The sequence below is a fragment of the Geospiza fortis genome, unplaced genomic scaffold, assembly GCF_000277835.1.
Source record: "Geospiza fortis unplaced genomic scaffold, GeoFor_1.0 scaffold356, whole genome shotgun sequence".
Taxonomy (NCBI): domain Eukaryota; kingdom Metazoa; phylum Chordata; class Aves; order Passeriformes; family Thraupidae; genus Geospiza; species Geospiza fortis.
The window spans coordinates 190,249-262,337 of record NW_005054544.1 but is presented as its reverse complement, the minus strand read 5'-3'; the positions used below and the strand labels follow the sequence as shown (position 1 = coordinate 262,337).

The following is a 72,089-nucleotide window of genomic DNA, read 5'->3' as shown; positions in this document are numbered from 1 at the left end:
TCAGAAGGCTAATTAATTTCTTTATTATACTATATTATTCTATATTATATTACACTATATTACATTACATCTAAACTGAATCTGCCAAGCACTCAACCCTGCACACAACTGCACTCCAACTGCATAGAATCTCATGATTGTCATCTGACAGTCCCAACACACATGCACGCTTGATCCTGATAGGCCAAGGAAACAAAACACCATCACTTTGGATAAACAATCTCCATGTTGCATTCTACTTTAGCACAAACACAGGCACAGCAAATGATAAGAATTGTTTTTCCTTTCTCTGAGGTTCAGAGAATGTGAAACCCAGAAATATTCTTGGGAAGAATTTTGCCTTGCTTTTCTCTGCGAAGAGAAATGTGGTGGCACTCTTTAGGTACTGGTAGGTGCTCTAAGGTCTCCCTGGAGCTTTCCCTTCTCCAGGAAAACAACCCCAGCTGTCCCAGCCAGTCTTCACAGGGAATGCTGTGTTATAGTGCTCAGGCAGCCATGGCACTGGAGAGGCTGTGTTCATCTCACCTGGACTGGTTTCAGAAGGTAAGAGCAGACCAGCTCCCACAGTTACCACCCCAAGAAACTTAGAGAAAACTCAGACTAGATTTAAAACTGAGCACAGCTGCTGGGCTGGTGGTCCTGGCTGCTGCTGCGCCCTGTGCCGAGCCCTAGGGACTCTTACAGGACCAAGTGGCTTTGAGAAATTAGAGAAGGGCATGAGGTAGACAAATTTCCATGGAAAAGTAATTTCATACAAGAAAGAGAAACAGAGGGATTTTCAGAAGGACTAAAGGAACAGGAGTTTTCCCTGTTAGTGCAGAAGCTGCTGGATGGGCCCTAAGTCACCTCCAAAGGGTACACCAACCACCTGGAAGGTCTGATGGAGCTCAGGAGCAAACCCAGCACTGGTGCCTGAGCAGCTCATTATGCTCCAAGTTTCCTAATTTTCAGTATGGAATAATTTCACCACTGAAATTGGAGGACTGAATGTATAAAGATATTTTTGAAAGCCATAATTTTCTAGCTGGCAGAAATACATCATGTCTCTGGCATGACCACTTGCCTGCTGTAAAATGTCTTGGTTTATATTTAAGCCAGCCGTGGTGTTCAGTGACATCTAGGGACTGCCTTCGAGAATTGCATTGCCTGGGAACGACATCATGTGTCTCCTTCAGACTGCAGCTGGGAGTCTGAGCCCTAAACCATCACTTCCAGCTGCTGTGGTCATTGCTAAACTCTGCAGACAGACATTTCATCTTCACAGTGACTGAGACATGCAATAATCATGACCTGTGGAAACAGATAAATATGTCTGCTCTAGCCATGCTGAGGCACAACTTTCTATTTTCAGTGAAACATTCTGAGCTACTTAAATATTGCAGGTTTTCATCTGAATATAAAGTTTGTGCTCACCCCTCCACAAGGCCCCATGACCAGGGGAGATTTGTTTACTCAATACATAGTAAATATAGGGGGGTGCAGGCAGTGTGTTCTGGGTCACATTTTAAAGGATCTAAATTATGAACTGTTACAGTGTTATTGGTTAAGAAACAAGATTCTTAATGATTTTTTTTTTCCTATTTAACAACTGTAAGTAAATAAACATCAGTTACTTCATAAGCAGCATTCCTCTTCTTTCAATGTCACTTTTGAGGGTCAGGAAAGCTGCATTTAATCTAATTTACTTTTCAAGTTCCTACTGTTGGTATTTCTAGGCATTAGCCATGTGGGAAGCAACTGCTGACATGGAGGAACAGGGTGCCATCTGTGCTTGGCATGGGAGTGCAGGAGCATCAGGGCATGGGCACCACAGGTTCTGGGAGTTGTCGGTGCCTTCCTGAAACAGGCTGCTGAGGGGGACAACAGCAACAGGGCACAGTATGTTCCAAACTAAAGCAACTCTACTAAAAATTCCTCTCTTTCTTCCACCAAACCTGTTTGCGATTACAGAAATGAATACAAAACTAGACAGATACCAAAGGAGTCACACTGTTCTGGAGATTTAGTTCTCATGACAGGATTCATTCAAACTCAGGTTCACTTTGTTCGGAAGCCAGCAGGGCTTTAAAGGCAAACAAGTCCATGCTTGGTAGACTGAACAGCAGCAGGAGCTGTAGTGGAGTCAGGGGACTTCACACTGTCACTGTAATTGTGTTGCCTGCACCTGCAAACCCTGGTGACTGTACCCAAGGCTGTTCCAGCTGGGAAGTCTGCTTGTTAAATAGAGAGAAGGGCACAATAGGACCTTGCAGTCTAAGGTCCCAGAGCAGGCTCTGTATGAGAGCACTAGACCTGTTCTGGCTATTCCCCTTCTCAATTTATTGAGGAATGCCAGAGTATTCCAGTGGTTCTCAGCTATCTCAGCTGTGGAAAAGCCTCCTCCAGAATGTGAGTTGGATGTGTTGTGGATGGCCTTTCCTCTGGTTGTCAAAGGAGCTCAGCTGAGATGGCGTGTAAGCTGGTACCTTGGTCTCCAAAATAGTGGTGGTGAATTTCAACCTTCTTTTCTGGTGTGGCAAGCTCAATCAGCTCTGCTGAAAGTTCATTTCTCAGTAAGATATTTGTGTACTGAGGAGTGGTGGAGTGTGACATGCTTACTTGTTTATTTGCTTTATTTTTAAACTCAGATTTTTTTAAAATATTTTCTGTAACACTACGCTGCTGGGAGGGATCCCAGTGCCTTTCATTCCTTGAGGTTTTTGGATCTGTGGTTACTCTGCTGGAAAGCATTTACTGCACATGCTCGTGACAAGGAAGGCATTTGTGCTATTACGAACATACTGCTAATGAAATAACCCTGTTGTGTTTTGAATTTTGCGTCATGTTCTTCCCGGGAATACCCCTGGTTTGAGTGCACACCAGGCAGACGTGGCAGTGCTGCCCAGCCCTGAGCAGAGCTTACAGCACAGGTCCATGTGTTGTCACCCCTTTGTTGTCCTCCTGCTCCACTGACAGCCTCACTGGGAGAGTGGCTCTCAGACCAGCCCACGTTCCACACATCTGTGGCTCCTGCACCTTCCTGAGTGAAGCAGCTTTTTCCTGATTGACCTTGGATGGGGGAGGAAGGGCATGAGGCTGCAGACATCAGTCCATGTGCCCTTGTCCTGCTGTTTGGTGGTCACTTGAGGTTCCAGCTCTTCACCTTTCTGCCATCTGTTTCAGATAGGTTTTTCTCATATTAATTACTAACCTACTTATTTGCTTATGAACAGAATAAATTATGTTTCTCCCTGGAGAAATCAAATTCTCTCGATCTGTGATTCCTTCAGAGAGAAACCTGTGCCCAGGCTCAACAGAAATAATTGCCTTTGCCCCAGTGTAATGACAAAGAGATAAGCAATCTCTGTAGCCCAGCAGTTTAGTGAATCCATCTTCCCTTCCTAACAGCTGGATTAGAGGCTTTGTGCTCCCAGGCTCTGCAATAGTTTCCATCTCTCAGAGAATACAAATAATTGCTAAGAACAAACCATGCTATCACAGTTGTCATATATTTCTTGGTTGAGTTATCAGCAATAACTTATCTATTATCCAGGGTTTATTGTTTTGGCACTTTTGGGAGACATACATGAAACACAATGAATATAAATCACATTGCATTTTGACAGTATCTTAAGATTTATGGAGAAGCTAAAGAGAAAACAGAATCATTTTGTATTGTGGAAAAGATGGGAAAATTGTTGATTCACAATGCGGTTAGAATGGTCTCAGTCTGGTAAGACAATGAGAGATAAGTTTACCTTCAGATCCATGGAATAATGACAGCTGAAAATAGTAAAGGATTTTTAACATCTTCACTGAAGTCAATGGGGGGCAGGGATGGAAGCATTTTTTTACCTCCAAAGTCATGGGTAGACTCACAGAGAATGCTTTTGAAAATCCTGCCCATAATCTGTACGCTTCATAACAAGTTAACAGTCACAAGGATGTCTTTTCTGTTTGATTTTTGAGAAAAAAATGTTTGCCACCGTAACAGCAGGAACAGATAAAATACAGGGAAGCCTGATTACAAGCACAGACCTCTGTTCGACCCAGAGAACCTGAACCATAACACCACTGACATTTTCCATGAAAAATACTTGATCTCTAGTGTCTCTTGCACAGATTCTTTATTCCCTCCTAGGTTCTGTAATGTGCTGCTAACCATTAAGGTGATTCCCAGAGCATGGAAGTGAGTGACCTAAGCTTTTAACTTTATTCAAACCACCTGAGTCCCAGGCAAATCTTTCACCTTCAAATCAGACGGGAAATGCTTTGTGGCAGAAGGTTCTACTTCTTTTGTCCCAACAGAAAAAGAACAAGTTGGCTGTCAGTCTTGCCCCTGGCTGCTCTCTCAGCTCCAGATGCTGGTCTCAGGAAAACCATCTCTGATGGCAGCAAGCACAAATCTGCACCCTCAGGAAGGCACATCTTGTTCTTATGTTGTTGCTCCAGTAAGATGTCACCTAGAATACCAGGCTGATGCATTCTGATGAATTAAAATTTGATTCCCACTGAAAAAATGCCACTGTGATAAAACCTAGTTTGAAACAAATTGAATTGCCATGAGTTGGATTAATGCTTGGTTTGATCAAAAGTGCTCTTTGAAAAAAAGGAAAATATTTCCATCTCAAAATTGGTAATTTTATTAGGCCAGCCATAAACTTTCATAAACCTATATTTTAGAGGTCAGCCACTAAACCAAGTTATTAATTATACATGTAGAAATAATTCCTAATTTCTAAAATAGTGGCAAAATAGTTAGAGTTCAATGTGAAAAGCAAAATGAAGAGAGATTGGTTAGGAAATTACTAGAAAAACAAAATCAGTAGAAACAAATGTCTTAAAGAGGTGATTTTCACAGAAAAACACAGTGAAAAATGACAGGTCCCAAAGAGAGAAATGATGCTGATAAAGTTTTAAACACTTTCATTTTCTGTCTTTAAGAATACTGATGATCAGCAATAGAAAAAGTAGCATTAGGGATTTCTGACTGAGCACACATGGAAGCACAGGCAGTGCCAAGTACAGGACATCAAGCCCCAGTACAACTTGCTCAGAGGATTTTGTGCTGTGTGAAACAAGTAGTTTAGAAACACAAGACAAATGTTCCTTCAAGAAGAGATGGTGACTGATGGTCCATCTAGTTTGGTATGCAACCAGATCTTTGATCATCATTAGCAGAAGGCCTCTAAAGGACACATTTGAACATCAAATATCACTTTGCCTTCTCAATGGCAGTTGTATTTACAAGATTATTCCCATAATTTTCACTATTTTATAATCTTAAGGTGTTATAGGAACTAAGATCTAGGCTTTCTTTTTCATGAAAGATGGGACCAGATGAACTTTCAAGGTCTTTTCCAGCCTGGGCTGTTCCGTGATTCTACTATTCTGTGAAAATATTTCTCTTGGTTTTTTCTTTTTTTTCCTATATTTTAAGAGGTTCAGTTTATAGGTACTATTAAAATAATGAAATTCTTCCAAAAAGATGTAAAGATCCTGGCTGTGTGTCTACACAGGTGAAAAAAACTTAGCATATGGGATAAATAACCCTTCTTTGTGTCTGAGGTAGAAGAAGCAAATGTGACATTAAGGAAGGTCAAGAACAGACTCAGAAAGGCTGAGAACAGAACAACAGCTCTGAGTGTAATTTAATTTTTTAATGAATAAGACTATTTGAAAAAAAGGAGTAGAGTGGTAAAGGGTTTAGAAGAGGACGAAGATCATTAGTCACAGTGGAATAAAAAGAAAGACATTTGTGGAAGAGAAACCTCAAAATGAAGTTTTTCTATTGTTTATAAAGCAAGTGGAATTCTGAATTTTAAAGTTCAGTTTTTAAAGGGGAACAGGGTTCAAAGCTCAAACTTTATGAAACATATTTGCCCAATGCTAACCTAATCTTTATGTACTTTAGTGAGGATGTGTGCACCTTGTTGAATGCAGCTTGGTTAGTTGTGTCCTGACGGGACTATTCTCCACTTGATGCCTGGGTGAAGCACAGTACATTTACACAGGACCAGTGAACTCTCTGTCTTCCCCTTAGCTCTGTTGGCAAGGGACACTTACTGTGATGGCTGCAGAGTGGTGTTGTCTGATTGCAGCACTTAACAGGCATCATTTTGCATCTCAAAATACAGCATATTTTTCTACAGGTTTTGTCCTTCTCATGTCTCCAGTCTGCTAAGGCTGTAGCAATACACAAAAAAACACTGAAAACAAACAAACAAACAAAAAATCTCTAATCAACCATCTAAAAACCCAATTTATAATAAGATATTTAATGTTTTATCTTAAAGACAGTAAATGCAAATATTTTCAGATACAGCCATCAACTTCTGGTCCTCAGGCACAATGAAATGTGATTTCTCCTATGTATGAGACTTCTTTAACTTCTGGCACAGTTATATGAAACTGTGAGAGTTTTCTGGCTTGCTTTACAGCTTGAAATGTGGGTACATGACCTTCTCCTCATAAATAACTTACATTTTTAGCAGCAGCAGAAGCCCAAGTGAGAAACTTGCTCTCAGAGGCTGCCACACTGTGCAGGTGGTCACTAAAGCTCTGCAGGATGTGGTACAGTGGGGTAAAAACTGCTTCTTGCCTTATGCTGACCTTCTGAAAAAAAATTTTGCTGTTTAGATCCATCTGATAGTCTTGTCTGATGGAATCCATTGTGCACCATCTCTACTAAAGCCAAAGACAGGCATCAGTGTTTGAAGAGTGTCTGTGTTAAATACCTCTCGTAGTCAGCCCTAGCATCTTAAACTGAGGTCATTACATATTTCACCCCACACAGATGGAGCTCCAGCTTTATGTGCCCCTCACTGCACAAAAAGCTCAGGCACATGTGGGAAAGTTGCCCTGGCTGGCAGCCACTGCTGCTACCCTGCATTGTCTCTGCAGCCCCAGTGCTAGAAGGTTGGCTGCAGGTGAGCATCTCCAGCCATTCAGTCCCCCCTGTTCTTCACCCAGGTCAGTGTAGCCTTAGGCACCTTGGAAAAAAGGAAATGGATGTCAGCCTTTGGCAGGTGGTGTCAGCATCATCAGCATCTCACTACATCATGGAGGCATTGCACAGAAGACACAGAAGGAACTTGGTTCTATCCTGACACATTTGGCTTGTGGTTAGAGAATAAAATCATTAAAGTCATTAAAAACAAACCTTAATCTAAGACACCGCTGTGCATTATCTTTTTTTTCTTTTTTTCCTTTTTTTTTTTTTTTTGAGGAAAAGCATATTTGTAACCCTTTTTATCAACAGTGTTAGCTACAATGACTTCATGGTCATTTATTAAACTCAGTGCAACCTGTGCACCCCATAGAGGCTGGACACCTGTTTAAATGAGCAATTCTTTCTTTTCCATGACACAGCCCTAAACAGGATCTGTGCAAAAAATGAGAGAAATGGAAACTAAGATAGATAAGAAAATTAAAAACTTTTCTTGTATTTTAAAAAGAAGAGTTTCTCAGAGGGCAAAAAAAATCAACCAATCTTAAGTAGCATGTTTTTGGGGTGAGCTATGCACTTCTGACACAAACCCATGCCTGCACTAAAGAGACTTTTCAGTCTTTTTCACACATTTACTTACATTAAACTGTGGCATCAACTAATTCTTCTTAATTTTAGGGTATCAACTGAGTTAAGGACCTAATGCCTTGAGGTGCTCTGAGACCACTAAAACTTTTCTCTAGATATGTTAATTTCCTTGTGAGGCCATGGTGGGGTCTTGGATGCCTCCGACACAAGTGCAAGAAAAGCTGGAGAACTTCGGTTCAGTGTTGAAGCTTCCTTGGAGGAGGGACAGGGGTTGAATGTTTTTGCTCTTCTACAATAAACTTTTCCTTTGAGACTCCAGATTAACTCAGTCATTGACAGCAGAGAGTGTTTTCCTTCTTCTGCTGATTGGAGCAATCAATTTCATGCGGCCCTGGAGGAACGACCGATACATAAATATTTGTTTTCCTTCACTACCTCTCTAGAAACCGGAGTTCTCATATCTGCTGGAAAGGAACATGGAGAAAGGGGGAAAAATTCAAGTGTATGCAGTATTCTAAAGATTTGCTATGTTCCTTGTAACTTGACTCTCTTCAGATTAAATAAAAAGCTACAATCTTATGTTGAATGCGGTGCATACCAGCCTGAAAACTTGTAACCTTTATTCAGGCTGTGAATCAGATTGCGAAAGCTGATGTTCACATAACTAAACATTTTCCAAGACAAATGCCGTCCGTGGCTGCTGCCTGCCTCAGCTTGCTGTGCTGGAGGTGATATTCATAGCACTGAGCCCAAGAGTGGCTTGGAGGAAAGATAGTCCCCAGCAGCTGAGCCATAGCAATAAGAGTATTTCATGGCATGAAATGTAGTGTTGGAGCCTTAGCCCTCTAAAAGGAGGGAACTGTGGGGAATTTATGCAATATTGGGTGGCCTGCATTTCCTTCCAGTTATAAAGAATGGAATAGCAGTGGAGCATTACCATAGCTTTCCATCTGGTATGGGGAGGTTGTGATCTCCTGGTCCATAGTCTCGTGGTCTGGGAGCAGTGTAAGCTGTGCCTCAGGAGCTGTCAGCAAAGCCTCACCAGAAATATCTGGAATTCAGGCATGTGATACAAGATTGCAAATGCAGTCCTAATGCTTTGATGCTTCTTTGTGTCCTTCGTTCCTGCCCATTCCCAGATGCTGGGACACTTGTGTTCACATTCCTTATTCTTGTTGAGGGGGCAGGATGCAAGTACTTGGGGTGCAGTTGTCTGCCTGAACTATGCTTTAAACAGAGGTCATTTGAGTTAGAGCTAGGTAAATAAACTGGCTGAGGCTGCTAAAATGTTCTTTAAATATTTGTTTACTTACTGCATTCCAGTGGTGTGGCTTACACACTATCACATCTACTTTTGTCAGTACAGGAAGAAAAGAAAACCATTCTTCTCTGCACTTAGAGTCTGGAAGCCAAGTATATGTCTGGAACTATCCTGAGTGGCCGATTTATAGACATCCAGAAATACACATTTATAAAGAAGAGGCAGAAAGCTCCAACACCACACTTTAAAGTGGGGATTGCTGCAGTACCTTAAAAAGCAGAAACACAACACAAAACAAAATAATCTAGAAGATGTTAATAGTAAGTTTTTTATCTGTTGTCTTAGAAGTAATTGTTTTCCTTAACTAAAAAAGGGTAAGGAAGATCCAGTATCTTACTAGGTATCAAGTTTACCTGTTTGAACACTATTTTCATGATATTTATGTTAAGGTTTACATATCCTTCCGAGTACAACTATTTTTCTCCCAAAGTTGCAGTCTTTTGGCAGCCATCTCACACAACTTCATGACATGGTGTATGTGAACATAAATTCTACTCTTAAAATGAAAGGCTAATCATCTTTCAATGGTAGAAAACAGTAAGAACTGACCCATGGATATGAACATTACTGACTACAAGATGGCAGAAAGTCTTAAATAGTTCACCACAGTTCAGCCAGAGGCATCAGATGATCCCAGAACAGTGAGAGAACTGGCACACAGAGTTAGAATTCTGGTAGGAACCATCATAAATACACCCATCACATTGACTGTGGTAGCTTTTGACTAGAGAATAATAAACTTCCGAGCTATATTTAACGAAAGAAAAACATAAGTCAGGCATCTACGGATCCATTTGTCAGTGTTCATGATTTCTGAACAATTTTGAAGAAAAACATAAGTAGAGATGTGGAAGAAATGCAACAATACTTACCAAATATGGGTTCTGCAAGGCTTATCTGGCAACTTTTGTGCTAAGCTATTCCTGGGTACGGGGGATGAACCAGAGCCAAACCATGCGGACTTGTCTAAAGCACGCCTCTGGTCGTGCCTACATGAGAACTGAACTGGGATGGAGAAGATGGGGAAAATGGAAAGCAATCATCAGGAAATTCTTCATCAGGAAATAGTTCATCAGGAAAAAATGGGGTGTTGCTTCAAGTAGGTATCCATGGAGTGAAAAAGCACTTTTTTGTTTTACAGAGGTTGTTGTGAGATGGGGCTGCTTTAATATTTTAGTTGATAAGTCTTCCCTCATAAAATGGTTACTCACAAAAGTTGCTAAAAACAGCAGGGAGTAGAGGTAGAAGTGTTTTCAGAAGTAACATGCTATAAGGATTAAGCCCTGGGGTGTCCCAAGGGTTCTGATGGTAAATTATATGACTTTGGAAAGTCCAAATGCATGTTTTCTTTCTTGACAAACTGTGCTTAAAAATGTAGTTTTGCTGAATGAGCTGGAGTTCCATTATACATTTACCTGCTGTTCTGCTTTCCTTCTTCAGCACTGAATTTTTCTCTTTCTCAGTTTCTGACTCTTTTGAAGTGATTCGCATGACAATCATTGGAAAGGAAGAAAAAAAAAAAACCCACCCAAAACCGTAAAGAAATAAGAGGAAAAGCTCTTGTGTTTCAAGATAGCAGCAAAACCAGGTAACTGGCTCACTGACTCTTCCTTTGCATTTTGGCAGGATTATGCAAACTGTTTTTAAGATTTAAGGCAGATTCATGCTGGAAAAGGTAGCTCCTACACAGGGTTTCAGACAGCTTGACAGGATAATGGATTTTCACTGATGCATTGCAAAAAACCCCTCACCGTGTACCATTAGCAGAGTTTTTGCAGGCTAAGGGCGCCAGTGAGCTCTGCTGCACACTTTCAGCTTGCTCATGGGCTTAGCAGCAGCTGGTGCTTAATGGGAGCTGGGGGGGGAGTGTTGCCACATCGTGCAGCTCTCATGTAACACAGTTCCTGGACCTCACTTGTGGGAAAACCAGTTTTTGGGGGTACCCACAGGCAGTCAGGAGGATTACAGTAATCAGTGCCAGTGCAGGGGACAAGATGTGAGTCTCTTATTGAAGAACGTGCCCAGGAAGAATCAAGGGGGTGTGTTTCCTGACGGGGATTTTTTTAAGGGCAGCTCGCCAAGCATTTCAGCAGCTAATTATATTGGGAGTTTATTTTTTGAAGTGTTTATAAGTGATCCAAAAAGAGGGAGGTTTGATTCTTCCACTTGACATGTGCCAAATATAATTGGAATGATCACACACTGGTCAGTCTGTGAACAAATTGGATTTGCAATTTTGGCAATCACCCGGCTTTTGAAAAGCACTCTGGAAATCAAGATGGTTTGTTTCACGCAATGCTGACAGTTTGTGGACAAAAAAAAAGAATAGAAAAATAAGGACTTTCTTGCTAAACAAATAAGATAGATCTAGGATGAAATTTGAATCTTTTGAAGTTGATGGCAAAGTTCCCATTGGCCACAATTTCACCCCAAATCTTTCAGCAGGGAACCTAGTAGTTCCTAGATCTGCAAAAAAAAAAAAAAAAAAAGCTATGAAAAGTAATCTGGTAAGTTACCTTCTCTCCTTGCAATGATTACCAACTATGTATGATCAAACTGACATTGTTCTTCTATAAAACCCCCCATTTCAGAAATTAGGAATTGAGGGAAGTCAGTATTTGCTTTAGGTCAATAACATAGTATCAAGGGAAATGTCTAAAAGTGCTTAAAACAAAGGCTGAGGACTTTTTTGTTCTATCTTCAATATTCTTGGCCATCTGGTCCCTTAACTTTATCAGCCTGTCATTCTGAAAATCTGGTTTAAGGTCATTTTTTTTCTAGCAATTTCCTTACTTTTACTCCTTGTACACTCTCCTAAATCATCTTTGTCATTCCTTTTTAAAGTCTGTGGAGATTGCATTTAAAAAACTAAGAGGAGAAATGAGGAAACAAGAAATAATTTCTTGTTCTGAATATTGATATTTCATCTCTTGCATTTATTTATAATTGCAATTAATATATTTTAAAATTTTTATTATTTAAATTTTAATGATTCTTAAGCTATATTAATTAGCAATTAAAAACTACAAGACTAAAAACTGGGGGGGGGGGAATTAAACTATTTACTTTGGCCCCTAATTCAGCAAAGAAACTGAATTCCCCATCAAGTGTAAACTTTTATTGAAGCCCAATGTGACTTTAACTTCTTATCTATATTTCTCAATAAAAATTGAATATATCTATAGATCTTTCACCTGTAGAGCATCAGACTGTGAATTTTAGATTGCCACTGCCCCTATCAAGTAACATTTATGCTAGGTTTTTCTACTATCAGCTCAGCTCTTTTGATTTTAGTGGCAGCAAAATAAATTGCTTTAGTTACTTCTCTCTGTGTTGGATTATTTTCTAATTCAGGCTTTCAGTTTCAATGATTATAGGGGTTTTTTTCAACGTGAAAGTGGATTAAAATTGCTTTCAAAACAGTTTATTAACCCAACTGGCTAAGCAGAACCTCCATCTATCACAGCCAAGTTAGTGATTGCTTGGTTGCTGCCACTGACAAAGTTTAGCCCATCTGAGAGCAAGAATCCCACTGAAATGGACTGAGCCATCAGAGCTCTGCATTTTTGAATGTCAGCCAAACTATATCCAAAATGTACTTCTTTCATGAATACTCTTCCTACTGTATATTATTTCCTCAGTAAATTTTATTCCATAATATGAAGTACAGATGCTCACTTAATGATCAGATAAACATAAAAATGTAGAAGCAGATTAAAATCTGTGGAACTCAAACTAATGTTAGCATTTGACTTGCATGGACTTGCAGAAAGGACTGCCAGGTCATGTAAATAAATGACTTATGTTGAATTTCTGTAGCTATAGAATCACCTGAGATGTCAAGATACTCTGTGCTTCTTTGCAAAAAAAACCTGGGGTAGCTTGGTACAGCCCCTGTATCACAGTAGTGATGTGCACAATATCTAAGAACAAAAGTATCAATGACCATCTCTGTCCCTTTCTTGCCTGTATGCTGGATTTTGTATTGAGCTAAAAAATGTATTTTTCTTTGATTCTACTGAGTTGATGCCCAAAAGCCAGGGGGAAAACAAACATTCCAGTACAGCGAATGAAAAGAAATAGGTGTTTTTACTTGCTTCTGGTGCATTTCAGAAATCACATGCATTGGGGATAGGTGTGCAGAGGCCAAAAGAACTGCTCCATTGAGTTCTGCACAGTCCATTGCTGCTCACTGCTGAGTGCTTCTGACTGCTGCTGCTGCTGCCGTTCCTGCTGCAGACTCACCCTGCCCAGCACTCGGGGTGGCTCTTAACAATCCACAGGAGGGAAAGTTCTGCTATCAAAAATTACAAACAGCTTTGCCTGTGACAGATTTTTTCTTGAGAGGGCTTTCAAGTTTTAACCATATTTCTGGCTTCACAGAACACCATAGGTTTCGGTGTAACCCTTCTGTGGGGGGCCTTGCCAATATTTGTGCTGTGCCAATTCTCGGCTTTTGGCTTTATGGGAAGAACATAAGAAGAAATAAAAGAATGTTTAATATAATTTGGAACTCAAAAGAACAACAGACATCTATTCCATTAATCCTTAGTTTATGGGAGCAAATGGATTATTCAGTTCTTCTGCCATCTTCCTCCAAAGTTGCTAAAGCTGACCCCCAAAATAAAATCAGGCTGACGCATGAACCACAAAACATTTCAATTAATTAATTGGTGCTACCAGTCTTCTGACATAAACATTTTTTCACCCTTTATTCTACAGCTTCCTCCCAAGGTCATGCCTTCCCTTAACTTGTCTAACCTCTCATTTTCTCACACATTTTCTCATTTTCTCTTCCTTTTCCAGTGTTATTTGGCAGTGCCATTGAAGCAGACTGATGGGACCATGTTAACTTGTTAGATATCATTAACCCTCTTTATTCATCTGGAATCACAAGATCTTCTTCCAAGAGTGACCTATCCCTTACTCCTTTCTCTGTGTCTTGCAAAACTTGGGCTTTGACTCTTCCTGCTCTATGTGCATGAGAAACTGTCTGGGCAGTTATGTCTTTCATGTCTCACACACACTTACGAAGAAGCCTTGCTCAGCTTCTCATACTGTCCCAAGGACGTTCATTTCATTTCGAACAAACAAAGTTTTAGGAAAAAAAACCCAAACAGAACAGGATGGTAAACACAGATACCCTTGAGCTAGTACAGACCCCATTGATATTCTTCCTGATATCAATGGTTTCTTTTAATCTCTGAGTTTCTTGGGGTTGTGGCTGCTGTAACCCTATGGCTGTTGACACATTAGCCAGTAGCTCTGTAATTCAAATGCCCTTTACTTTATCCTAAACTCTTCAAATATATTCAATGAGGCAGCTAATTTCTTAAAAGAAGAATGTCCCTAGGCATTCAGTATAAAGCTCTCTAAAGTTAATTCCTATTGATTTCAAGAGCAATTGGATCAAACCTCTTTAGCATATAAGGTATTTTAATATTGGTTCCTTTTTTGGTTGTTTTCATTTTAGTGTTTACTAAAGGACAGCAATGGAAAAGCAGGAAAAATGAGACCTTTTTTTATTGCCTTTTCTTTCTCTTGCCTTTTTTTTTTCTGTCGGCAACAAGAACCTTCGATTCTGTATTTATCATTCATATGATACTTCTTTCCACAGATGTTTCAAATTAGATAGGAGAGGATATCTGTGCGTTCTCATCAGCAAACAGGCGGCACCCAAACTTGCCAAACGAGAAAGTGCATTTGCTTGGCCTGGTCTCCTGTTGGCTTCGGACCTAGTAAGCACAAACTGTGGCCATTTTTAATGCCTCTAAGAGAGACTCATTTGCTGCCTGTTTGCTTTAGTGTAAGTCAGGCAGGTGCTTAGGCAACAGTGCCTTTCTGAAAATAAATGGCACGAAGGCAACAGAACCTTGCACAGAGTTCTGCTCCGATGTGAGGGAGAGCTGCTGCCTTTACCAATCTTCCCCCACCATGTTCCCACAGCAAGGATGCTTATTTTAAACCTTTTTTTCCCCTTTCCCACGTTCTTACTGCTTTTTGATAGCATACGTATAATTGTGAAAATATAAAGAGGTCAAAGGTTTGCTTTTGGAGTGGTAGATGCCCAGGACAGCTGGGGCTCATCCAAGACAGCAAGTCTTTAGGATACAGCTTCAGTTTTTGTGTGGGCACATACCAACATAACAATTAATTTATTTTGTCTTTCTTTAACACCATGGAGACCACAGGGAGCTGAGCTTGTCGCGGGGCTGTTCCTTTAAGTGAGGCACCAGCCCAAACCCACTGCTCATAAGCAGTAAGCTGAGCAGGCTGCCGAGATACCAACACAGAGAATCTAACAGAAGTGGCTTAGAAATAGGTTTCCTTCTCTCAAGCATGCCCATGTGGAATTCCTTCCATTTTTTAGTCCCTGCAGTGTTTTGAACACAGGGTGCTCCTCACCTTGCACATGGGGAAAGGTAAGTGGCAAGGCTGGCTCAACCACGAAATTGCATCCAGCAAGTGGCAGTCTGGGGAGCTGGATGGATTCAAATGCCCAGCTTCTTTTCTCTCTGTCTGTTGCTTTGCCATCTTCCCAGCCTGCCAGCCTGGTCCTTGATAACTTCTGTTTGCAAAAATGTGAGATCTAAACTTCATCTTCCTTTTTAATGAGATAGTCCTTGATTCCATGTCACATCTCTAATGTGAAAGCTGCATAAAACATTAGAATTCGGGAGCATAAAAGACAAGGTTTTCAGACTTCGAGAACAAACTTGCCTCTGCATAGTTTGTTCTTGCCTCTTGCATATGCAAGAGAAGGCATAATTTTAGTAGGGGTTACTTACATTTCTGCATTGACCTTAGAAAATCACTTTATTCTTACTCATAGGGAGAATTTTTCTCTGCTGGTTCAATCCTTGGCCTCCTTCTGAGTACACAAATTTGGAAGTTTGTTACAGAACAAAATTTGCTTTTACAATAGAAAGCAACATTATTTGGTTTGGTTTAGTTTTGGTCTTATGGGGTAACACTGGTGAAGGAATTATACCCAGGCACCCAAGTTAAATCAGGCCTACATGATATCTGTACCCTGAGTTATATTTGGCACTGTACAAATATGTTAAAAGTCATGGGAAGTGAACAGACCTTGAAAAAATATGGACCCTCCAAATGTTGATATCATTGCTGTAAACTTTTTCATTGCTCTGGTATTTGGAGTACTCTACACTGTTTAATTTGAGCTATTAACATTCCAAATGAAAGTAGCAAGAACTCCACCATAAGTTTATCTTTCTTTGACTAATCCTAACATGCACCCAAGTCTCTGTCTCGCTTTCCAAGAACCGCATGGCATGGTTATATTTCAGAAGCATGTTATCTGTGCTGTCTGCTTTAGCCATTTTACTGACACTGCCCGAGTGGCTCCCCTGGAAGCACTTACCTCTCTCCAGTGACTATGTAGGGAGTTTGCTCTTCTAATTTTTCTCTCCTGAATCACAGCAAAATTAGATCTTACAGTAGACTAAACCAAACTATGCCTATAAGTCCACCAGTGTCAAGTTATAGTTTTGATCCTTTAAATCTTATTCATGCAGTAAATCAGCAGTGCTGTTTATGGAGTGGAAGAGTAGCAAAGCTATGTTATTAAAGGTCACAAGACCAGGGCTTCAGAACTTCTACGGCTTTTGCTCCACTCAGCCTTAAAATTCCCATGCTCAGCCCCCTCCCTCCATTGCTGTATTTAGCCAATTTTTAAGTAATATTCCCAGCACAATATAATCCTGAACTTCAAAGAGGGCTTTTTTTTTTTTTTACAGCTGTAGTAAAAGCACAGTTATGAAAATAAACACCAGCTAATAATATAATGATGATGGAAAGGGCAAGACACAATATAATCCAATCAAAGAGGTTCACTCTGGCATTACTTCTTCACCAAAGCCCACATATGGATGCACACAAGTGCAGAGGCACTCACTGAACCTCTACACAGAATCTACCCCTAGCTTACCCAGTCCCTCCACTTTATTACTGGCCAATACAGTAAAGCCTTTTGGCATTAATCTAAAAAACCGCAACAAGTATTTATAAAAAGATACTAAAGAACAGGATTTGAAAGAATCTTCTTTCTCTGCAGCCACAGTTCCAGGTGGCTTCCATGTGTTTTCCTTTAACATTCAAATCTGACATGTCAGTGCATTTTCTTTACTACAGATTATTACTAGGCTGATGTATTATTAGTGTTAGAAAAAATAATGCCAGGTGAAGAAAAAAGGGAAGTACTGTGATTATAGAGCACCCATTTATAGCTTACAGTACCTCTGATGCACAATTATTCTTCAGGGATTTCTACCCCTTTTTATTTCAGTAGTTTGAAATAAGTTTGTTTTCTGTGAAAGGCCATGAAATGCACAAACACAAACCTAAGGGAAATATGTACGAAAATTACAGATACATTGCAGGGTGAAAAACTATGGGGAACAGTAGAAGAAAAGTCTCAGGGGGATGGAACGCCTGAAAAATACTTGAAGAAAAAAATTTTTGTCAATCTAAACAGTTCCTATTTCAAAGGCTTTTAAAAATGAGCAATTCTTGTGGAAGGGAGTGTTTTGTGGAAAATTCCATTCTGTTGAAAAAATTACTTTTGGCAAAAACAAAATCCACAGCTGTGATTTAAAGAAGCAGAGGATACCACATATCAAGAAGAACAACATTCCCCTTTCAGCACCCAGAAACTGGGCCATTGGCCTCCATACACTTCTCAATATTATGCAAGGACAGTCCCTTGCTGTCATAATTTCATTTATGTAGGTCTGCACATGGTATGTGAGAGCTGATTGTCTGGGGTGCTGCTCAGTAAAATGTAATATGGGGAAAGTTTTGCACCTCCTGAAGCATGTGTGGGATGAAGACACATTACCTCATGTGCTGGCCTCACCTGCTGAATTAAAAAACTGTTTAAAATATACCATCATTTAAAAAAAATTAATGCTGACCCAAAAGAAAAATATGTAATATTCCCATAATATTTTATGTTTATATAATTCACTGATCTCAGAGGGAGTTGGTCATCAAATTCCTCTTAGCAGTAGAAAGTAGTGGGATGGTCACAGTATTTTACACAGTTAAGAAAATTGAAAGTTTTGTAGTGAGAAAAAGATAAAGACAACTATAGAAAACTTTACAGAGTTAAGTACAAGTATTTGTTTTAAAGGGAAGATGTGTTTTTCAGGATGCCAGCCATGCTATACAGGTGTTTCCCCAAAACAAGAAGACAGGGCTCAAGAGGACTATACAAAATGCCCTGGGGAAGGCTGAAGTGAATACTTGGTGGCTGCTCGAGGGGACATGGGGAGTGCACTGAAAGAAAGGAGAAAGGGGAAAGGAGAAAGAAAAACTGTAGCCAGGCAATCTGACAAGCACACAGACAACACTACAGACAGACTTTGCAGGACATACAAACAGAGAATAAAGATTTAGGTAGGAGAGAGGAATAAATATTTCCTGATTTTTTAACCATTCACTGCATGTCTCTCTGATAAGGGACTTGAAGAAAGTCACTTTTGCATGGCTGGTCATAGACTCTTAGATGAAGATTTTTTTTTGTAAAATACATCTGAGTTTATCTTGCCAAGTCATCTGGAAGAACCCATGGGATTCAGTTCACTAATTCATGTTAAAATGTGATGATATTCTTTGCTCGAAAAGGGTGAGAATTCAGATTCACCATGGAACCCTGGTTGCTTTCAAAAGTTTTCATTTATCATGCATTGTTTCCTTAGATGTTTAGGTTTCAAGTAACACTCCAGAAGAAGAATTCTCTTTTCTTTCCTCTTCCAAAAATTACTAAGGGATGTAATACATATTGAGAAGCCAAGGCATCAGGAGAGATTAACCACGTTGTTCATGCTTTCTGTTGATTCTACTTATTGCACCATGTAAACAAGTATAAATAAGGGTCTCAAAGAACATGTAAAAATGGTCTTGAGAATGACCCAGAAATTTCACTGTCTTCCAGGAAATCAGTTGGAAAAATCCTCAACGATTTTGGAAATACATTCTGATGTGTTGCACTGTCCTTTCCATTGAAAATCACCTTTCCATTGAAGCCAATGGCAGTGGTCCTGTGGATGTCAGTGGCCATCAGATAAAGGTGTGACTGTTGATACAGAAGAGAGTACTACATTACTAATTTTGTGCTGAGACATGTCAGACCAGATTTGTTAAGATGTTTTAATTGCTCAGTTGCCATTGAACTAAGTAGGGGTGGACAGTGCAGTAACACTCTTCTGAAATATCTGCATCAGATTAGTTGACTTAAAGCTATTATACAAATCCTGGTGATCAACTAATACATTCAATCAAACTGGTCATGTTTCTATGTTTAATTGAAGCAGTAGTCTCTAACATACAATGATTTTTTCATCCAAGGTTACATGTTTGTCATCTATTAACATCTGTGATTTTTGGTTTAGCTTTTGCTACCTGCAGAAAACTTTGAAAAAAACCCATGCAGAATCTATGGAAATTATGCATTTATTTAGACATTTCAGAAATTTAAGGCTTATTCCTCTGCTGACTCCATTAACCTTTACTTACCTCACAGACTACACAGTTCAGACACCTATTCTGGTTTTCAAGGCAGCTTATAAGATACTAAAATCCAGAAAGGAACTCTCCATCTATCTTGGAGGTGCCTGACTTGCTTTAATAGCAGCCTGGGATTTGCAAGGGAAGAATGACTTTTTTATCTCTGTGACACAAATCCCAGCTGACAGCCCTGTTTACGCTACAGAAAATAATGACTGCTGACAGTCTCAAGGACCACCCGGTGGGTTATTTACATTTGAAACATTTGAAATCAACTCTGTTTAGATAATGTTTCAGTTTTGAATCTGGCTTGCCTGCACATGTTCCTTGTAGGCTTTATTAAAGCTAGTACATCTCATTGGAACTGTAATCAATAATGTCCCAGTTTCATACTGCCAGCCAGGATCTATTAATGGGGAACTGCTGAGTTACATGTTAAACAATTTGTTCATTTGGATTTTGGAGCCCAGTTGTTAAGAGTAAACTCTTCATGTTTAAGAAAACTGACATTTTTAAAATGTAAAAGAATTAGTCTTTATATTCTAACATCATCATCAGGAGAAGTATATAAATATATATATTTTTTTATATTATAACATGTAAAAATAAGTATTTTCCAGATTACCTGAGTTTCTTAGGCTTAGACTGTACACTCTTTTTAGATATCATCAGCAAGTAATATTATTATATTAAGATAACCCATTTAACAATATATGATATAAACAGGTTTAATAAATAACAACTTTTCATGAGATGTGTATTTTCTTCAGTTCAGGAAGTTCTCTTTCCAGCTCTTTGTTTTGCCAAGAATATTTCAAAACTGATCAAAGAAGAATAACTTGAAGGGTGTTAAATTAATCCAGTTCTCTGAATACGAAGTTAGATAGATACATATTTTTAACCAGCATTTGTCTTAGTACCTAAAAAGGCAATGATGAAATAAGCAGATAGCTTGAGTGTGCCAAATTATCAAATAAGATTAATATCCCATATTAATTCCTATTAACAAAGTAGATATGAATTTATATTGCTGTTAATTATATCTTTCCCTTTCTTAGATTTTTCATTCCTCATTCCCGGTAGCAGTGATCCATAGCTTCAGTCCACATTCCAGTTTGCAAACATTGGTTAATAGGATATGAAATTGTGTCTCCTTCCTTAATTTAGCAGGTCACGGAGAAAAAATCATACTTATTTTTAAAATGCAAGTATAAAGGATTTATAAACAGAGTTCATCCTGAGGGATTCACTACAAAATGACATTAGGATGGCAGTCTCATGAAACAAGTTAATCTTCTGTGCTGCAGACTGCAGAAAGCACTCTAGAAGGCACTTGACACAACCTACCTCTTTTAACTGACTGCTTTGGAAGAACAGACATCCAGCCTGGGAGGACTCCTAAACGTTTATGAACAGGTACCTGGAAGCCAATGGCACAAACTAGCTGTATGTTCAAAAAAAAAAAAAATTGCTCTTTGAATGATGTGTTGGTTGGTGCTGAATATGCTTTCCTTCTACTTCAAGACCAAGTGCAAGATCCTGCACCTGGGTCAGGGGAATTCCAAGCACAAGTACAGGCTGGGCAAAGAATGGCTTGAGAGCAGCCATGGGGAAGAGGATTTGGGGGTGTTGGATAAAAAGCTTAATGTGACCAAGCAACATCACCTGCAGCCCAGGGAGACAAAGGCATCCTGAGGTGCGTGAAAAGCAGCATGGCCAGCAATTTTTGAGCTGTGGTTCTATCCCTTTGCTCTTGTGAGATCCCACCTGGAGTCTGTGCCCAGCTCTGGGGCCCCAACATACGAAAGACATGGACCTGCTGGAGTGAGTCCAAAGGAGGGACAATAAAGTCATCAGGGCTGGAGAATCTCTCCTAGAAAGACAGGCTTTGACAGAGTTTGGGTTGTTCAGCATGGAGAAGGCTCCAGAGAGATCTCAGAGCACCTTCCAGTACCTCAAGGGAGCCTGCAAGAGTACAGCAAAGGAGCTTTTCACAAGGGCATGCAATGATAGAAAATAGGGGAATGGCCTTAAGCTGAAGGAGAGTAGATTTAAATTAGGTATTAGCAATACATTCTTCACTGTGAGGGTGGTGAGGCACTGGAACAGGTTGTCCAGAGGAGTTTGGCTGCCCCATCCCTGGAAGTGTTCAAAGACAGACTGGATGGAGCTTTGAGCAACCTGGTCTAGTGGACGGTATCCCTGCCTATGGCAAGGGTTTGGAACTAGATGATCTTTAAGATCCCTTCCAACCCAAGCCATTCTGTGATTCTATGATTCCACTTTTGTTTTATAGCATTTATAGCATGCAATGAATGCAATGCTACAGAAGGGCACCTCTGTCCATCAGAAGGTGAAGCCCTGCTACAAGAGGAAATTCTTCATGTCATGAAATATGCCAATTTAAGCTAAGGTAATGTTCCAAACCTTAAGAAGGCAAAACAAGAAGTTAGCTGTAGAATTTTACTTTTTATATAGTAAATTCTTTTTTATGCAATCAAAAGAGCAACTGTGACTAGAAATCTTTCAAATGAAACACTGTTTCCTTTGGCTGCCATAATTATGACCAGACTCTAAGGGATCTATAGGAAAAGATGCCGCCGCTCTGAACAGGAAACAGCCAAGCTCAGGGCTGCTTCAGAGCTTAGGTTGGAACAGGCTTTAAATATGTGAGATGACTTTTTAAAGGACAGAAGTAACTGACCAGAAAAACACATAGATGGTACATAGCAAAAAACCCTTATTATGGACTGATGCAAAGCAAGTATCCTTTCTGGTAAGAATGTGAGCTACTGGAAACCTACATAAAGAGAACACAATGCATGGGAGTGTGATGGCCACAGAGAAAACACTGATTGGATTGTTTTCAGAGGCTTATAATCTCTGTTTTAGACTGTAATTTACATCAATAATCTCTGTTTTACACTGTAATTTGATCAGCAGTATGGCTCCTAGTAAGGCCAGGAGGGTAATGTAGACTTTAAGTAAATGTAGCACCATATAACATTTAGTATACCTCAAGCTACCAAAAGAATCCCACTGATGTAAAATCAGCTGGAACGGGCCCAAGTATTTTCAGCATTCCCAGAAGGAAATAAGGGGTTAGTCTGAAAAGCATGAAATCAGATATGCAGAAGGAGTGATCCAAAACACATCAAATACAATCTTCAGCTGCAAAATCTTAAAACAGCTTGTCCTTGTTCACATTTGTAAGAATCTGATGGCTGACATGAAACCAATTACAATAAGAGATTGATGTTTTGAATTTCTAGCTTAACTGTGGCCTTAATTTTGACATCAGATATGACAGAAGGAAATTGGGAAAATTAAAATACAAGACACACTAAAGGGAATACAAAGCTGAGAGCAAGTAATAGCCTGAGACAAGTTTTAGAAGGTAACAGCCAGATCTAGTTTCTACAAAAAATGAGAGCCACAGAATGTTTGAGACAAATTAGACCCAGTAGTTATTTTTGACCCAAATTTCTGCAGTTGATAAAATATTACAGAATGGCACCTCTTTAAGTGACTTGATACTTTAGTAATCAAAAATGTCTCCCAACCAGCTGGAACTGTCAATCTGTGACAATACTTTTGCATCCAGGTGCTTTATTTATTTCCATCAAGAGAATCATCTAAATTTATTGTGAGGCATAAACTCACATTTAGTTGGCATGAAATTAGAATCTAAAAATATTTAAAGCTCTTGGAGAAAATTATTTGATTAGCATTTGCATTTGGAGAATAAAATTAAAATGTCTGAAAGCAGAAAAGGCACTGCAATATTGTGAAAACAGAATGTTCAGAAACTCAGAAGTGTAATAAGTTTGTTGTGAGACCATATATCTGGTTTGACAGAACAACAATTTTCATTTACAGGAATGATGTGAGAATTCAGGCTGCTAAAACCAGGTAACAAGCCCTTTTTATTTTTTCCTCCCTCCCAAACTATCTGTGTGGTACCATGGTTAGCATTACTCAGATGCTTAGAGGGAGGCCACAGTAAGGTTAGGTTTAATTGCCTTGGACACTGTCAAACACAGTCCTCAGGCATTGAGCAGGTCAGATACTCATTGGCCACACATAGCACAGGAACAGCACAAGACTGGAGAAGGACACACAGGTGGAAAAGAAGGAAGGAGAAGAAACTCTTTGCTTCAAAACATCTTAAACCATAAAATTACTTTGATCATTGCTTTTGTGAATGGAATAAATTGTATTCAGTAGTCCAAGGAAACACTTCATATAGCTAGAATACCCTTCCTGCTCTTGTTACCGCTGCAGACAGAGTCCTCAGGCTGGCCAAGCAAAGCAGCTCCTCAGTCTCCAGCGAGGCAGACCTTCCATGCGGCATTCGGCTCCCCAGGCCCTGCCCAGGCTGCTTTCTGTGCTTGTAAGAGACCCTCCTGTATAAACAAATTCTAATGCCAAAGGCTAGAAATAGACACATGAGCATGTTAGGAGTATTTGCCTCTCTCAGAATGTCAAATGGAATGTGAACCTTCTCAGGTAAAAGGCTCAAGAACTGCTGGAGAGAACTCCAAAATGGTGCTACCTATAAGCTTTATAAAGGCAGATGCAAAGGCTCATCTTAGCAATGCAGATAGCAGAATTCCTCTGCAGTCTGAAATTACCAGAATTTTTATTTTTACTGTCAAAAACCAGACGCAGGTAAAGAATTACAGCATGGAAAGCAGATATAGAATATGTGGATATCAATCTAGCACAAGGATTACCACACATTAGTTTATACACTCCTGACATTTAAGTAACTATTTGCACTTAATATTAGATGAAATTAACTAAAAATCTTTTCCAAAGAATGAAGCTTACCATTTCTGTTTATTTATTTTTCTTACATTAGCTGTGGCATGGGAAAAGCCCAAGAGGTTTTCTTTGTAGTATTTCTAATTCAATTAAGCACAAGAACCAATTAAAAAGTCAAATGGTTTCCCATGAACTTTTAGACTGAAGTGTTGGATAAATTTAGATCCCCATTGAAAACTAATTTGATTTCAAAATGTTCTGGCCAAGAACCAAAATGGATGCTTATAGGTAGGATGCTGTGTCTATGTTTTTAGGAAATACAGAAGAAAGGTGCAACTTTCAAAAGTTGTCTGCATCTAAGTACCCTCAATAAATCAACATGAACAGGTGACATTTAGCTCTCTTCATACCAGACAATTCTTTAAAGATAATTGCAAACATAAACATTTTTTTTTGTCTTCCTTATGATCCTAGGCATAGGCTATGTATAGAATTGACAGAAATGTGTGCAGAATGGATTTAAGTTTGTAAAATTTTATTTGATCTGTAAAAATCTGGCTTCAAAATTTAACAGAGTTCCAAAATAACCACTGGGGGGGGGGGGGGGGGGGGGGGGTGGGTGTGCATACAGAAAGAGTGAAACAGAACACTTAATCAAGAAAGACCAGCCTAAGAAGTTTTTGTGAAAGGTTCAGTAAACATGACTGTTTGTGCTGATATGAGAAGGGAGATTGGGATTACATGTTTACTTGTTTCTGAAGACCTGGAGATATTAGCCATGATGGAACTTTACACCTGCACATAACAGAAATATTTTTAGGTCTGCAATGGCGTCCAAGAAAAAAAAGTAACAAATGGAGGTGAAAAGTTTTCCAATTATACCTATTACCAAAGTAACTTTTAAAATCATGAGTTAAAGCTAAAGTACTACTAAAGGAAAAGATTTTTTTTAATGTATCATAAAGAATAGAATCTGAACACTGTCTATGGTTTTGGCCACCTATTTAAGGTGTCACAAACAAACATAAAGGGATAAAATAATGTAAGATGCCAAAGGTATGTTAGGGATCACAGAATCACAGACTGGGTCAGGTAGGAAGGAACCACAGTGGGTTCTCTCTTCAGTCTGGAAAACAGACTGAGGGGAGACCTCATCGGAGTCTATGACTTCCTCATGGGGGGAAGAGGAGGGGCAGATCCTGATCTCTTTCTGTGGTGACCAGTGACAGGGAATGGCCAGAAGTTGTGTCTGGGGAAGTTAACGTTGAATATTAGAAAATTATTCTTCACACAGAGGGTGGTTGGGCACTGGAACAGGCTTCCCAGGGAAGTGTTCACAGCACCAAGCCTGACTGAGCTTGAGAAGCTTGAACAGATTTTGGCCAGTGCTCTTGGTCACTCCTGGGGATGGTGCTGTGCAGTGTCAGGAGTTGTACACGATGATCTTTGTGGGTCCCTTCCAACTAAACTGATTCTGTGATTCTGTGATTCTGTGATCTGGCCCAAGTTCCCCACTCATGCAGGGTCATCCTAGAACATATTACACAGGATTCCACAGCCTCTCTGGGCAGTCTGATCCAGTGCTCAGTCACCCACACAGTAAAGAAGTTCTTCCTCATGTTCAGGTGGAACTTCCTGTGCATCAGTTTCTGCCTCTTGTCCTATTGCTGGGCACCACTGACCAGAGCCTGGAAACATCCTCTGACACCCTGCTTGTTCTGCTGCAGGATCTCCATGTCTCTCTTGTCCTGAGGAGCCCAGAACTGGACACAGAACTCCCAGTGTGCCTCACCAGGGCTGAGTAGAAGGACAGGATCACCTCCTGTGACCTGCTGGCAATGCTCTTCCCAATGCACCCCAGGATACCTTTGGCCTTCTTGGCCACAAGCACACGCCGCTGGTTCGTGAGCAGCTTGTTGGCCACCAGGACCCCCAGGTCCTTCTCCACATAGATGCTTCCCAGCAGATCAGACCCCAGCCTGTGCTGGTGCATGGGATTGTTCCTCCCCAGGTACAGGACACTGCACTTGCCTTTGTTGAATTTCACAGCTCTTCTCTGCTCATGTCGCCAACCCATCAAGGTCCTTCTGAAGGGCTGCACAGTCCTCTTGGGTACCAGCCACACCTCACAGATTTATGTTATCAGTGATTTTGCTGAGGATGCATCTGCCCCTTCATCCAAGTTAGTAACAAATAAGTTTTGGTAAACTAGAAAATTCTGAGCTCAGTATTGAAGCTTGGGGGACACCACTAGTGACAGGCCTGAACCATACCCCCATGCTACTCATTACAATCCTTTGGGGTTTGTTGTTTAGCCAGTTCTCAGTAAACTGAAAAAGACTTTCAAAACAATTTTTTAAATCTCTGAAACCATAAATACTATTTTAGATGGTTAATTAAAGCAGATGCATTAATTAAAATGGATGTGGAAGAAAGATCTTTTGACAATAGTTGCACACAGTTTTTGTGTTGAATGCAGAGCACAGTCCTAACTATGACCCTTCAGGAATTACCTTGCTCAAAATAAAGCCCATGAGGACTGGCAGGAAACTGAGCTGCCATATATAAATATTATCACAAAATAAATATGGAAAGTACCTGTTCTGTATGTATAGAAATTACTGCTGTCTGATTACCTGTTTCAACAATAAAAATAATTGTTTTAAATCCCGAAGGTAACTGCTTATAATATTGATTATTGAACCTGCTCAACACATAGCAGTACTTCCCCTGTAATCTCTACCTTTTACTAAGTATCCCCTCGAGGGAATCCCATGGCTCCATACCTGATTTTTTCTCTTCAAGTACAGATTCCCACTGATTTGGTGCTGCAGACATCTATCCTCCCAACTCCCACTAGCAGCTGGATACTAGGCACCTCATAATTCATTAAATACATTGTACCAGAGGCACCATCTTCTTCACTATCTTTCTTCTGGATCTGATTAGGCATTCTGTAGCAAAGGAACACAGACATGGATTTTCATGGAAAAACTCTTACCAGATCACGTGTCTCATGGATGACTCTGTATCTCTAGGTTTTTGTTCCGAGACCTACTGCAGAGAACCTGAGATACTACCACTGTTCCTTACAGAGCTCTTAGTTTACAGAAATGTGCAGACTGACTTTTACTGTAGAGTGTTTTTACTGCAAAAGCACTTTTGGAATTAGCCTAAGCCCACTGATGTGAACTGATCCAGCCTGTGTCAATGACATTTGGAATAAGGCAGCAGAGTTCTGTAGTGATTCAAGGTCGGTTTTTGACAACCAATGACTTTCCTTGCATTAGGCTAATTTGCTGAATCTTCTCTTTCCTACATTACTTTTAAATGAAGTAAGACACATTCCAGTCATAAGATATCCTTTCCATTTAATATTTCCCCCTCAAAATGCAGCTTGGATTTAGTAATTAATCAGTGATATCCTGCAGAGTCTACAGACTATCATGAACACTGAGATTAGACAATCCTCATTTTTCCCCAAACTCAGCTAAGACAATCTAAGAAACTCAATTTACATAAACAATAGAAAGATTTTGCTGTGCAAGTTCATAAATTCTGACAGTTTCATGAAAGAAGACACTTGAGATGAGTTAAGAAGCTTTAACAACTCTACATAAAGGCAAGTACTGCTGAAAAAGCAGCCAGCATTCTGGAAATGACTAATGAAGTATTGCAGCAAAATTCTGCTAGTGGATGCTTCAGCTTATACTGTATAACTGAAGTGCAGCAACAGGATATCATAAGTGCAGGAGTGATTCTTTGTGAATATGTGACAATATCTGGCTTCTGAGACTATCACACTATTATAAATCCTGTTCACTGAGTCCTGATGGTGGCTTATTTGGTGTTTTCTGGCTTAAGAAGAAATAGATACAGTCTGTCAAAGATAGGTAAGCACAGAACCTGCTTTCTCACCTGAAACTGGCAGATGCTACATCAGTCCTTCTAAAGGCATATATTGGCAGCATATATTTCCACTGCAGCTATATGAAGCTGCATAAATCTTTCCCACTAGCTGGAAAAAATTTATTGAAAAATGTGCAAGCAGTATGGATCTGTTTGGTGGTGGTATCTATTTGAAGACAGATTTTTTCTAAACGATGAGGCAAAGCATATAAAGGATTTTCACTGAAAGGTTGTAAACGCATTTGATTATGGTTTCAGTCTCTTCAGCGTCATTTTGAGTTTGTTTATCAAAATGTATTTTGGCCCAGTCTGAAAGAAATCCAAAAACTTTTGCCAGTGAGTAAAAATAAATAATGCAAAGTCTTCATCTACACTAGGCTTAGCCTTACCATTCTGATGGGATAACTTAAAGGTAAAGACTACCCAATAGTTTAGTGGATCATAACAGAGCAACTATAACTTGGTTGCTGGAAAGGTCACACATACTAAATTTCTAGTCCTCATAGGAGAAACAAGGACATTTTCAAGTGAGGAAAAGCTGAGACCAATGGAGCATAATTATCATCCTGGCATTAACTCCAAATAAGAGGCAAATCCACCAGATTCAGCATTGGGAAGGAAACTAAACTGTTTCTAAAAAACTTAAAGTCACAATCTCACATCTGCTCTGATTTGTTACATCAACTTTAAAGGCAGCATCTGTATCTTAAAATGAAGTGGATTTACAAATATACTCAAAACAAATTTGAAATCTGAGAATCATACTATCTCATAGTATGAGATACATAGTATAGTGCTATACATTACTATCAATCTATCCTACAGAAATATCTCCTCTATCTTATTATTATAAATCTGCTCTATTTACTCTGCAGTTTACTTTGTGTTGCTCTTCTCTTAAAGATTAAACATTCAAAAAGTTTTAAATTGGAAGAAGCAGGAAGAATTGAAGCTCCCCTGTGAACAAGAAAATTCTCTATCTTCTGGAGAGAGAGATCTGTGGAATAAGTTCCTACAGGAATTAAGGATAAGCCTCTGTGTTTTCTGAGGGACTTTTCATGCATTTTACCAAACAAACTTTCAGAAGTGCTCAAATTCTCCAAAGGTGAGCGCAATAGAAGACAAGCCATCAGAGAAGCTGAACTGCTTAACTGTCACAGAGTTGTTTTCAAAAAGGTCTTTCAGTGCCTAACAATAAGAAAAATTAGAGACCAGATCTAAAGTAGTTACTAAAAAACTGCAATATCTAGAGTGATTTTTAAAACCAAGTAGGAAGTCACTTTTAACTGCCATACCTGTGGAAAAACACCTGTATTTACTAAGTAAAGAACTCAGACATGGTTTGAAGCAATTTTAAGAGCATTTATTAAGGAAAGAGACCATAAATTACAATTTAATAGAAATAAACTTTTTTTTCAGCATATCTAATTCTAAACTGTTTCCAATTTTTCCCTCAGGTAGAAAATTAATCCATACAGCAAGACAGAATTGAAATTATACACAAATTGGATTACTTTTTGGGGCAACTTGCTCAAAAATAAAACTCTCATAAATTGACTATCACCTACTATTTACTTAAGATATAAATGTAGGGGGAAGCCTTGGTCATACAAAGCATTTAATCTTTTTTTGTTAGAATAGTATTGATCTAAAATATCATTTTAATAAAATATGAAAAGTTAAAATATATTTTTCAGTGTAAATATATTACTGCCTCAACATTTTATTCTGTACAAATTTAGTTGTTACTTATGGCAACATAATTGGCTGGAAAGATGCCAGTTTTTCCTCCTATTGTTCCTTCCCACCAATCAAACTGGGAATTTGTTTTAGTTGTCACTGTGATTCTGTCTCCAGCTTTGAAAGTCAAGTCACCTGGCTGTTGTCCTTCAAATGAATAAAGTGCTGTCACTTCAACTGGATCACTCCCAGAGTTATCTGAAATTAAAGAAATTAAATAAAAAGGAAATTACTAAAAGGAAATTCCTAGTGTCAGCACACACATTAAATTCTTAAATAGAATATTCTTAAATGACAGTAGAGAAGGGTGACAAAAACACTAAAATAATCTATATGGACATATAAACCATTGATGAAAAATCCCCTCCATTTCCACTATAATCTTAGGTAAGTGAAATTTGAATTCCAGCCTATCAGTGCAGTCTATTTAATAAAATAATATTCTATAAAAAGTAAAGATCAGCCAGTTTTCTGTATGCCTCATATGGTCAGAGAAAGTGGGAACAAAGGTGGTGTGTTGAGGAAAGCACAAATGTTTCCTGAATGGCTGCTATCAGAGCCACTGCCCAGGTCTGAGTCTTAGTTTGTGTTCTCTGTGACAGCTTCTTCATGGAAACTGCAAAACTCAAAGGAGAAAATTTGTTTTTTTTAATCAAAACTCAGAATATAGGATAGCAAAATACAAAATATCCATAGCACTTCCCTTCTTGTTCCAGTGCCTGGGATTTTGGTGTATCTCAGATGTTAAACAGAACACACAAAATGTGCCAGTGGAAAGAACTGATTATGGTTTGATGTACTGGAAGTGACTTGGTTTGTATGGGGGTATTTTCGATCACATATACAAATGGCTTTTATTCTCTTTGCACCAGACTCTTACATAACTCTTTCAGTTCTCAGCTGGGGTTGGAATCATGCCATGAGGCTTCTAAACTAATTTTAAAACTATGAAAATCTTGCATACTATTATCCACCCTCCATTCCTGTAGAAAATTTTAAACAATATTTATTATTTAGCCAATGTTTAGTACCACTGAACTTTAAATCTGAGTATCTTCAATTTAACAATAAATATGTTTTCTCTCATTTCCTTTAACTGTCTGAGATATAGGAGGTAGTTGCTTTAGATCAATGTTGATTTAGGAAACACTTAAATCTCTCACATGAGTGAATCTAAAAGTGAAAAATGGAAGGTGCAATGGAAGATTAGTTAAGAGGAAGTAATGTTTACACAGTCAGATAGAGAGATTTCAGGGTGTATTGCTCATATGGACACGATGGCTGCATAAATGCTCAAGCATGCTAATTCTAAAGGCTTTTAGAATTAGCTGCACCTTCTTGCTGTCAAAACTGTTGCAAAAGGGGAAACCCAACCTCTCACTAGTTTACACACTGCCAGCAGAGAGCTATAAAGTGTGGTGAGAGAAGCATTGATACAATTTTTTTTTGTTGTTTTTTTGCAGTCTGTCTTCAGCAACTGATATCCATAGATTTTTTTTCTTCTGGTTGCTTTTATCATTTAAAAAGGAACAGGAAAAATTTTTTTTCCCTAAGGCTCACAAACACAAACTGTAGCCAAAGAGGACAGAGAAGAACAATGGACCACAAATGTATGCACAAAGAGCACAGGGTTTTTTCCCCCACATCTGTCAATATATATATTCATTCTACAGGTGAGTGCTTTCTCTTCATGATCTGCATTTTTAGCAATCACCAAAGACTAACAGAAAATTATTTAGCCATGAGCTGGGAGAGATTTGATTGCAGAGAAGTCAAGTGCCATCTTTCTTGATCACACAGCATCTCTCTCCTGATACCTATAGTCATGATCTAAAGTCATACAACACTGTTTCTTTCACTGTGAAAATAAAACCAAATTTATCAGGTCCATATCTCCACCAGTTATTCCTACCAAAAAGGCATATTGCAGCTTTTCTAAATATATCTTTTACTGTCACATTTGAAACCCTGACAGACCAAATATTCAGCAATTACACAATTTTCCTTCAAGAATTCAAGCATTTGATGCAGTTGGGATGATATAGTTGTGCTCTCATGCACAGTTTAGTTTGATGCTAGGTATTTTGATTGAGGAAATCATAGAAAAGGTGGGAAGTAAAACATCAACTTTTTACTCCTAGCACTAACTGAAGAATAGTCAGAAAATACTGTGGCCCAGGACTCTTTAGGTGCTGTGGCATGAAAACAGTTATGACTCCGTTCCATACAAAAAGGAAGAAGGGGTGTGTTTTACCCCTGTGCTACATTCAGGTAGCACACATGGGTTAAGTGCATTTATATGCTACAGTGAAGACAAAAATTTCCTATGCTTTGAGTTCTTAAACTTATGTGTTTTTATCATGTAAATGAATAATCACTCAAAGAGAATTGGAGATACAATATATTTAAAACTGCCCAAAATATATATGGAAAAAGTAGATGTTTGACAGAGCAAAAGAAAAGACTGAAAGTGCTAAAAGTGAGGTCAGATCTTATTTTTAAAAAGAAAAAGAGCTGTCAAGACCACTATGATATGCTGGACTCACAGCAATGGTAAGTAACAGTTACCACCTCCATGGCTGAACCTGCACTAAGACAATAATTCCTCTTATACAAACTGCTGAGTATTCTGAAATTGGCTCTGTAAAAGTAGGAGGAAAAATGAAAGGAAACATGACACAAATTAGAGCTTGAAAAGGTGGAAAAAACATCCATATGTGAGATATCAAAGGGTAGAAGTGTATTCAATGCACCACAACCATGCCTCCAATTATTATTTGCTCTGTCATATGAACAAAACTGTTTTATGTGTTTCTCTTCTCATTTTGTGTCCCTATACATGTGCATCTTTCCAAACATAGAGAAAACTCAAAGCACTACAGCTGAATAGGAACACTCAGTTTTATGTCCTTGCCCCATTAGCTACCTGCAATCATTTAAAAGCATTTTTCAGCTTTATTCCTATCGGCTCTTTTATAGCCATTTCTACTTAATTTCCCCAAAAAGCCTTTTCTCATACTATAGTTTTGTTTCATTTTATTTCTCATAAAGATTTCAATTCTGTAGTTTTGTAGCACAATGCAGACAGAATGCATATTTCTTGCCTCAAGAGTTCAGCATCTCACGCTTCATATTTATATGGATCATCCTAACAATAAGATAGCTTAAATGAATGCACTGTTAAAAAATCTACCACATAGATTATAAGGAGGATCTATTCTGTGTTCTCATTTTCCAATTTCAGTTTTACACAGCAGGGTTTTAAATAAAATTGTTATATTCCACATGAAGATCCTTGAATGCATAGGCAGAAACGACATTTGCAGCTCACAAGATGGTGCTACAGTGCTACATACAGCATATGATAGTAAGATCATTGAGATTCATGAGTATGCACACTACAAGAAAAACAAACTACATCGTGGAAAATCCTTATTTGTTATTGCTATTTGAATACACACTTCCACAAACACAGTAGTCAAAACAGAAAATATAGAAATTTTGGTTGAAGGCAAATTAGTAGCCAGCATATATACTCAATATTCCAGCATACACAGGTATGGCATGTGTTTGATGACAAACTTCTCTGACCACAATATCTTTCCAGTTTATTTATCTTTACATACCATAATGATTTGCAGATTTTGTGAAGGACCACTGCTACAGTTAAAAGACTTGGAAGGGTATAAAGTAGAGTGAATTTATGGCCTCTTGGGTGTGCTACATCACAGCCCCAGAGTGAATGAAAGAGCAACAAAACTATTTTTAATTATTTTAATTATTTTAATTATTGTCTACTCTTCTGTGACTCAGTTAAGAGTGCCAGTTTTTGACTACAAGGCCAGCTGCCACAGACTGGCCACATACATGCCATAAACACTGACCAGAGAGACGAGCCACATGCAAACTGCCTACTGGTTCCTATAGTGGAATAACAACTAACCTACATCTTGGAATTATTTGGGAAAGTGCAAGGTGAGAATGATGCCAAGGCAGTTTCTAACAACACGACCACATAAGTAAATGAGTTATAGTGCTTGGGCCCATGCCTTCACACTGTTTAATTTACTAGTAGCTATAGTAGCCACTAGTTTCATATTCAAATGTGAGCTTATAAAATATTAGTAAAGCCATAGGCTGTTTATAAGACTGGATTTTAGAGAAGAAGGCATTTGTAATAATTTTGGCTTAAGCTTATGATACTTTCAAAACCAGCTCTAAGTTGGAACACAGAACAGTTGGAACACAGTTCAGCAGTGGGCCTGAAATTTAATTTTACTGGCATAGATGCATATATCCCCCAGCCAGCAGCCTGGTGCTGAATATCTTGTAGAAGATGTGCTGCTTTTGGCCATGGACACAGCAATAAAACCGAAATAAGTTTCATGTACTTGAGGTTAGTGGTGAGATTGGTAAGCATCCACTTTGCAAATTTCACTAATTATCAGTAATTTGAGTGTAATTTGTCAGTAATTTCACTCTGCCTCCTCAGTGGGATGTGAAAGAGAACTGGAGGGCTAAAAGTAAGAAAACTCATGGACTCACGGGTTGGGATAAGAACATTAAAATAATCTAAATAAAATAATATTTTTAAATCAAAATATAAGGAAAAGGAAAATAACAAGAAGAGAGAGAAATAAAACCCAAAATAAGCAGGCAATGCAAATGAACAGCAATTGCTCACCACTAACCAAATTATGCTCAGCCTGTTCCCAAGCAGTGGCCCCCCAGGCAGCTTTCCCCCAGGTTTACATACTGAGTATGACCCTGTGGGATATCCCTTTACCCAGTTGGGGTCAGCTGTCCAAGGTGTAATAGAATTCTTATTGCTTAAATGGAGACCTAGAAAATAAACAACCATATGGACTCTGTTTGTGCAGAAGTAAGGTAAAACCAACAAACAGACCAAATGATGGAAAACAACTAACAGATTGGGCAGATGCAAAAATCTGTGCTTTTGAAAACAAACATATCAAGTATCAGAAAGCTTTAGTATACTAGTACACTGTTCAGAGGCATTGATAGGATCAGGTATTGCTCATAGGTTTAGTATGAGAGATGTAACTAACAGTGAACAGACAAATATTAGTTCTTTACCCATTATGGGCTTTTTCTTGAGTTTATAATCAGAGTTAGGAAAGAATCTAAAGTAGGATAAGGAACTATGTCAATTACTGGGCCCATTGCAAATCTGAGTAAAAAATGATATTTGATGCCATTAACAGTGAAGACTTAACAGGAAATTTTAATGCCAACCTTAGAAAATGGTCTGAACAACACCACCTGCTAAGATACCACTGTGAGTGTAAATACTGTGTGCGTACATTTATTGGTTACACTAAAATGCCTGAAGGATGTTTGCCCCAAATATCATACTAAAAAGGAAGACTATTATCAGGCCCCAACCAAACATGTTAAAGTACAAGACAACCATTAGCTTAATTCAACAGCTATAGATGAGCCTATGCAAAGAAGGCAAACTGTATCCTAAGCTGCATTAGGCAGAGTACTAACAACAGATCAAGGGAGGTGATGTCCTTTACTCAGCACTGGCATGGCCACACCTGGAGTGCAGTCCAGTTCTGAGCTTCTCAGTACAACAGAAACATGGGCATGCAGGAGACAATCCAGCAAAGGGCCATATGGAAGCTGCCATTGGAGCATCTCTTCTATGTAGAAAGGCTGAGAGAGCCCAGGGAAGAAAAGGCTTATCAGAGTCTATAGATATCTGAAGGGACAGTAAAAACAGGGTGAAGCCAGGTTCTTGCCAGTGACACCCAGTGACACAGGCAATGGGCGTGTACTGAAACACAGGAAGTGCTGACAGAACATCAAGAAACCCTAAGGGTGACTGAAAAGATTTCCTGAAGAGGTGATGGAGTTTTATCCTTGGAGGTATTCAAAAGATATGGACCTGATCCTGCTTGAGCAAGGGGATTGGACCAGATGATATCTAGAGGCCTTTTTCATCCATTCTGCAATTTGGTGAAAAACTTCAAAGAGACTTTTGAAATAAAGTTACCTGAAAGTGTAAAAGCAGCATGAAAATTTGTAGTTGTAGGGAGTTTGGACTGGAACAGCTGTAATCAAAACCCAATTTGATACTAATGGAACTCACACTGCCAGCATCATCTGATGGTCAGGCCAGACAGATGGTCTTAACAGACACCGACTAGCCTGTATTCAGCTAGGGGAGTGCCAGCATGGAGCACACCTAGTAGGGACCCCCATCTCTCTGAGAATGTGACCTCCTGGCAGAGCCTTCTTGTCAACATACGGATCAGTTTATTGTAAGGAGCTGCACTGGCACACAAATAAATCAGTTTAGCCTAGGACTGACAGAGCAACTCTTAGATCAGAGTTTAGTAAAATAAAAGGCTGAAGAGAAAGATTCATTGGTGGATGAGCAATATGAGAAACGAGATGAGGCAGTAAATTAGAAGAGTAAGTATTATCTTACAGATATGTCAGCATTTGCTGTGTTCCACAACTGACAGAGCTAGATGTAAAAACTAAAAGGTTACACTGGCTCTTTGCAGGACAAGTGAAGGACAGAAAAGAGAAAAAATTATCTTGTGGCTTATTCTGACCCATGTGAGTTACTCCATTACAGTCAAAGCCAGCTTTAAGGGAAGAACTAAACTCATAGTATGGAATCCAGAAAGTAATAGCTATTCAGCTTCTGCACTCACTGTTTCTAGAGATCTTACAGTCCCTTCCTCCTTTATAACGCCTTCAATAAACCTTGAAATGAAGGGTGGATCTGTCAGGGAGTGCTTTTGGGTCTGTTTGAGCCCAACAAGCCTCAAGGTTTATTGAGTTTTATTTCAGGTAAGATTTGGGTAGTGACTACAAAACCCAGAGAGATACATTTTATGCTGGATGCAGCATATTATACATTAGAATAGGAAAGGTAAGGGGTTAGCAAAGGAAATGGCATGCAATAAATTCTGAAGGCATCAGGGTAACTACTAATGACAAGGATAGCTTTCTGAAGGAGTGTTAGGGCTTATGATTGGAGAAACTAAAGATCTAAATTTCTGACTTGAGAAATGCAGCAGCATTGGGCCCTGATGATGACTAAAGGCAGGCAGAGAAATGGTTAAAGTTCAACTTTGAAGTAGGTAGGTGAACCACTAAGTTAAATCTGTGATACTAACAAGACTGAGATGAAAGCTAGATCTGTCAGAGGGTGCTTTAGGTAGGTTCTGTCTGAGCTCAAAGACGTAACATGAGAGCCAGTGGCGGAATGTAAAAGATGGACAAAATGATAGGGCAGGAAATTAACTTTGAAGCAAGAACTGAATCTAGATGAGAGCAAAGAAATATTGAATTTACAAAGGTCAGAGAAAAGGATGTTGCAACAACTGAATCATAACAGGATGAAAACATGGACAAAAGCAGAGACAGAAAGAAAAGGTTGATCTTTAAAGTGGTACCCAGAGAACATCTATAGATCTCATTGCTCCTATAGCGAAAGTGAGAACTTCTAAAGAAATTCAAGTAGAAGAACACATGAGCTCTGCAGTGATTGCCAAGATGAAGTTTAAGATTTGCCATTGGCAATTTTTATCTTGAATTTGCAATTAGTTAACAAAAGAATATCTGAGTAAAGGAGAAATAGAAATAGTTATTTGCAGAAAATATTACCTAGCAAATTAAAAGAAACAACAGCTAAGTGGGAGAACTTAGCAGAAAAATAGAGGGCTGAATAAGGAAGACTTCTCAGTGAGACATCCAAAATATAAATGTAAAGGTGATTACAGACATAGCCCAGCATTAGAATTCAGGGATCTCAAGTTTTACCAAAGAAAACAGAAGATGAATATTAATCTAACAGGTTACATACAGAAGGATGGAATGCAATTTCTAATATGTGGTTGTACACAGGTCAGCAGAGACTTGGAAGTAACAGTTACATTTATGTCAGTGAATGGCTTCTTTCCATGTTATTGAACTTGATGTCTCCAAATGAGAGTCCAGGTTCCAGTGCCTAATCACATTGGCATAAATTAGCAAAGACTAATTTATCAGCATAGATACAGCCAATGGCTTGAACAGGGAGCAAGAGAAACTCTTTTAAAGAAGGTGAAGCATACATTGAAGAAGTCCAAAACAAGAAAAAAGATTAGATAACAGCAGTATGATCAGCCTTGGACTTCATAAGATGAAGGATGAGATGATAATGCTGCAAAGAGATAGTGTGAGCTGGAGGGTTAAAAAGAAGCAACTAGATCAGACAGATAGATACCTGGGAGAGAGAGAGAGAGAGAGAGAGAGAGAGAGAGAGAGAGAGAGAGAGAGAGAGAGAGAGAGAGAGAGAGAGAGAGAGAGAGAGAGAGAGAGAGAGAGAGAGAGAGAGAGAGAGAGAGAGAGAGAGAGAGAGAGAGAGAGAGAGAGAGAGAGAGAGAGAGAGAGAGAGAGAGAGAGAGAGAGAGAGAGAGAGAGAGAGAGAGAGAGAGAGAGAGAGAGAGAGAGAGAGAGAGAGAGAGAGAGAGAGAGAGAGAGAGAGAGAGAGAGAGAGAGAGAGAGAGAGAGAGAGAGTGAGAGAGTGAGAGAGAGAGAGAGAGAGAGAGAGAGAGAGAGAGAGAGAGGAGATAAAACAATGAGAATCTTCTGCGTCGGGGAGAGCTCTCAAGTTTAGAGAAGATATGAACTGAGTAAAACCATCATATCTGCACCAGTCCTCCTGAAAGACAAACAGTATGAACTGGTAAAAGGCAACAGACATTGGCTAGGACCTGAAGCATGGTCTAGTAATGCAAGGCCTCCACACAGGTGAAACCAGCAGCTCATAACTGAATGAAGCACACTCTCTGAGACCTAGGTCAGAGTCTGGTATGTTGCCAGACAATAAACTGCCTTTTTTGCCACTTCTCTTTTTACCCCATTAGTCATCAGGGAAGATTATTTCACAGTGTATTCCCCTGGTTGCTACGATAACTTTCTTAATGTCTAGCTCCAAGTAATTCAGTATTGGCATACTGGTTTTTTTTTTTTTTTTGTTCAAAATTGGCCTTTGGTTGAAACCTTTCTTGACAATTATATGCTTGACTTATGCTTTTAGAGTCAAAACCCATTTTTTCATACCTTCAGACTGTTACACTAAAAATAACAGAGTTAGCACATCTCAGAGACTCCTTACTCCTCTTCTTCACTCACTGAACTTCTCCACATCTATTCAGATTAACCTGTTCTTGCAGATGAATAAACATAATATTATCATTAGGTAAAAGGCCTGTAGTAACTGACCTTTCACATTACCATTAAACAAAGAATTGTTTAAATACAAGGGTGAAGGAAGAGATGGAACAGAGAACTTAGTTTTTGGAGATCATGGATTTTCATATGAATGTGAAAATTGTAATTAAAAACAATTTGTGATGAATCCGCACATGAGACTGTCAAACTGTTTCTTCTAATGAGGAGATAACCTCATGAATGAAGAAATCAGCAAATGAAATCAGAAATTAAAAATGGAAGGGAAAGGAGAGCAGAGAACACTGCAGGAACTGGAAGCCACAGAAAGGTGAAGAACAGAAAAAGTATTAGTGATATAGCAGAGCCACTCTTGTAGCTGATGGCTGAGCTAAGAGTAAAATATTCACTTATTAAATAAAGCTAGACACCACAGAGCTAAGGGGTCAAATCCATTGAGAAGAATCTTAACGAAGTTACAGAAACTAATAACAAAGATCAAGAAATTAAGGGAATGTGTACATAATTTAAAGAAACTTAAATATATATGTAGAGAGATATTTTGAAAATTAATGGATGTATTCCAAATCCCAGAACTCTAAACCCAGAGCCAAATTAGAACTCAACATAATACAGTACTGAATACAGGTAATACTCACTAGTTTGACAATCATCAATTGAACAAAAAGTCATTGGTTCCATAAACTGCTTTAATATTAGTGTGTCTTCAAAGTAGAGAAGTCTATTTGTACAATAATAGAACCTACTTTAAGGTTACAAAAAGGAAAAAAACCCAAAAAATAAACAAAAAAAAGGCAGCTAGCAAACAGAAGACTAGAGGGATGCAAAGTTAAGAGAGAAGATACAAATGTCTTTGTGATTAGTCCCTTGATCTGTTTCCTGGCCATAAGAAATACTAGTACATGAAGTAAACGGTGCAGCTGTTTCAAAGAGACTAAGGAAACAAACCTAAAACTGACCTGTCAATATTAATTTAGAAAATATTTAAGTACAGCATTACTCAGGTTGAAGTCAAAGCATTAATTATGTACCAGACCAGTGATACAGAGAGAGAAACTGGAGGGCGCGTTGTTTGGTACAACGCTAATTCTGCATCGCTCTTTTCACCAAAGAGGTATGAAGCTGGAACTACCAAAGCCTCAGTGATACAGTACCTTTTTCAAGAATGAGACAAATCCAACATCTTGGCTGCATATGATCAGTCATACTGGGGAGTAGCTATCTTTTACTGTATCTAAACTTACCCCCTTGGTTTTCTTTATATTTGAAGTCTATTTCTGAACTATTATGTAGAAGAGCAGCTAAAAAAGAGATTTGATTTCTTAGGTGAATTGCATCAGGGACAGTCAAAGAAACATTGGAAGGGAAGTGAGAAGGAGGTGTGGCAGAAAGATGTAAGGCTTAGTGCTGGGTTTTAAAGGAAACCCCTAATTTTTCTAACATACCTGTTTCCTGAAAGCTTTTCAGTCCTTTCATGCTAAGGATAGCACACCTTATCTCACTATGACATTTTGTAATTGCTTTTAAAATTTTAAAACAGGAAAGAATACTAGTTTTAAATTCAAAATATGTGAATTATAGTAGTCTTGATCATCATGAATCTGATAAGCTGCACTTTGAGTAATAACATAGAAAAAACGAAAGATACTTTGTGGATATTCTAAAACCAATCTACATCTGTTGATAATCTGAAAGCAAAGTTGTGTCAGTATCTGAAAGAATACATGCATGCAACTGAACTTCTCTCCTTAGAAACAAAGCAATGGAAACAATTTCATTAATGTTGTAACAATCAAATTTTCACAGAATAACTCTGAAAACACTGAAAAAGATACTCTCATATGTAAAGAAATAAAAGTTAAAAAGTACAGAATTGTACATTTATTACTACATGCACATATAAAAAATTAATCTCTTTTACAACTAATTTTTCCACTCATGACTTTAGAAAGCAATCAAAATGATGAAAACTGCAACTGAAAATAGTATTCTGTTATTTAAATAGAAAATACATAGTTTGAAATGAGTGTGACTACCACATTTTGAATATCTTCTCAAATTTAAAAACCTCTTGCACATATTACAGAATACTTTTATGAAAAAGGACTGCGTCATTTACTTCCTGGAATGTAAACAAAGCAAGAAAAATTCCACAGTCATGAAATATTTAAACAACACTACCTAAAGATGTCCCCTTTATGACCACATACAATGATGAGAACATGACAAAGGCAGTATCTCATTCCATATGACTTTTCGAAAATTGGCATCTTGGTGATTAAGACATCATTAAGCATAGTTTACTGAACACGTATACTTTTTAATATTTTATGGTAGAAGAAGTTTAATGCAAATAATAGTCCATGTTCTGATGATGTCTGAATTTCAAGGCTTTACCATGTGTAAGTGGTTTCTAAATTTAGGTAATGTCAGCTTTGGCTCAAAGTTGCAGCTCAGAGCCACAAAGGTGATGTTGAATTCACATTCACAGATAGGATGAACAAAAGTTAAGTCAAATTACTGCATTATCTAAGTTACAATGTCATGATAAGCAGAAATAAAACACATTACAATGTTGAAATTCACTTACTGGGCCCTTTTTGGGGAATGTCCAATCTCAGGCTTTACCATTCACTACGTCTAAAGGCCTGAATAGGCCTAAATGAGCAGCATCTTGGGAAAGTGGCAAACAATCTATTTTAAAACTTATGAAGAAAATGAAGTAAGAAAAGTCAGAGAAAGGATGAAAGAAAGTGCCATATGAATTACTACACAGAGAATAAGAGGTCAGTAAATTAAAAGACTTTATGGCTTTCTTCTATTGTGACAAGACAAAACATCAGCCAGAGAGGACTGGGGAAAATGGATTAAAGAAGAACCATATTGTAGTGTATTATACACTGTGACCCTGCAGAAATTAACTTTTCAACTCCTATATGGCAAGAAAATATTATGCATTCTAATGGGTACTTAGAAAAAGTCTTCAAGTAACTCCCATTTAGAAGAAAAATAGTAGCCTAACTGTATCCTAAATACTAAACTCATGAAAAGAATTTCAGGTTTTGAATCACCAGTATACAGATGAGCTCCTTTCTCTAGCCAATGTGCTCATGTTCCATATTCTTAGCTCTCACCTCTCAGCTTTTAGCTTAGGAAAAGAAGAGCTTTATTTCAGCTTCTAGAGCAGAACAGATGTTTACTTACAAATTTAATTTTAGTTGTTTCTGGACAAATAACAAATCAAGTGTTTGTTCAAGCCTTAAAAATGAAATCTCAAATGTCCTAGTCACATTAAACTACTAATTTCCTTAATGGCCTTTTTAATTTTGTTTTTTAAATGTAGACTCACCTCAAAAAACCCTCTGCATATACAAAACAACAATCTCAGATCTCACTGAACAGATGTTTGGGAAGGCCTAAATATGCACAGTAGATTTGACATTTTACATCTACAGGTATTAATCTGCTATAATCAGATATATTCTGTACAGATACTTGAAGTATGTCATATGCCACCATTGATCCAAATAATCTCCAATAATGCTCATCTGATCAAAAGTCAGGAGACATGATATTCAGCAAATCACTCTCAGAACAAATAGTATCTTGCTTAGCTGTTTCTTTGCCAATAATTCTGGCTTGTTTTGGGCAAGTAAACAAAATCACCTGTCTTTCTCTACTTTCTGAATAAAAGCTCATAAGACACTCAAGTATTTAAATTCAATATTGAAGCCTGCAAATAATCAGTTCTTCATGACTAAGAAAATGAGGGTGGATTTTTGCATTAAGTGAGCTTCACTGTCACTGAGGTAAAACCACTCTTTAAATGCCCCACAAATGCCTATTTGTGCCCAGTTAAACAAACGTGGTCTGAGGAGGGATAGAAGGCATAAGTTGCATTACTCTATTCTACATTCACCTATGGGCAAAAAATTGTTCTATATCTAGAACACCTGAAGGCTGTTTTGTTACAGCAGCTATAGATTTAAGGCAATTTCAAAATCAAAGAATAGCTTGGCTTGGAAGGGACCTGAAATCCAGATAAATGGCATCTGTAACTCTTCCCTTGTCCACTCCATCACAGTCACTCCATCATGGAAGTTGATTGAGTTGGTCAGGCAGGACTTGTCTCTGGTGAAGCTGTGCTGGCTGTCTCCAATCACCCCCCTGACTCCCTGTACTTTAGTATAGCTTGTAGGAGGATCTGTTCCATGACTTCCCCAGGCACAGAGGTGAAGCTTGCAGTGTAGTCCCTGAGGCACTCCTTTCCACTCTTTTTAAAAAGGTGTACAATGTTTTCCTTTTTCCAGTAACTTAGAAAATGTATTCAAGGTACATTGATAATATCAAGGAAGGCCTGTATCATTCCAGGAACTAGTCGCTTTAATATGTTTCAGTACTAAATGTACACCCAAGTTCTTGAAAGGAAAGCAAAACCAGATGTTAAGCCCTCTTTCACTTCCATGAGGACTGCCTCAGCAAACCCTATTTTTTGATTTAGTTGCAGTACTAGATGTTATGTATTATTTTAACTGGGTACTTTGTCCAGGTTTCCAGCGTTAAAAAGCCCTCCAGTTGATTTTCAGAACAACTAAATAACTACATTCTCCATTAAGAAGGAAATGGTGGCTGAAAAAAACTATTTAAGGCAAAGTTAGCCACAGAAGTTCCATATGAGGTAAAAGACCCTCAATTTTGCAGCAAAGCCTCAACAGATAAAAAGTTCATCATCAGCTGCAAATCTGTATGCACGGAATGAAGATATTATACATACACTTTTGTAAGAGACTCACAAAACTCAGGAGAAGACTTAGGTATTTTTGACCTTTTCTATTTAAGCTAGAAATTGATCATTTCAAAGCAGATTCCCTATTACCAACTTGAGTTGTTACTGAACAGTGTCATGTCTAGCAAACAAAACTGGTGATTGAAACAGACCTGACTATATTTAAAGTTTAAGTCACTGTGCAAATTTAGCTCATTCAGTATGAAACGTATTTCGCTAGTTTTGAGTTTCTGGCCTACTGCAGAACATGCTGGCTCATCATCTTCATCTGCTGATGGAATGCTTTCTATCTTTGTTTCAGCACATTCAGCTTTTGCATTAAAGAAGTGCCTTTTTTGTTAAGCATCTGTGGATGTATTTGATATTTAGGATATAAAAAAAACCCTACCTCCTGCTTGCAAGAGTCAATTCCATAGCAGTACTTTTGCTGATTACTTTTTGTATTTTTATGACATTTCAAAAAACAATTAGATTTTCATTCAAAGTGAAAAGGTCAAATAAACCATATCAATGTCAAGGACTTTATTGTGCTCAACATGACATTAATGCAAATAATGCCTGTGCTGAAATCATACTGCAAAAGCTGAGATGCAATCCTAAGCATAGCCTTGATATTCTCAAAAGCAAACTACAGTCACAAGAACTGAACTCTGTTTTATTCAGGTCAAACTGATGATTTAGGAATGATCTGGGACTCTTATGTTGACAAGCTTCTCCATGTTTCCTCTACACATATTGAGTTAGCATCTCAATCTCAATACACTGTCTCTGCATTTTGGTCATCTTCAAAATTTCTGCCAAGGGTATTATTGGCACATAACCTGGTTCATTTGATAGAACTCTAAGCTTTTACAAAGGTCTGGGAAACAATCTACAGCCTCTAGAAAAAAAACCAAAGAGTAGTAAATTTATTCTATAGAGTTTCTGCCAGTTTCTTAGGGTAATACTTTGTGAAATACTGATTGATTTTTTTTTTTTTTGCTTTGCATGGAGAGATTCTTCTCTGCACTGGCTTGAAAAATGGTTAAAATAACAAAATTATGTGAGACAAAGACTATCTTATATGGAAACATACTAAATAATAATACTGTACAAGGCCTAATTTGAAGGTCTGTTCACAATCCATATCATCAGTGTTTAAAACTGGTTGAAAAAAAGCGGACCAAGAATAGAAAGCCTGTTTTCAAGGCAAAATGAAAATGAGCTTCACAGAATAAAACAAATTAAAGATGTTACTATTACCTTGCAATGGAATCAGACAGGAAAGAAATTTTGCTATAGAACTAGAAAGCATGAGAAAAGAATAATTAATCTTGATAAGAAAAAATATAGATGAAAACAAGGAGTCTCAAGTCATTGTGAAAGATTCAGCAACTGCACTCTGTAAAGGGAACAAGTGAGTATCTCCTGTTTTAATACAAAGTCTAGCACTTTCATGATAACATATTATATGAACACCTGCAATATATAGAAAACTCTTGTTAACTTTAGCTGCACTAAGGGACATAGGGGCTGTTGAAATTGATGCTAGGATTTCTTCTTTCCACAATTACTAATTCTCATTGCTTTTATGTTCCTTCAGCAGCAGAACAGACATTATTAATTCTACCTACACCACAGGCTTTATCAACTTATAATTTCAAAAGGTATTCAATCAAGGTTCCCTTCCTGTGCCAAATGGTGACTCAATGGTGTACTTCCACTTACAGTATCCCATGGTACAATCCTGTAATCATTTGACCACAGTTTAAACTGGTAGGCAAAAGGTAGATCACCCCATTCATTACAGAACAGCTTCAGCAAGAGCTAGAAATGACACAGAACCATAAACTAGAGCCTAATCTGATCAGTGCAAACTCTGCAACCTGCAAGATCCACCATCACATGGATGAAGCATCTTGGATAGCTATTATCACCCATGGTGTGCTGATACTACACCTCCCAGCTAAGCAAAACCAAACTTCGCAGAATACTCATTACATCAGCCTAGTCAATTATGGTAAAGTTCTTGAAATGAAAAAGCAAACAGTATCACAATTTTCAGTTCAAATTTAAGTGTGGTATTAACAGTATTCTTTGTACATATGCTTTTAAGTCAAGTGAAATACTGGCTGTACAGATGCTTTTTAAAAACAACTAACAGTAACCACACCCCTTGGTTCAAGCATGAGGAAATTCAGGCTTGCAGATGGGATTCAACCACTGGCTCAAATTTGTCCAATGTACAATATATGTGAAGGCAGATTTTTCCCTCAACAGTATCTCCAAACTTACTCTGCTGTCTCAACTCAGATTCTGTCTCATCCTTCTGTAGTTGCTGACAAAAGGAAGAAATGTCAGGAGTAAAGAAGACACAGTCTAAACCTTTTGGCAGAGACCAATACTTGAAACTGTGGACCAGAGTAAGCTTTCCCATTATATTTTTCCTTACAGAGGACTTTTCTATTTTCCTATTTTTAATCCTCTTTTGACACCTTCCTTGCTACATAGCAAAGGAGCTGCTAAAAACACAAAGATGCAACACTGAGAGAAAAGGGGGAAGAGGGGTGCAAGTCTCACTGTGTATGAAAAAATTAACACTTCCTTTCCACAAGAGTAGAGGTCACTTCTAGCTAAGCTTCTTCAAGAAAAAAACAACTGGAAAAAGAATATTTGAAGGTTACCTAATATGGCAAAAAAATCATTCATGAGAAAGACAAACCAAAGTAAATATAACCAGAGAAGTCTCAATGCAAACCTTGCCAGACCTTTCCATGAAAAGGTAAGAAGTTTCTTGAAACCTTGTCTTTTTGTTGAAGTGAAAAGCATTATTACATGTCTAGAACAGTTATCTGTTGTACTAGTTCAGCTTACATTCGTGTTTGTTATTTCTTTTTTTTTTTTTTTCCTTGGCCTCCTATTTTTTATTCAGGGACTGACGTGTTTCTACAAAAGGTGAATGACCTTCTTGGTTCAATCAGAAATATCCAGCTGGCTGACCTGCATGATGTAACACTGAACCAGCACAGCCAGGGTAGATGCAGGATTCCAGGTCCCTCCATGACTGAGGATGTACCACATTCCGGGGAACCCTGATTTTACTGCTCATGGGAAAATACATTTGAAGTGGGTGTTCCAACAGGGTGAAAAATAATAATTACCATAGAAAAGAAAGTATTTCCTTAGCATTTAGTATAAAGTAGATGTTCTTGTCCCTGCTATAAGGATGGACCTGTAAAGCATCAGCCCAAAGACCTGCATTTCTTATAATAGTGTTAGCTTTTGTCTCAAGTCAGTAAAGCACATGGCATTTCACTGCACTCTGGAGAGAAATCCTGTATATCTATCACTTCCTTGAGCTAGTCAAAACTTCTGGTTGGCTTCAAGAACTATAAATGAAGCAGAAGTTCCCATACTCCCAAAGGTTTTTGTGGATAATAGACAGGAAAGCAATTTAAGCTTGCTTTAGTCTTACTGCTTGAACAACACAGAAGAAAATACTATCTAAAGTAGTACACAGCTTTGAAACAACATTTAAAGCATGTATTCCAGATGCTAAAACATTAATCTGTATGTGTTACAATGCCTTCAGAAAAGACTTCAATATATACTATTGAACATTTATATGCTCCTGTGAACAATTTCATGTTTTAATTCTGTGAATGAGAATTATCATCTTAGTGGTGCTTTACACTTAAAAAAATATGCATAGATTGCACTGAATTTTTTCTGTGCTTTAGCTCTAATTTCACAATTTTTATTCCAAACCATTAAAAAATGCCAGGAAAAAAAAGATTGTTACCCATGCCAGAGTAGCTGGTTCATACTTAGCACAACAGCTCTCTGCCCATGCATGCACACATACATCAGAAGGACCCCAATCTCATTCTAGCATGTCTGACCTCAATCTCTCTGTGCCTTGTTGTATTTTGAGTTAGCAGATTATATGCATCAAGTTATTTGTTTCAGTATGACCAGTGAAGGCCTGCATGCTGCATATTTTCCTCTCAGCTTGCCACAATATAAGCCATAAGCAGCTTGATTATCTGACTTATCACAGTCATGACAGTAATAATACAATCCTAGTAAAAGTGAATCAGGGATAAAAATAGTCTCAAAAATAATTTCCTGGGATTTCCTGGGTTTCGTTAGTATTAAGAAAGAGCTCATAATAGCAAGAAAATTAATACTGTGGGGGACCACCAGATGGATGTTTTATTTTTTTAGTAACTAAATATAAACATGTCACAAGTCTTGCCATGAAAAACACAAAAATAGACAAAGCTCAGCTAAAATTCTTAAAACAAAACAAAAGCACCCATACTTTAGTTTACCAAATTAGCAGACAATGTTATGAAGGATTATGGCAGAAACATTATATGTCTCACTTTGTAAAATTTTTCTAAAACAAATAGCTGTTTGTCACACTGAGCTTAATTTTATAGTTTATAATCTGCTAAGAGTTTCTCATCAAATTATAGTATTGAAGGAACAGATTACTGCACAGCTTAATGAGGGTTCTTCCTTACTATAGTTCTACTTGATCCTTCAGCAAATCTCTTCCTTTCTTGGAAAAGGAGTAATTCATAAAGTGAAGAATAAAAAGTGCATTTTTTCCAGTTTCAGATACACAGCACATATCCACAACACCTAAAGGAGTATGTACACATCTGATTTTATTGTGTTTTCATGGATGATTGAATTTCCAGTTCAAAAGCAAAATGCAGTTTTCCCATCACTGTGAACCACAGAGTTTTCCTCCATCCTTAAAAACAAGAGGTTCTGGACTCCTTCTCCATTCCAGGTCTATGCAGATATCAGATACAAAAAAACATTTTATAATCTTAATTAAATGTTAAAAGTTTTTGATTAAATTTTACTATAGTTCAAGTTGGCAAAGGAAACTTCAGAACAATGAAACCATTTTAAATCATCTTGATCCAAAACAGACAGAAAGAAGCACATAATGAAATAAAGACAATATCCTAGAAAGGTAGACTTGACTTTGCTTTCTAACAACAAAGGAAAAGCAAAAATTCAGGTATTATACTGAGAAAAAGTTAGTCTGAGACCACAGAGATAGCTGATTTTGTTTGTATGAAAACTCATGAAATATTTTTACTTTCCTGCTGTGGTGCTTAGTCTTAATTGAAATAAAAATGCCCAAGTCAAAAGTCAGTCATCAAGAGGAGATTTGGGCACATATACATTTCTCTGTCAGATTTTTTTGTCAGTGGGCATATCTAAACATGGAACTGCACAGTGAATACAAATAGTTGCATGTTAGATTTCCAGTTAAATCAGAGTTGTTCCAAAATAGTACTGGTTTTGTTAAACCTAAGTTGAAAAATACATATATAAAAAAATAAAGTGATTGCTTCAATACATATTTACCAAAGCAAACCTATTTTAAAGTTGCAAGAACATGAGTGATGCTGTCTTTCAGCAGTTCTAAGTAAAAATTCCATTTTTTCATTATACTGCGTTAAAAAAGCTCAGCACCACACATAAGTAGAGGTACTAATTAATGCAGAGACTGCTAGCATGGTTCCCATGTTCCAGCTTATATTTTCTTTTCCAAGTTTGATCAATATTATCCTAGAGGGTAGTACCTTTCAAAATAACAAGACAAAAAGTCAGATGTAAACTGAACTGCAGAACAGGTATGAAAGTAAAATAAGTGAAACAGGAGGTAAATCACAAGCAAAAAAAAAAAAAAAAATTAAAGCTTTTTACCTCAGAAGAGGTCTATGAATCCTTAGTCCAAATAATTCTCTTGGCTTAGTTAAAACATTTGTAACTGGCCACAAAAAAACCCCATAATGTACTAACAAAGGCAAATTCACATACAGATCCCTCAATTTTCCTTGACAAAATACACTTCAGGAGGCATGAAAATCTGTCTTGGAATTCTCTTGGGAAGCAGATTTTCACAGATCTACTGAACCATCTGGTGTTCATAGATTACCAAAAGAAGCACTGAGATCATCTCTGAAATTACAGAGAAGTGGGCCAGGCCTGATTCCTGGAGAACTGTAACCATGAAAAGCAGCAGCTCTGATGCATTCAGTTAACACAAACTGAATTTGCCACCTTATGGTACCACCTAATCAAAAAGGGACAATATTGCCTCAATTGTTTTAAACATAGATAAGGAACACGCAAGAAGGTTTAAATAAATAAATAAATAATAGAAAATATAAGGACTGGAGTTTAGTACAAATTCATTAGAGCTTTTAGAAGCCCAAATCTTACTGATGTCAGTGAGCTCACAACTCAGAATTTGTTAATATTACTTAAAATTTGAGAGGAAAGAGAAAATAACTTTTGACAATCAATCTGTTTGGCAATCAAAAGAAAGATGAAGGAAGACCAAAAAGTGATTTGATTACAGCACAAGTGTCTCAAAGAGAACAAGAAGGGAACAAAAATAAAAACTCCTCTGCATAGCAAAGGGCTCTTTAATATAGTGAAGAAAGCCACAACAAATATTGTCTAAAAGCTGCAGACAAATTCATGTAGGAAGACATGAATTTTTAATAATGAGGTTGACAAAATCATCATTGAAAGAAGAAGGGATTTTTTTTAGCTTCTTAAAAACAGTGATTTTCTCATCTGCCTCCATATCCTCATCAGTAGGTTTCATATAGCACTTCTTTCATATGCAAGAATATAAATATATGCCTATTGGGACAATAACAATCTGTTAATATTTTATTTTATTTTCAAAGTGAAAGGTTTCTGCTGAAAAAAACCAAGTCAAAATTCATATTTTGGGGTTTTTTTTAGTTTTATGGTAATCAGGTTGGAGTGTGTTGATGTTATGCACAATAGTTAAAAAGTTCAATGGCTGCAGATAATTTACTGCATTCAAAAATCCAAAGAAGAAGGCAAATGTTTTTCTCAAGATAAAATTTTAAAATATTTAGTTTAGCAATTCTGGAAAGTAAGAAAGACAGTGTTTCTGAAAGCAATCTACAAAAAAAAAAAATCCTTAAATATTCAGGCTTCACATCCAGAAGTTCCTCTGGGTTTCCTGAGCACATCACATGACCCCTTAAAAAATGCAGACGGCACCATTATTTTCTCCAAATTATCATAAAATACTTACATTGTTATCAAAAGAACTGCTTTTGTGTTCAGTATGAGCATTTTGTCTTATAGTATTGTAAGAATTTAAACCCATAGTGAGATTTGATAATTGTGAAGAACAGTGAAAGCACACTGCTTGGAAGGAAGAAAATTTCTTCCATTTTCATCCCCACACCTGTCTCAAGTGATCATTTCAGCACCTTGGCAATTTCAAGTGATTCTTTACCAAACATGTGAAACAGTCCTTTTCTGATAAGCTGAGCTGAAGAAAAAGCAAAAAATATCTAACTTCTGATTTGAACAAACTGCCTGTTATTGATTCAGTTCTCAACAACATTCACTTCAACCCAGGCCCAACTTTTACCAGCAGATCACTGCTCCTGCAGCTACCAGTTCAGCTGGGAAACCACATCACTGTAACATTGTCAGAATTGTATAGTATTCAGCACACTGTTAGGATGGTATGCAGGAAGTAATCATTTAGCTATATTTTTGGTTACTTGCTGCTCCATGGCAGAATCCCAAGGAGAAAATCTACAAATCAAAACACTAATGAAAATTTAATATCTAGGATTAGATATTCCAGTGTGACAAACTATGAACCTAATGTATCTAAAAAATGGTCCTAATGAAATAAACTCCTGAGTCTACAATGTCCAAGTAGTCACTAAAGAATTATGGGTTGTTTGTATTACAGATGGTGTAAAGAAGTCCAAAGAGTCATAGACCCAGAAAAAGAAAGCTATGTTGTGGTAATAAATCTTGGAAGGGCCAGTAAGCTCTTTTAGTAGATTTTACAATAAAGTAGACAAGTAGAAAAATGAAATGCAAATGCCTAATTCTAGTAAAGGAGAAGGCATGAACTTTCATGCTCATAAGCTAATCAAATTTCTTTATTTAGTGAGTCTTCAGAAAAATGTCTACCAGTGTAAAAAATTCATAGTTCACTGAATCACAATAACTGTAGCAGCTACTAATTTGTTGTGGTTTTTTATTGTGGTTGTTTTGGGGTTTTATTTCCCAGAATTGTAAAAGGTCTGTGCAATTTTTATCTGCATCTAAATAAAATGTGTGGTATTCCCAAGTTTCTGGAAACATTTAAAACACTACTGAAGCTCATTTTACAAAACGAAATGCATTACCTTAAGCATTATTCAGTTACATGAAAACAATCTTCTTGCAACTGAGTTCAAGTATCACATTATCAGTTAGGAAAATAATGTTTTTCATTTATCGTTTTCTTGCATTTGAAAAAGGTTATATTACATTACTTATCTATATAATTCAAGTACACAGAAAATAATTAAAAATGTTTCATCCACAAGTCTAGCTCTTTCATCTAATGAGAAGAGTTAATGTTTCAACCTTTCTACTACTTGTATAACTGCTGCAAAACCACATGCTGGTAACACAATGCCAAGTTGCCCCTTCCCCAAAGGCAAGTCTTTATTTCTTGCAACCCACTTAAGCTTGTTGCTGAACATCAAAACCTACCTCCATCCCAGCCATTATACCTAACACATCGCTTCCTAAAAATAAGATTAATTCACTCTTCTATTGCCTATCTATATTTATTTTTAAAACTAGAATGACACAAAAAATTTTGAATATGTCTTTTACAGATCACTGTAGAAGAACATCTGCTGCTGCAACTACTCCTGAAATACAGATTGACATGTATGTGCTATAGCTGCTAGGCAGCTCTGTTGAAATAATTTGGACTATAAATAGGAAGAAACAGATCATTGACAGGAGATACAGCCTTATGGCTCTTTCTATTTCATCCCCCAGCATTAATACACTCTTTGTGAAAGAGACTGTGACTCTTGACTTCAACTTTAATTGCCCTCTGCGAGAAGGAAAAAAACTTTAGCCTTTAGAAGCACAGAGTATTTCTGTGGATTCAGAAAGCATTTGAACAGATACCTATGGAAATGTAATCTGCAACAGAAAGCCAAATATACTATGCCATCATTTAAACAAGATCCTACTGCCCCCAACCCCTGCATTCCTAAATAAAAACTTGTATATTTCCAGAAACTGCTAGAAATCCCCAGTAGCAGACTGAGTCTGTATCTTGACTTCAAAGAATCTTGAAAGCCATTCAACAGATGGGTCTGGAATATGTTTACCTTATCACCTGCACCTGAATAGAAGAACACTCCCTTCAACATAGCAAGTGAGTGCAAGCTTTAGAAACCTGTTCTCAGTTGGTCAGGGCTTTGGTAACACTGGGAACGCTTAGTTTTAATGGCTAGAAGACCGGTTCTTCTCTCTTGCCTGACAGCTATTGTGTACAGACCACTAGAGTCATCCTGCTTTTCCTTGTAGAAGTCCTATAACCCCATTACAAATCTTGATTCTTGGGAAGTCTCTAATCTGCAGAAGTCACACTGACAGCTCAGCTTAAGATACTGCTATGTTGGCCCCTTCTACAGACACACACATCAAGAACATGTATGAAGAGAAGATATGAAAAAGAATGTAAAGACAAAGACACATAATTTATCTTAATTTTTAGTGAAAAGCTCTAATTACACTTTGCCTGAAACAGACTTTTCATAGTGATCTATTATCAAACTCAATTTTAGCTCTACTCGCAGAAGTAAAAAAGAGGTATTTTGCTTAATTTTATTTTCAAGTGAGGATGCAATACATGAAAAATAAGTACATATTCATATTATATATATATACATAATATGGAATGCAAATACTTCACAGTAGGATTCTCCTGTTAAGAGCTGAAAGTGCTTTAAACATAAGAGCATCAATAGTAATATCTTTAGTGTAACAGAGAGTTATTTCAATACAAAAGCCTGAAGAAGCCATGTAAATTGGTGTTTATGCCAGCATAATCAGGTATCATCTGTGGAAGCACTTTTAAAATTAAAACAGCAATTATAGTACATTGCATAAGGACTTGGACAGAAGCTTGTTATATCAGCTTCCTTTTTCATCTCAATTAGGTGGTAACATAAAACAATTTTACGACTCCAAGTGCATTTTTCAAGCTTATAGAATAAACCAAAAGAACTTGGACTGCTCAGAAAAAGAACATCATTGTTAGAATGTAAATCCAGGGAATAAGATTAATGTTTATGAAATATTTTCATGAGATCATACAACACCTGAATCTCTTTTTAATATATAGACAATAAAGAAAAATATCAATGGCCAGATATTTTTGCATATCCTTCAAAGTACTTTTAGGACTTCTCAGATTCTACACTGTATTAATAAAATAAGTATAAGCTTAGTACTTACCTCCAGATGCATAATCATTGGGAAGTTCAGGATAAAGTTTGTTTGTGTTCTTTTTAGCTAAAAGAGAAAATAAAGTAGTGACTTATATGACACGCTAACATATATTGTTATATTTTGTATACTGCTCTTCGGATAGAGTTCAACAGTTATTAAATGCTTGCAGTTAACTAGGAACCAGTGCAGAAGAAAGAAATACAGACTTTGCCTCCCATCCTTAACCAGAGAATTACATTAACAAGAGAAGGTGCACAGTAAAGCTTCATTTTGAATGAAAGCACTTTGTTAAGACAAACTGTTAAAGAGCCAAAATTCTGCCTCTTTTGCTCTACTCTAATGATTAAAAGATAATGACAACCTAAAGAGAAACTACAGTTTCCAGAAAAAAGAAGTTTCTAGAACTTGGACCAGCAGTTTCTAGGACTGTTAGTTTTACTAAGACATTCCATTGTACTTGAGACTCCTATGTATCCTGTATCTATTAATATTTCCTTTGAATCACTACATGATTCTGCAACTATAAAAATACTGTTTCTATAGCAAATCTGTCAGAGAGAAAAGGTTTGCTAATATAAAACAAAAAACCAAATCCTTTAGTCTGTATCAGTCATGGCACTACATCAACATGCTTTTGGTGTTTATCCAAGGAAGAGTACTTAAAAAACATTTTTATAGAGGCAGCTGCTATAATAACTGCATAGTATTAATTAGCTTTAATGCTCTAATTTTATGAAGAGAATTAATTAGCCATTATCAAAAATTTTCACCTGGTGGTGTAGGTCTAACAGTGGGTTTAGGTGGCTCTGGTCTGGTTGATGGTCTAGCAGGTCGTTCATTTACCTAAAGTACACAAGTTTTTTAAAAACATAGCATCATATCTGGACAGAGATTGTGACTTCAGAACCTAGAAGTACATCAAGTTACACTGAAAAAAAATTAAAATTACTCTTTCTCTACTGAACTTGTAAGAACTCAAAAAGCATACTAAACACTAGTGATATACACATGACACTGAAGTAAATCACCATGGGTTTAACAAAGCTGAAAGTAAATGCTTGTCTATCAGTAACATCAACACCTGTAAGAAAACATCTTCTACAGTCTCAGTATTACATTATAAATGTGATTGTTTGAATGGAAGACAGAAAAAGTAGGAAAACTAAGAGTATCCAATTTGCAATTAACTTGACTAAAAATACTTGATCAAACATTCCTGATCATCACCTCAGATTTGATAATGCACAATTACAAAACAAGGATGCGCTTTGCTATTCTGGAAGATGCAAAGCAAACCCAGCAACACTCTTGCCCCCAAGAGCCTAGCAGGGAAATACTTGAACAAATGTTCCGTATGAGGTAACTGACATGTGCTCCACCTTCAGTCATCCAACAGATGAACATCAGCATTGACACTGACTAGGAACAGCTTAGAAACAGGGAAAGCCTATGTGAAAAAGAAGAACATAAACCCTTCTTTGTTCCCTTACAGATTTTCCTGGATTATTTTTTTGCTCTTCATTTTCATACACTTCAGTGAAGGATGCTAGAGTTTCATAAAGATCATCTGCTTGAGCAGGGAAAGGCACATCACCAAGCAGGATGGCACTAGCACGAATGTCCTGCCCATAAAACCTGATACAAAAAAAATAAAGACTATTAGGTATTTGATTATTATTACATTTTAACTTCTAGATAAATTCCTTTTGTGTAAACGCTCCCTATCTCCATCCCTAGCCCTGGATTTTTCCTATGCTCATATACTGAGAAATGACAGAACTATTTCAAAGTTGTAAATTTTGAAAACTGACCACAGCCCCCATTTTCCTGCACCACTTGGGAGGAGGAGGTATAGAAGCTGTGATTGAAGTGGAGCCCAGTAAGATGGAAGGTGTGTGGGGGATAGGTGTTGCTTTCTAGATTTTTTCTTATTTGTCATTATCCTATTCTCTTATTTACTGAAAATAAAATAAACTAATTTCCCCTTGATGAGGTTGGAGTTTTTTTGACTGAAATAGCAATTGGTAAGTGATCTCACTGCCTTTATCTCAACTTATGAGTTCATCATCATACCTTTTCTCCTCTCATTCTGTTGAGGAGGGGGAGTGACAAAGCAACTGGGCTGGCATGTGGTGGCTAGCTAACTAAGGTCAACTTGCCACAGATAAATGATCCCTGAACATTTAGCATCATCTCAACACCCACTGCAAGATGTCTAAATTGAAGAAACCCTTGTCCCTCAAGAAATTCTAAACTAACATAGTATGTTTCCACAAAAAACACTTTTTCCAAAGTGAATGTGTCCTAGTTAATTCTGTCACTCTGCTTTTGCTGAACCTTATAGATATTAAGAGAGCTTACTTGCGATTTGTTTCTTTCCTTTCAATTAAACAGGTTCCTTCCAGAGATACGCCTGCGAACAGCCCTCGAGATTTGCAGTATGTATAGACAGCAGCAGAGCTTCTCAGGGCAACATCCCCTTCTAAGTTTCTGGAAGGAAAAGGTTTTGGTTGATATTCTTCAATACAGTTTTCTAGCATGAACAGCAATTGTCTTTTTCTTTTAATCCTTCATTTTATTTTTACCCTATTTTCAGACAGAAGCACAGAAAAACACTGCCTCATATGAATGCTCCCCATCTGGTCTCTGAGAGACTGGACTGTTCATGGTTTATGACTCAAAACAATCAAGGAGGCTCCAGGGTGATTTGCTCAGGCCAGGTTTACATCCTTTGAGGAGAGGTGAGTTTGGATGTGCAGTGAGATTCACACAAGACAGAGAGGGAGGCTGCAAGCCAGGCTGATTAGGCAAATCCTGCAAGATGGGATGGCACCATTTATCATGGTAATTGTTCTCTCTTACATAACTCCCAACCCCTCCCTGGGGAAGGTCTGATGGGCATAACTGACTCAATGCACTGACAAGAGAGGTAGCTGTCATACGTGAGAAGGGATCATAAACCATCAAAGATCCCCAAAGCACACTCAGACTGATTCCTGAGGCTTTACACCAAAGGACTGAATGTGATGCAAAGGGATGCAACAGATCAGAGCCTGTGGCAAGAGACACTGTCAAACTTCCCAACCAGGGGAGGTACCTGGATGCTCCCAACCAGCCTGAACATATCCATTGAACAGGCATCCATTGAACTTTAAGCCTCGTGGAGCCCTCACCACTGAGAAGACCAGAAGAAGAGATCAACAGGGCACTGTCAGGATCCACAGAGAGGTGATATTTTCTACTCAATGTGTCTTTCTGTCACTTTTTCTCTCCTTTCTTCCTCTTTTTTATTTTTTTCTCTCTCTCTCCCCCACTCACATTTACTGTTAAATAAAATCCATACTATTGACTTCAGCATATGGTCTCACTTGCATCTTATTTGGGCAGAGGTATCTCTGTAATAATTTTAATAACTGGATCCTAACAGCCTCCTCTGAAAACTATTAAGCCACACTTTAATCACATTTTAAAATGATCTGATTATGTTTGGACTGGTGAAACTCTATTCAATATTTCCAAATCCTCCTAGACTTTATGGTCAGCACAAACACTTCAAGTGAGGCCTTACTGAGCCTCAACAGATTTGGAAGATTACAGTATTTGTCCTTCACAAGATCACATAATATTTTAGGTTTAAAGACAGTCATCTCAAAATGGATACAACATCAAATTGAAAGAAGGTTGCTCTGGACTTTGTCCAGACAGTTTTTGAAGAATTCTAAGGATATAATTCCACAGACACTCTGAACAACCTGTATCAGCACTCAACTTTATTCGCGTCAAATTTCTTTTTCTCATATCCAGTCAGAACCTTCCTTGTTTCGATATATGACTACTACCTCTCATTGTCTTGCCATGCACCCCTGTAAAGAACTGGGGTCTGTCTTCTTGGTGATGCCCTGTTGGGAATGCAGCCTCAGAAGGTCTTCTCTCATCCAGGTTCAATAAGCTGAGCTCCACCAGCCTCATCATTCACATGCTGCATTTACCTGGCCATTTAGGTGGTGGTTCACTGCACACACTCAGGTTTATAAACAACTTCCTGCAGGGCTACAACTCAACACAGTATTTTAGGCACAGTCTATAAAATGTCAAGTAAAGGGGAACAATTATTTCCCATATCTACTGGTTTACAGTCCTGTTAATGCAAGTCCCTACACTGTTCACTGCCTTTTCTATCAGCAATCAACTGCTGACTTAGCCCCACTGCCCACCAGGATCCCAGCGCCTTCTCTGTAGGGAAGCTGTTCAGCCTGACAGGGGTGCAGAACTTTGCACTTGTCCTTGTTTAATTTCACAGGGTTTCATGTCGGATCTTTACACTCTCTAGGGCAATTGCTCTGAATGGTGGCTCTACCCTGAAGTGTCCTGGCTGAAAACCCTAGTTTGGAATCATCCACAAACTTTAGGAGGATATTTTGCAGCTGCTCCTCTAGGTCACTGATAAAAACAGCAAGCAGGAGAGGTCCTAGAAGAGTCTCCTGAGGAATTGTAAAGAAATCTGGCTTCAGACTTCAACATAAACCATTTACCATTGCTCTTCTAATGTGAGGATACAGTTCTTGTTTTGCAGTTCTGTTTGCTTGTCTTCCCACCCTGACACCTATGTCCCAGCTTGGACACAGAGATGTTGCAGGACAGTGAAATGGCTTTGTAGGGTAGATGATATTCACTGCCCTTCCCTGATCCACAGATCTCTCTCTCTTCTGTACAATAAGTATCACCCTTTTATTTTGTTAGAAAAGATTAAAAAACAGCAGTAAAAACTTCATAATCATAAAAAGAGTAGCCATAAGGAGGCACATATTGCATAAGCAGTGTCTGAGGTAGCTGGGCTTCGTAAGCCTGGAGAAGACTTGGGGCAAACCTAACAGCAGGCTTCAAATATCTAGGGAGAGGTAATCAAGAGTATGAAGCCAGGCTCTTAAAAGCAGCATATGGAGGAAGAATAAAATACTATTGACATAAATAGAATGAAGAAATACTTTGATTGGATGTAAGGCAGGAGAGCTGAACAGAAGAGCAGGTTGCCCAGAGAACCAAGTAGTCTACCTCATTGTGGATTTTCAACTGGAAAAAAGGACTGAGCAACCTGATATGAAATCGTAACAGACCTTGGTTTGAGCAGGAGGTTGGAGTAAAAGTGTTACAAGACTCATTTCCAAGTAAAATTATTCAGTGATTATTTCACCTCATCCTTCAAAGTAAACAGGCTTAACCACTTAAAGGTTTTAAAGCAATTATTTGGTGTAGTTTTCATGTACTGTTGGGCAGATCTGTGGTGACAGAAAGCACAGACCCATATGTTACTAAAAATCATAGTTCTATCAGGCACAGAAGCACCTGTGCTCTTCACTGAGCCTAGCCAAACAGTCTTCTTCAAAAAGAGAGCAAATCTCAGAACACTTTCCTTCCACCAATAAATTACTTAATCAAGAAAGAAGAAAAAAAGGAAAAAAAAAGTGATTGGCAAGAACAATACGGCCCAATCAGCACACATGTTGCCCAGGTTGTTCCGTAACTTGTAAAAAAATACCACATCAATGTAGCTATTGAAAATTATCTTCCATATATGCCTTATTAGAAAAACATATTACCTACCTCCCCAGAGGTCCAATTGCCACAGTAAGATTTCCTCCAAGTGTAAGATTTCCTCCTTTGGCAAAAGCTTCTACTGCTCTTTCATGATTCAGTATTATCACTAAGTCTGAGACCTATAAAATATCAAGTAAAAGTACTACACTTTTTAAGAAGAAAGAACAGCACAGGAGATGATCTTCCTTTCTTGTAAAGGATTATTTTGAAACAGCTTCCATGACAAAGTTGATTCTTTTTCTGCAAGGTATTTTGAATGAAAAATCCTTTCAAATACTTTTTTAATCAAATTTGATAGATTTTTTTCAAAGTGCTGATATGGTCAGTATGTGAGAAACAAAAGCTATAAGAGAAACTCAATGTTAATTCAAAGTTCCTAATTGACAATTTCTTATTTTCCATGGCTTATACAACTATGAAGGCACATTTTCAGATGTGAATAATTTTGATCTTTCAATAATTAAACTAATAAAGGCAAGACAGAACTTACTAAACAAAAATTCCTGTCAAAAGAATAAAAACCAAAAAGTATACAGGTGCAACTGACAAAACTTTATTTTCATGTCAGGAGTTTTATATATCTGTGTGTGTGTGTATGAATTAGTAATTAACTTTTTAAGACTTGAATATGAGATGTAGTCATTTGCTTCAAGAACCTACTAAACCTAATAATTGAAGAGGTAGCAATATACCCAAGGACTACTGCACCTGATCTTTCATCTGACGGACTTGACTGAAAGCCAAGTTCAAGAAAAAAACTTTCAACTTACCCCAAATTCCAATCAGTGACAGCAGGGAATACAAGAGGAAATACCAGATTATTTGCAAAACAAGGCTGGCCTAGAAGTATTACACACAGCATAAGAGAGGTCTTTGTTATTAGCCCTCCACCCCATCCCAAACAAAAGATGGCTACAGGGACAGTTTGTGGATCATCCAGGGATGGAGGGAGAACATCTGTCAGGATACTGCTTCCTCCTCTTACCCATTAAGAGGATGAATCCATTGTTAAAGATAAGCTAATCCATAGTGAGAAAGCCTTCAAGGAAAGCATTTATATAAAATTTAAAGCTGGTCCTTAATTTGAAGTACCAAGTCACTGTGACTTCTGAAGTGTGATCTCCATCTTGTTTTTTAAAAACATCCATAAGTATTACTACAACTATATAATCAAATATAATCTCTCCTACAGGAATAAATTTCACCTAGTTTCTAAAACATATAAGTTTATATAGGACTAGAAGAATGCTGAAATGGGACTGTAGAGGCCTAAGTCACTCAGGTACTTCTGAGTAACATGTATTTTCTAGAAGAAATAAAAAAGATTGTGTTATAATAATGTCAGTGAGGAAACAGCATTTCATAAGCTGACTAAAATTTCAAATGAAGGTGTCGTGGGTTTACAGGAAGCAGGTTTTCTAGGAATGGAGTGGCCAGAGGCCAATAGGTGTCCAGATTTTAAATTGACACCAGGCTTGGCCACTGAGGGTGGATGCGCCTCTGAGAACACAGGGGTTAGAAGCAGAGCACTCCCTTGGGAGCTCTCTCTTTGATTTCCGGCCAGCAAAGAGGCAAGGCCTCCCCTGCCCGGCTTCGAGCTGGGCGGGGGAGGGGAAGACCTGAGGCCCGGCAGAGGTAGGCCTGACCCCTCAGGATGGAAGGGTGGTGGGGGGCACCAGGAGGTGTTGGGCAGCCCCCCCCCAGGAGAGACAGAGGGAGAGAGGCCCCGAGAAGATTTGGGTAGGAGCAGTGAGTGAGGCTGGGAGGGTAAAGAAGAGGCCGGAAAGAGATGATGGAGTAGCTGGTTGCTGGACTCTTTTTGGTACAGCCATGGACAGAACCATGCTTCCTCGCGACACAGAGGCTGCTTGCAGGGGGGAGGCAATGGCTCAGAACTGAGAGGGTTCAGTTTTGGAGACCCCCCGGCCCCAGGGGGTAGACAAGTATGGGGGGGACAAGAGGTCCCGAGAGTGATGAGGAAACTGTGCTTTTTTTCGGAACTGGTCAAAGCACCCTTAAAAGGATAACCCTTGAAGCAGCTCTGTTCCTTGTCCAGTGGTGAGAGCGCTGGGCATGCAAGGAAGAGGTCACCATGGCCCCAAGAAGGACTCCTCTCCTCTTGATGGACTGGAATTGAGTATTTACAGGGTGATGGACGGAGACTTGAAATTTGGAAGATGTATTGGAAATGTGGTGGGGGGAGGAGGAAATGCTTTTTGTGGAGTTTTCATTTTCCAGGTGTGTGTGTGCGTGTGTGTGTGTGTGGTTTTTTTTCCTTTTGTAGTTTAGTTAATAAACTTTTTTTTTCCTAAGGCAGAGGCCTGCTTTGCTTATTTCCTGGTCACATCTCACAGCAAACACCAGGGAAGTATATTTTCATGGGGCACTGGCATTGTGCCAGTGTCAAACCATGACAGAAGGGCACAGTATTACTCAGAAAAAAACCCTTCTCACAAGTAGCTTCTGTATTGGAATTATTTGATTCAGTATCAATAGGAAATGTCTACATTATCTAAATTATTAGGTGGGGATGATTGACAGAAATTTTTCATAGATTAATCAAAACACATGAAGAGGCTTAAAAGGAAAGAAAAAAATAACAAACAATGCCCACAATGAAACAAACTCTGGGGCTCAAACTGAACACTTTTTAATGCATTCAGATCCTGTAGTCATGAAAACCAATGAAAATCCCTTATAAAAATTAATGATTTTGTATTCACATCATCCTTTAAGAAGTGCATGCAATAATGCCTGAGATCACACAGTGAACAATGAGGAGAGAATAAAATATTGATCTATTGCTCAGTATGTGAGTGCTGGCTGACTGGCTGCCAGGACAGGGACAGCTGGCTAGCTGTAGATGTACTGGGGGCTGCCAAGGATCACCCAGATCATCCATACATGGATTCTTCTGAAGAGCAGAATGCCCATTGCTTGTTGGCAGCATACTGTTACTCTGATTTTCTTTGGGAATCAGCAGAACAAAAGCTAAACAAAGAGAAGGATGAGTCTGGAGGCCAGCGTGAGTAGCAGAGAAAAGATGAAAACATACAAGAGTGAAGGAGCTGTGAGGAAGAAGAAATGGGAAGCAGAGGTAGAGCGCTGTTGGGGCTCAGCTCACCAGGGTTTCTCTGAATATTATTATTATTTACTTAAGCATTTCTGCTGGCTGGAACTGGCTCCTTTTCTGTAGTATTCCTTCAGGAGAAGTATCACCAGTTTTGGTGCTTTCAAACTGAAGGGTCATGTCAGTAACCACAAGTGTGAGTGGGAAATGTGTGAAATACAGTAACATTAAGTGGAGTCCATTTTACTCCATTTCTTTACACTGTTTCGTGCCAGATGGAGTCCCTGTGCCCTTTAGCAAAGCATTTGACACACTATAAAGTACAGGATACTTTTTCAATTAACTTCAATTGTCTTATATGGGAACACTGACAGGAAGCTCTCTGTAAGTGAAAAATTCAGTCAGCTAGAAGCGAGAAATAAGGAAATTAGTGTAGTCACTTTTTTTCATCTAAATCTCTTCTAACAATTTGACTGATGGGATCAAAACCCCTCTTTTGTTTATGGATTTAAATGGATTTCATAATAATATTTTTGTACTTAAAAGTAGATTCTACTGTCTCACTAACATTTAGATCTTTCTGAATGTATTTTAATTTCTTGCAAAAAAAGTTACCAACAAGTACTTCAAATGCAAAACCATACCTCAATTCCAATTTCAAATCCACCTCCAAGACCAGCAATTCCTATTGCAGAGGGAGCAGACCAGGCTGTTGTGTAAAACAAGACAAATTTACAGAATTTTAACCATATATTACAAGAAATACTCACTTCATTATTCAGTTAAATATGCTAACAAATTCTCTATTTAAAACTATGTTCAAAACCACTACAATAGAATCATAACTATAATGCTTTATCCTACAGGAAAGGATTTAAGAAATACAAACACTCACAATCTAAACAATTCCTTGTTAAAAATTATTTATCATATACTTCATAATCAGATATAATCAATTTTTGTAATCAATTTTATACTATGTACTTTTATATTTCATTATTTTCCACAAAGATATGGAAAGATTTACATTTGGTCAAACAAAGGTACAAAGACTTGAAAACAGTATTCACACCAAACACTGTCACCTGTCACCTACTTGCCTGACTCATCACACATCTCCTGTTTTATGCTGTAAAAAGAATAATGAAAAAATATATTTTTATCTTTTTTTATTAACTTCTCATGAAGTACAAAAGGAAAATATCCACTTACTTCCATTAGGAAGACGAGCTAATACAATTCCACTTCCACCTCGAGCAGTCACCAAAAATCCAGCTTTGATAACAGACAAAACTGCAAGGCCTTTGGCTTTAGCTATTACGTGAGCTGAAACAGCAAAATCATTTATTCAAGACCTTGTAAGAGAAGTTCTAAGAGAAGGGGAAAAAAACCCTCAATATTTAACAAATATGAACACAAAAATCAAATAATCAAAGAAAAAGCTGAAAGAAAACTGCAAAAAAAGTTGAACTAATAATGACACCTCCACCACAGTGAACTGCAAACCCAGCTGCTAGTCACATTAGCCTGTGACAATCTATACACTGCCAAATTGCTCCACCAGTCCTGATTAGCTTGTATAGAATTAGTTTGTTTAGTGTCACACACTTTGTGCGTGAGTACCCTTGGCAAGATAAACAGAAAACAGGCAGTGAATAACTGACAACCATGTCTCCAGAAATTTTTGGAGGAGCCCAAATTTAAATCACAGCAATATAGAGCAGCCTAACAAGCTTGTATTGTTAGACAGTGGCAAATACTGATGTGTCATCATCCTGCAAATCTTATTGCAGACCTTCCAGAACATAACAGTTAAGGATTTAAAACCACAACCAGCAACACCAGGTGGAGGAAGACACTAGGAGAAACACAGAGTAACAACTGCAAAAATGAAGAGGACAGCAGCAAATAAGAGTGCTGAACCAGTATCAAAATCACCCTGATTTCTTTGCTTCAACTTATTTTCATCTAGCTAATTCCAATCAACACAGATATTCAAGAGCTAGAGCTACTAGGCCAGGTTCTCTCTTAAGAACATACACTGATAGGGTTGAGCATAAGACAGCCTGTCCATCCTGGGGGAAGCCTTCCAATGTAGGTACCTTGTAGCAGTAAACATTCAAAAGATCTCTCCCAGTAAGTAACAGCTGCCAAGAATACAGCAAACTGAAACCCTTTACTTCCAAATTATATTCAAAGAAGTTATAGCATCCGAAATTTTCATTCATCTCTAAGTTGTGGTCAGTGGAAATGGAGGGAATTGGTAAAGACAGCATGACTGCAACACAGGGAGTGCTGAAGGTTTTAGCTGAATCAAAGCATTTTCTTTACTCACGTGGTATGATTTTATCTGGTCCATTTCTGGAAGTTATTTCTGTAAATTCTCGTAGTATTTTAGCTGCCTTTTTAGCTTCTGATTTCAGGTTGGAAGGTATAGGGTTGTTCACTGAATAAAAAGGAAAGAAATATGGTCAGTTTAGGATATCTACTTGACTAGACAGAATCAAGTATTATAAATTATTAGTATTCTGCAACATGATAAATACCATTTTATGTAGAAATAGTAATGTTTCACCTGTAGATCTGCAAAAAGAAGCCTTAGTGCAGTTAAAGAGATAAGAGTTAGTCTTGATTGTTACATCTACTGAACTCCCTCAGAGTTACCTAAATTATTCTTGTTTTCCTATCTGAACATAACAACACTATTTTCAAGCATAGTAGAACCAAACTGTCCAACTAACACATAAATATATTGCCAGACCAAAGATGTATCTAGTCTCACATCACGTCTCTGAAAAAATTAGTGACAGCGTTCCCATAAAATTCTAATACTCTTCCTAAATTCACAAACATATAAAAATACACTGTGCATAGAGAAACAACATTCAGTCAAAAGTGGATTATTTTTTAACTGGCATGCCCTGAACATTCATTCACCTCTTCATTCTGGACAACATTGCCACCTAAAACCAAGAAGGTGAGGACTAAATACATTTTAAAGTTACATCAATAAAGCTTAGAGAGCAATTCAGCTCAGACCAAGTGAAGCACATAGCAGCAACTCAGCCAGGTTTCTGTCCAGGCTCCCTTGGCTAGAATATGATACACCTCCATTTTCCAACTGGAAGAATATTCCTCTGGTATGTTCTCCAAGCAAGATGGGACATTTCAAGAACAAGAGAGATTTTGAAAGCTGAATGTCTGGATTAGTGTCCCCTGAGGCAGCTTGAAGAAACATTTTGCTTCGGTGAAGATGCAGCAAGTACAACCTTGGAGAGTTTGAAGTGACATCAGTCATCAGAAGGCTGTGCAGAAATATCAGCCTCTCTGGGAACAAAAGGAAACATATAGATTGTGACAGACTCTAGAAATATTAATTCTATCTCCTAATAATCCCTTCTCTTTTCAGAAAATTAAGATCATAGTCAAGACTCTGAGTGTGAAAGGATAGGAGAAGGTGGAGCTCTAAGGGCTCAGGATATTCTGAAAAGTTCTTGGCATGTTAATTTTCTCTGACTGTTACAGTACTAGAATTGTTGAACTGCTTCAAGAGTTTTGACCATGAATTTCTTCTGTGGCTGGAAGGCTTCCCCAGGCTGGAATCTGGCTACAAGGCAAGAGGAGAGGCCAGTGTAGCTCAAATAAAACATGAACTCACAATTGCTATTGGTAGATTAACAAAGTGGGGTGAAGCAAATGTCTCTTTTACTTCTGTTGTTTGTACTTCACACTGCATTTTCAAGGTCAGAGGGCAAACATGACCAGCATGTTGTAAGAGAAAAATAAGATTTCTGTTTTTGTACGGAGATAAATTGAGGCAGTCCCAAAAAGCATATTGCAACACCGTTCTGCTCAAGAAGGCACAAAGAATAAACCTAGCATATTACAATTTGTAACTAATAATTAACATTGTAATACACAGTGCATGTCCATTTGCAAAATCAGCTGAACATTTCTACATTAGGTTTTCACTTAAGATACTTTGCAAGTCTAGAGGTCTCGAGTTTGGGAAGGGTCACATACCCAGTCTATCCAAAACACACATTTCATGGTACTTAATTTTTCACATGGTTCAGTGAGATTAGACTGCGGTAAAATGGACAGTTATGTGCCTGACTATGCAAGACTTCTGGCAAAGTGATCAAGACAATGAAAATAAAACCTGTACACTGGAGATAAAAAACATGGGGAGATGAAAACACTGGGGAGTTAAAAAAGAATACTGAGCAAAGCATTATCCAGCTTCTAGATTAGAGAAATAAAATAAACTCCTGTGCTCTTCTCATACACTCCTTCCTTGTTTACCCATGCATTCCTTCCTCCCCTTTGCTTCTCTTTGGCTAATCTCAGAATTTGGAAAAGCATCTCCAATTATTCTTCCCACTACTAGAAAAAAAAAGCAGCTCATATTTCATACAAATTAGAAGAGAAATCCCTTAGCTAAATTCATTGAGAAAATGAGGTGTTTTCAGACCTGAAAGTCTGCTAACAGGAATAATAGCGGGGAAAAAATATAAAAACACAATACAGCTTTTGCAAGCATTTTCAGACTTCAGATTCAAAATTGCTGCAGAAAGATTTGATGGTTACCAGAAAACACTGTGTGCATACCACTGTGCACATAGGAGCTATTATTTAATTGAAGAGAATTTGAAGCTGAACGTCAAGAGTCAGCAAAAGTAATACTGTTACTGCCTCACTGTTCCTTCACCTCTCAATACATAACTGCTTGCTCTGAGCAACCTGCCCTAGTCAAAAGTGGTTTTTGGGTGTTTTGCTTTTTTTTTTTTGGTGTGCTGCATGGTGTGGGGTACCTTTATGACCAGGGAATGGAGAAACTGGAGAGATATTCATCCAGCTGTACTCTACAACAGCAAGCACAGGAAAACTTAACTTCTCATCCTCAAACCAACATCAGAAACTTCACTTTCTCCCTGTATCACTTGTTTCCTTCATCATTATTTCTTCTGCATTCCTTGGGTAGCCATTTCTTCTGCATTCTTTAGGTAGTTACAGGAATTCACTGCTCCATTATCCCTTGCTTTTTCCCTTCCTGCCACAGACTAAAGTAATGCAGGATTATTTTTCTGAACTAAGACACAGCAGGTGGATTTGACAACAGCATTCTGCCAGTTACTTTGCATGTGGCTAGATATGTGCACTTTCAGAAGCTAAGAAATGGGCGGTATTTCTAAAGCACAAGAGAAGTACAGAGAGGTAAAGAAGGGAAGAAAAAAAGAAAGAGGTTGAACATGCTACCAACTGTAAAGCTCAAAGCTCTACCTTGTATAGAATGGCTGCAAGTAAGATTTTAATGTAGATAGTAGCAAGTATGAAAATTGAAGTGACATTAATTGGCAAGCAAAAAAGGCACAGAGAGGTTTTAACAATGGGCAGGATGAATAAGTCACCTGATTAAACACTTTCCTGCTGCAAACCAACACAGTTACTCAAAGATAACCATATGATTCTTTCCCCAGTGGCTCACTGAGTTCCTTTATTTACTTCTATAACATTGTCTAGATACCAAGGAACTGGTCGGATGCCTACAGGAGCCTTGAGGAACTGATGACCTTTAAAAAAAAAACCAAAAAAACAAACAAACCCAAACAAATCCATACCCTGACCTCAATTACTCAATTATGTATAATATGATGCCTGATAAGGCCGGGCTGGACTACCATTTTGGTGAATGCTAGAACCACAGCAGAAGAAATATAGTATTTTTATCACTGAGGAAAGGGGGAAGCTTGGATCTCCTCTTGAGCTATGCCACACTCAGAATTTTGTCAACAGAGTTCAGGATTATATAAGGGCAGAGTCAACAATCAACACTAAAAAGGCAGTTTAATGGTTCAATATATAGTGTATATATAGTATGGCTGAGGCCTGACTCTTACCATTTAATTTTAGATCAATCAATTTCATAAAACTTTGTCCAAAGGCAAAGAAAATAATTGTTTTTTAGTAAAAAAAAAACCCTAGTAAAACAAAAATAGCACTAATATGTCAGACAATTCAAAACTATTCACTTTAAAAAAAAGGACATACCCGTGGTGCAATGGTGGCATCTGTCCCAAAATACAACAGAAATAAAAGAAATATTAGAGTGAAGGCAGAGGAGTAAATTCTTGCTTCTATTTATTTTAATCACTCAGTAAACAGACCAAATTGTAAGTGGGATTTCTGTGACCTCAAAAATTATTTCAGCTTCTGTTCATCTATCAAATTATCCTCTTCTCCCTCAAGCCTGCCTTTGGATTTAGTTTGCAAAATTAGTTCCTTAGAAATTCATTTAATATCGCAAATCTATTGAAAAAAATCATACAGACACATCTGCTTTTTAACAAAAATACTGTATGAAATATTTAGACATAAGCAGAATTTCCGTGTTCTGTTTACCCCATCAATAACATACGTAATAACCCTGTAGCACTGTCTTCCCTATTAGCTTTTAAGTATGCATATCTAATTGTCTGGTTTGTATTCAAGCACTGCTCAGGAAAGAGGCAACCAGGAGCAATAAGACAATAACATCTATCAGGAGGATACACTGACTGATGGATTTGGAATGCCGTGACCAGAGAATGCTCAGCTGGGAGCAAGCTTCATTTGCACTCCTGCTTGTTGTTGAAAGGAGAAGATATTGAGCATATGTGAGTCAGCAACACAAACCCCATGGGGGAATATCACACCAAAATTGATTAACTGCTTAATTTGTAAGCTGATGAGGCAAGTGCGTCAGCCTCTAATTTACATTCTGACTAACAGTAATAATTTGCTGGCTGAACATTTGGTGAAATTATCTGAGCAAGGTGCATTAAAGAATAAATAAAGCCTTTTTACTTAAAAGCTATAACTAATTCAGATACAATCAAAATTATGCTGAATATGAACAGATGAAATAAAGCCTAGTGGCATTACGAGAACCCAAACATCAAAAGTACAGTTTCAAAGAACAGATGACAAAGGGGAGACAAAGACTCACATGCAGATTTCACACATATGTTGCTCATGCATGTTTGAGCTTTGAAGTATTTGGTGAAAAGTGGTTTTGTGGGTTTTTTTGGCTACAAAAAGAAGAAAAACAATGACAAATACCTTTATGAGCCCCATTCAGTCTTTGCTTTCACTTCACTAAAAATACAGAAATAGCACAAGAATACAGTAAGGCATAGCTGATTTGCAAATACCCATAGTTACATCAGGAACATCAATGCTAAAAGGCTTATATGAACAGAGAACATTCAAAATTATGTACATTCATAAACATGAAAATTCGCATAGTCAAGAAAAGTTAAAGAACAACATTTTAATGGGAAGGAGAAACCTGAAAAACAAGACTGTGCAGCACTGGAAAAGGGCCTAAACAAGAAATTTCAATTTGGCACTACAATTAAAGAGATTAATGCAATTTTGGTTCCACAAATGTGTAACAACATGATACTGTGGTAGCCGGCTCCGGCCTTGGGATTCATCTGGTACTTGGAATTCCTCGAACAGCATGCCAGATATGCATCGTAGGCATTTTGCCCAGCCCAAGAAAACGTGATGCAATACAGAGATGTGGATGACGAGCAGCAGCCTATGCTAAACATGTCTCTGTGAGTCTTCATTTATGATCTCCAACACTTGAAGCCAGTGATTGAAAGCAAAGAATCCAGGTTAATGAAATGTCAAGAAAAGATCTGTGGAGTTCAAGGAAATAGTGGAATAAGCTGAAAAGGAACCTACAGGAAAAGGATTTTAAAAAATAAAAGCAATAACAACCCTCTTTAGTTGAAATCCAGCAGACTACTATTGTCAGAGCCTGAGCTCCTTACTCCTGGTTTGGAACCAACAGCAACAAGCAGATACTGTTTCCTCCAGATTCCAAGGACCACGAACAAGGAAAGGCTCAGAATGTACACTCTGAACATCCTGCTTATGGCAAGGAGACTATGAAAGCAGTAGCAGGGAATGGGAAAGCATTACTGACACAATGGGCAAGGTTGTACAATTCTGACATATGCACCTTGAGAACAGCAAGGGAGAACAGGAGTGTAAGGCAATGGAAGTAGAGCTGAAAAGCAGAAAACAGAGTCTCTTTACAGTGAAGTTTTGTACTATGCTCATGCATTTCTGCCATGATCTTTATCACTTGGATTCCTGAAGCTTTACCAGCTTCCATATTTCACTGCTCATCAACAACACTGGTGTGAGAAATCAGTGATCTGTCAGTGATAGCAGTATGAGTTATGGCAGGGTGCAAGTACCACAGCAAGCACTACGTGGCCTTGCAGAGTGGCAGCTGAGCTACACTGGAAGACTCTAATGTGTGCTTTCACAACCCTAATGGTTTTTATACTGTGAATAAATGTAACTACACTATCCTCCTTCCCCACCCTGGATTACAAGTTGTTTACTGGATGGCATTGCATTAAACTGGCGCTGGTAGTGATGAGAGGCAGAACAGACCAGAAAGGTCTGCAGAACCTGCAGCAGACAGCATACAGAAATCAAGGAGTTGGAAGTATTTTAAGGTTTACCTAAGACAGATGGAAATATATTCTGTCCAAACACTCTGGTAAGAGGAAGTAAAAAAGTGCTTAAAAATAAAGCTGAAAATGAAAAAAAAAAACCCAAACCCACTCTTACCCATGTTAAAACCAGCCTGTTTTTCCTTGTTTTACCTGCAATAACCTGCTAAAGTTAGCTGCTGACGACAGCCTGTGCCCAGGAAAAACCTCATAAGCATACTGAAGTTACAACTAAGTTCAGCCTTCAAGAACTCAAATATGCAAAAGGAATGACACATAACAGAAGACAGCTCCTTCTCTAAATGGAAAACAGCCCAACAAGTCTATATTTCAAAGAGGAGAATCTCACAGACATTGCTATCAATATAGAAAGCTGAGATATTTACAGTATTTTGAAGAACTTTTTGATAGAGAACATTATAATTAGAAATTATAATAATATTTGTGATTATATTTCCACAATTATATTTCCACAATTACATATATTTATACATTTAAATCACAGCAATTTGTGTGGAAGGAGGAATAACAAATGCCATTAATACTTCCGAAAACCTTTACGTAAACTTGCATTACATCTGTATGGTTACTGCAAGACAGCTAAGTCAGACAAGGAGAAGTACCACAGGCATCTGTGCTTGGACTTTGGCATGCAAATACACAGTATGAAATAAACCCAAATTACAAAGAACCACAAGTCTTTACTGGGAAAAGAACCATTTCAAACACAGGAGGCCTTTCATTGATAGAAATGAAGTAATGGAGATAGATGAGCAGATTTCTTCCTT

General features: G+C 38.0%; 1 protein-coding gene across 1 annotated transcript; it reads right to left on the bottom strand.

Annotated features, from left to right (window-relative positions):
* Window positions 1-29,384: 29,384 nt before the first annotated feature.
* Window positions 29,385-70,301, bottom strand: SH3YL1 (SH3 and SYLF domain containing 1). The gene is made up of 10 exons (XM_031063928.1): window positions 70,268-70,301; window positions 65,118-65,228; window positions 63,995-64,108; window positions 63,427-63,491; window positions 59,719-59,831; window positions 56,479-56,607; window positions 55,608-55,752; window positions 54,888-54,960; window positions 54,124-54,180; window positions 29,385-29,981 (listed from the first exon to the last, which is right to left on the bottom strand). Exons 1-10 carry the CDS (start codon window positions 70,299-70,301, stop codon window positions 29,782-29,784), a joined length of 1,041 nt encoding a protein of 346 aa, XP_030919788.1. The 3' UTR covers window positions 29,385-29,781.
* Window positions 70,302-72,089: the final 1,788 nt, after the last annotated feature.

Bases quoted from the DNA above. Each gene is read 5' to 3' on its own strand.
- SH3YL1 (XM_031063928.1), bottom strand. From the start codon at position 70,301: ATGCATATCTGGCATGCTGTTCGAGGAATTCCAA. The intron at 65,229-70,267 runs GTACCAGATGAA...CTTTTTATTCAG, and splicing joins TGCTGTTCGAGGAATTCCAA to TGAACAACCCTATACCTTCC. The intron at 54,181-54,887 runs GTGAAAATTTTT...TTTCTCTTTTAG, and splicing joins TGTTAGACCTACACCACCAG to CTAAAAAGAACACAAACAAA.